The 69,025-nt window shown below is 54.9% G+C and overlaps 4 protein-coding genes across 4 annotated transcripts; 2 read left to right on the top strand and 2 right to left on the bottom strand.

The window, feature by feature from the left end:
• The first annotated feature begins 3,562 nt into the window (after window positions 1-3,562).
• On the top strand, window positions 3,563-4,732 carry LOC113996622 (olfactory receptor 14J1-like). The gene has a single exon (XM_027737798.2). The coding sequence runs from the start codon at window positions 3,572-3,574 to the stop codon at window positions 4,541-4,543; it is 972 nt and encodes a 323-aa protein (XP_027593599.2). The 5' UTR covers window positions 3,563-3,571; the 3' UTR covers window positions 4,544-4,732.
• Window positions 4,733-25,530: 20,798 nt separating this feature from the next.
• LOC120324746 (zinc finger protein 239-like) lies at window positions 25,531-26,443 on the bottom strand (the record flags this gene model as incomplete). Its single annotated transcript, XM_039388782.1, has 1 exon — window positions 25,531-26,443. A coding segment is annotated over one exon (822 nt), but the record flags the coding sequence as incomplete, so codon positions are not given.
• Window positions 26,444-39,739: 13,296 nt separating this feature from the next.
• LOC114000427 lies at window positions 39,740-47,098 on the bottom strand. Its single transcript, XM_027744730.2, has 19 exons — window positions 46,787-47,098; window positions 46,230-46,309; window positions 45,912-46,037; window positions 45,687-45,766; window positions 45,449-45,569; window positions 45,049-45,138; window positions 44,540-44,644; window positions 44,159-44,324; window positions 43,599-43,693; window positions 42,995-43,144; window positions 42,646-42,800; window positions 42,183-42,318; window positions 41,964-42,098; window positions 41,580-41,756; window positions 41,159-41,314; window positions 40,623-40,724; window positions 40,254-40,356; window positions 39,897-39,956; window positions 39,740-39,810 (listed from the first exon to the last, which is right to left on the bottom strand). The coding sequence occupies exons 1-19, from the start codon at window positions 46,914-46,916 to the stop codon at window positions 39,740-39,742; spliced, it is 2,238 nt and encodes a 745-aa protein (XP_027600531.2). The 5' UTR covers window positions 46,917-47,098.
• Window positions 47,099-59,668: 12,570 nt separating this feature from the next.
• LOC120324741 (zinc finger protein 79-like) lies at window positions 59,669-67,501 on the top strand. The gene is made up of 2 exons (XM_039388774.1): window positions 59,669-59,686; window positions 66,513-67,501. Exons 1-2 carry the CDS (start codon window positions 59,669-59,671, stop codon window positions 67,230-67,232), a joined length of 738 nt encoding a protein of 245 aa, XP_039244708.1. The 3' UTR covers window positions 67,233-67,501.
• The last annotated feature ends 1,524 nt before the right edge of the window (window positions 67,502-69,025 follow it).

Below are 69,025 nucleotides of genomic sequence, written 5' to 3' on the forward strand. Positions count from 1 at the left end.
TGGGCTGATGTGCTTTGGACTCGTGCCTGGCCCGGCCTTGGCTGGGCAGAGAAGGGACAGCCTTTGTGTCCCTGCAGGGCTGGGATTCACTCCCTGCCCCAAAGGCCCCCAATGTGTCTGAGAAGCCCTGGGTGGTGCCTGTCCCACAACTACTGGGAATGGGGACGGGGTCCCTGCACAGGCCCTGTGCTGTCCATGGCAGCTGCTGCACTTGTGCTGCAGAGCCCTGGCACCTCCCCTGGCACTACAGGCCCCTCTTTGGCTGTTCAATCCAGGCTCTGCTGCCCTCAATTAGGTTCAGCAGTGAAGGGATGTCCAGGAGACAACTGCCATTGTACTCTGAGGACATGTAGAAAATACCCTGATAAAGAACAGGAGAGAGACCTCTCTCCCTGTGCCACCTGACTCCATTTGGTCACCTGAGCACCTCCATGGGCTGCCCTGGACAGAAGGAACAGTGACAGGTTCCCCTGTCCTACATTTGGGCCCCTTCTGCCACTGAAGTTGGCCAAAGCAATGTCCCAGCAGCCTCCAAGAAGATCCCACGGCTGCTGCCCTGTCCCTAGGAACTGCTGCATTGGAGCCTGCAGTTCCCAGCAGGAATCTCGGTCACCTCTGGCCCCTCAGAAGGAACCAGGGCTTTGTGTCCCAGCAGGTCACTCCTGGCTTTGGTCTTCCTTCATTGCCATGGGAGCTGGGACAAGGAGTCACCTGCAGGGGCCTGTTTTGGGCCCACTGAATTGGGGCAGGAGGAATCCCAGCCCATGGGGGTTGTGGAGGGAGCTGAGTGTCCTTCTGGCCCCAGGTCTGCAGAGCCACAAGGAGACACCTCTGTTGACTCAGCTGAGTCCCTTCCCTCAGTGCAGGTGAAGGAGATCCCTCCTGGGCACTGTCTGGGTTTCCTGCCTAATGATGGGACAGGAAAAGGGGACTCTTGAACTCTGTGTGTGTTTGGAGAAATGACAGTGCTGAAAGAAGTGTCTGTGCCCAGGTGAGAGAAGGAACATCATTATTTCCTTCAGCTGTGTGCCAGCAGGTTCCCCTGGAGCCCCAGGGACAGCTGGAGGGAGCCCAGAGGGGCAGAGCAAGGGCTGCCTGGGGCTGTTGCTGTGCTGCTGAGCTGGGCTGGGCTCCTGGCACACAGGAAGCTCCTGGCAAGCAAGAAGAGCTTCAAAGAGACAGCTCTGCTGGTGAGCAGCTCCTCTGCACAGCCCAGCTGGGCTGAGGGCACTGCCTGCAGCACCCAGGGCACAGGAGAGAAGGCAGAGAGATGAGAGGCAGCCTGGGCTGGGAGGTGACTGAGCTCTCACTATGGGAGAAACCTTCCCAGGATTTGAATGAAGAATTCTCTGGCTGTAGGAAAGTTCAGCTTGCCTTCCTGGAGGCATCTCCTAAAGCTGGCACATCCCACAGCTTCCAGGATCTTTCAGCAGGACTCTCCCAGTTGCTGCAGTGCAGGGGAAGTGGCCATATGGCAGAGCAGGGCAGGAGCTGCAGGCAGCAAGGGCAGAGAGGAGAAGGGAGCAGGAGGTTCAAGGGATCCTGGGCTGGGAGGACAGGGCAGAGCTGCTCAGGGGAGGAACCTTGCCAGCCCTTTGCCACGGTCAGGCTGTGGCTGCAGAGCAGTGCAGGGGAGTTCCTGCAAGTGCCTGTGCCAGCTGCCAAATGGCAGCAGTGGCAGGAGCTGTCAGGATGGCTCTGCTGGATTTGCTGGGGTGCAGCAGGAGAAGCTGCTGCAGAGCAGGACTTGCTGCTGCCCCCTCAGAGGCCCAGGGCCAGAAGGTTCCCTGTGCCAGGGCTGGCTGTGGGGGGGGAAGGTGGGGGTGCAGCCAGGGGTGCCCAGGGCTGTGGGGCAGAGCAGGGTCCTGCCCCCAGGGCTCTGTGTGCTGGGGCAGGGACTCTGCTGCCTGCCAGGGTCAGCTCTCAGCCCGGCCAAGGAGCTGCCACGGCCCTGCAGGGAGAAGGGGGGGGTGGAAGGAGTGACCCCTCAGGGCAGGGCAGGGCAGGGCAGGGCAGGGCAGGGCCCTTCAGCTGCAGGCTCAGGGCTCCTCACAGCTTCAGCTCCACCTCCTCCATTTCCAGGGGCCCTTCTCAGGAAGCACATCCCCCCAGAACACCTCCCCCTTCCCAGCCACCGCAGGCTGTCTGGGATCTGCTCTGCAGCCCCTGCCCAGGCAGAGCTGCCCCTGGGCACTGGGCTGGGGATGGCTCTGGCAGCACTGGCAGGGAGCTGAGCTGGGCACAGGCAGGGGCTGCTGGCAGGAACAGCTCCTCACCCAGAGACAGGCAGGCAGGGAGAGGCAGCTGCTGCCACAAGGGCTGGGCAGGGGGATGTGGGCCCCTCCCTGTTGTCCCTGTGGCACAGACCCCTTCCCTGAGCAGCTCCTGCCTGGGCTCCTTTCCCAGCCTAAGCAGAGCCTGTGCCCTCAGGCCCACGGGGGCTGGGCTGTGCATTGCCCTGCAGCAGCCAGAGCCCAGGCAAGGACAAGGCCCTGATTTCCAGCTGTCTCTCTGTGTCCCTCCTCCCTTGGCAGCAGCACTGTGGCATTTCCCTGCCATCCCCTGCTGCCTGGGCTCTCCTTGTTCTCACCAGTGGCTTTTCTGAGCCAGTGTGGGGTTTGGGGGGGCAGATTCCTGTCCAGACACAAACCCTTTGGGTGCTGCTGTGGGGATGTGTCTGGGGGAGCCCTCCAGGCACCTTCAGGGTCTTCAGCTGTTTGCCTGGGTGTCCTGCAGGGCTGCAGGTGCCCTCCAGAAGGGCACAGCTCTGCCATAGGATCTCTGTGCTGCACAGGATCCCCATGGAGAAAACTTCTCAGTGCTAAATCCATGGAAATGCTCTGGGCAGCTGTACTTGGGAGCTGCAATGGTCCCTCTGTGAGGCAGTCTGGAAGGAGTAAGATGAGATCCTAATCAGGCATCCTGAGGAAAGGCAAGGATTCTGTCAATGTGCTCTTTGAACCAGGATTCCTCTGCTCCCAGAAGTGCCTTGTTTCTTTTTTAAGGGAATTCCTAAGGGCCATCCCTCTTCAGCTCCAAGCTGCCAGCCAGGGGCAGCTGTGAACAGCAAAGATGGCCAGCTCTTGTCTCTGCACCAAGAGACCATCCCTTTGCCTCTCAGGACTCACAAGATTTCCCTTGGAGCACATCAGAAATGTCAGAGATTTCAACCATCCAAACTCACTTCTGGCAAGAGGAACTGGAACAAAATCAAGTCCCCCAAATCCCCTCCCTCTGTTCTGCCCTTGGGCAAACTGTGACCAGCAGTTCTGGAAACACTTTGATGCATCACAAGTGCATTTAATTGGAGGTCACCCTGTGCTCCAAGTTGCCTCTCACTGCACAGCAAGAAGGATTCCTTGGAAGCCCATTCCAGGGTCCCTGCTCTCAGTGCCCCCTTCAGCCAGCAAAACCCAGAGCTCAGGGAGAGGGATGCAGAGAGATCTTCCTGAAAAGAGGCCCTGAATGTTGAATTGCTATGAGACATGCAAGATGTTTTACTGATTGAGTCTGGCCTAATTCAGTTCTGTCTTTATTCTCCTCAACAGAAAACAATAACCAGAGGCAGCAAATGTCCAACAGCAGCTCCCTCACCCAGTTCCTCCTCCTGGCATTCGCAGACAGGCGGGAGCTGCAGCTCCTGCACTTCTGGCTCTTCCTGGCCATCTCCCTGGCTGCCCTCCTGGCCAACGGCCTCATCCTCAGCGCTGTAGCCTGTGACCACCACCTGCACACCCCCATGGGCTTCTTCCTGCTCAACCTCTCCCTCACAGACCTGGGCTGCATCTGCACCACTGTCCCCAAAGCCATGCACAATTCCCTCTGGGGCACCACAACCATCTCCTACATGGGATGTGCTGCACAACTCTTTTTCTTTGCCTTCTTCATCTCAGCAGAGTTTTCCCTCCTCACCATCATGTGCTACGACCGCTACGTTGCCATCTGCAAACCCCTGCACTACGGGACCCTCCTGGGCAGCAGAGCTTGTGCCCACATGGCAGCAGCTGCCTGGGCCACTGGGTTTCTCAGTGCTCTGCTGCACACAGCCAACACATTTTCCCTGCCCTTGTGCCAGGGCAATGCCCTGGGCCAGTTCTTCTGTGAAATCCCACACATCCTCAAGCTCTCCTGCTCACACTCAGGCTACCTCAGGGAACTTGGGCTTATTGTGTTTAGTGCCTGTCTAATATTTGGTGGTTTTGTTTTCATTGTTTTCTCCTATGTGCAGATCTTCAGGGCTGTGCTGAGGATCCCCTCTCAGCAGGGACGGCACAAAGCCTTTTCCACGTGCCTCCCTCACCTGGCTGTGGTCTCCCTGTTTATCAGCACCTTATTCTTTGCCCACCTGAAGCCCCCTTCCATCTCCTCCCCATCCCTGGATCTTATTGTGTCACTCATGTACTCAGTGGTGTCTCCAACACTGAACCCCTGCATCTATAGCCTGAGGAACCAGGAGCTCAAGGATGCCCTGAGGAAAATGATAACTGAGTGTTTTTCAGAAGCAATAAACTCTCCTTCTTCTCCATGTTATGTACCTCATTAAAGGCCAATCCTTTTATGGACTTCATTAAAGGTCCACCATATCTTCTCTATGTTTTTACTCCTGGTAGGGGTGTTATTTTTGTGAGAATTTGTTCACACCATAAAATCTTTATATATATAAAGATATATGTAAAAAAGTATATCTATATAAACACCATTTTCAATTCAGTGTTTGCCTTTCTAGCCTGGCCCAGAGGCTGTACAAATTGGGAATTGTACTCACTGTGTGCTTCAACCAAATAAAGAACTCCGCAATGACTTGTTTGCCTGACATCTTTCCTCTCTGACTTCTCTGCAGCTGCAGGGTCGGTGCCTCTGTGCAGAGCTGGGCCAGAAAAGAGTCCCAGCAGAGCAGCACTGCCAGGGAGCAGCAGCCCTTCTCCTGCGTGGCCTCCTCTCCCTTCCCTTCCACACTGTCCTGCAGAGCCCTGTGTTGTTGGAGGCCTCAGTGCTCTGGCAGTCGGTCCCAGTCCTGCTGCAGGACTGTCCAGGGACTGCAGGCAGGGACAGCCACGGGCACTGCTGGCACAGAGCTGACCTCTGCAGCAGCACTGCCATCCTGCAGGGGCATCTCCTCAGGCCAGGGCCTCAAAGCTTCCATCTGCTTTCCACTTTGCTCTCCAGGATGTGCCCAACACAACGCCCTGCAGAGGAAACCAGCAGTGACCAGCACAAGGGGGGGAGTGCTCAGGGTGGGGGCACCCAGCAGTGCCCTGGCACAGCCAGCGCCGCTCCCAGCACTGGCCTCTCACCCCAGGCCATTGGGCTTGTTCTTCCCTCCAAGGAGGGACATAAGTGACCAGCTCAGGAGCCCATGTTTGCACTGCATGCACAAGACATGCCCATGTGTCACGGCTTGGGGCTGGGGGGTGGAAGGCTTAGACAAAGTTGATGGCAGAAGCCGTCTCGTTGAGCTACGAGGTGCAGAAAGGACCCCCTTGCTTTCTAGATTCCTTCTCAGAGAGGAGCCTGGCTGTGGCTGGATCCAATCTCAGGCTCAGATTTTGGTTTCAACTGAAGGAATTCTAGAGGTGTGATTCAATCACTTTGTCCTGCAGGTTTTAGTGATGGCAAATCAGAAATATTTCAATAAAATTAATTATTTATTATGACAAATGAACAGATAAATGATCAGACAAGTGAACAGATGAAGGACCTCAATCAGAATTATTTCCTGCACAGTATAAAAGCCAAAAACTTTTAGAGGTATAGTGTAAGATAGGACAGTGCAGTCTATCAAAGTTATTCTATTATAGCAATTGGATCAAAGCCAGCAAAAAGAAACAATCCTGAAGCAGAGATTAAGGTAACTCACCCCATAACAACACGGGGTAGTTCTCTCTCTTTTACTTAACCCCTGGGCAGTGACAATGAAGAGCTGTCCCTGCTTCATGGCAGAAGCTCCACACACTTCAAGGAAGTCTGTGGAAGAATCTGACACATCGAAGTTGGATGGGGCTTTTACAGTTATCAAGGGTTTGACTGCCAGACATATTTGCAGACCAGGGAGCAGCTTATCTGTCAAATCCTGCTTCAGAAAGCAGGGTGTATGTTTGAAGTTTCATGAAGCATTTTGGGTTTAGCAGAATTCAACATTAAAAACAGCACCTTGACACCAGCAGTAACTCACTACAGAGAGTTTGCACTGTTTGCTTTCTCTGACCATTTTTTAGGTATTGTCAGAGCAGAGCATCTTGCCAGAAATGGCCCCTTGATTTCCATGAGGTTGCAAAACTCTCAGGGTTCCATTTGTTCCATGAGGCCCTGCAGCATCACAAAACCTCCTTGATTCCACGATGTTCCAGAATATCCCAGGGTTCCCTTGGCTCCAAGAGGCTCCCCAGTGTCCCACCGGCCCCTGGATTCCAGCAGGCCCTGCAGTGTCCCAATGGCCACTCGGTTCCACGAGCCACAGCGGCTGCCGCCGGCGTCTGTGCCCGGAGCCGCCGCTCCCACGGGGCTGCCGCACTCACCGCCGGGGTTGCCGCTCGCGCAGCCGCCGCTCTGCCCCGGCTGCACCGGGACCCGGCACCGCCTCGGGCCTGCGCTGCCGCCTCAGCGGCCACAGGGACACAGGGATGGGGGACCTTTGCTCTGACACTGATGGGGCCTGCCTTTGTTCTGCTGGGCTCTGGGCATTAGGGAAATTGCTGTTCATTTTCATGCTCCACTGGAACACCTCCTGAATTCCAAAGGTTTCCTAACCCAGGGGCAGGGGTTTCTATGGCATCGGAGGTGCTGCCCCTCGGGACACATTGTCAATAAACCGTCCAGCTGACTGGGATGGGTGTAAGAGCAGTTGGGGAACACAGGATAATGAGTCATCCTCTGAAAACCCTGGAATATTCCCTGCCTGAATCATAACCAAAATGGAACTGTTCAGATGGAATTTCCAAATACTGTGGAAACTCCAGTCATTAGTGACACCAGGATGGAAATTCAGCAGATAACTAAAGCCAGTCACCTTGGGAGCCCACACCCAGCAGGGCTGAGAGAGGCCCTGGAAGCTCCCCAGCACCTCCCTCTCAGTGGGACACCTCTGGCAGCCTCTCCCAGCTCGGGAACCCTCCAGTTTGCAACACTCCAAAGACCCTCGCTGGTGCCCAGGACAATTCTGATCCCCCTCAACAAACACTCCTCCAGCTGTGACCCTTGTCTGGTGGGAAACACAAAGGGATTTGGGGGAGTGTTTCCCTGACAACAAGGACACTGTTGGAGAGGGAAGTTTCCACACCCAGCTATTGATGTGTCCACACATCTCTGCCTGGGTGTGGGTGTGAATTCACTGTGGTGGGAATGTTGCTGTTGTGAATATACCAATCAGTCACTGTTAAAATTGTAGCAAATGCTATTGAATCACTTGATAACTGTTAAACTGGTCAATAATTAAATGCTAGTAATCTCTTTTGCCCCTTTATATTTGTGTCCAAATCCTTTGCACCCTGACCCTCTTGTATCCAGAGGCTTTGTGTAAATCATTCTCTTTCATCAAAAAATATATTTTTCATGACTTCCACTTTAAAATCTCCCTCCTTAACTAAACTACAAAACAACTCCGATTTGTTGTTGACATCTTGAAGACAATTAAAGAAAGAAAAATAATTTGTTTTCAAATGTTTTAATGGGTCCCACAGCGTGTTTGGAGTTGCATCAGTTGTCAGTCCAAGATGGGCCATGTCAGAACTGGTGAGGTTGGGGGGTGAGGAGCAAGGTTGATCATCCAGGGTCAGTGTGGATCTCCTGAGGAGACACTCAGCATCAAGATCACTTGGAGAACACCTTTATCACCTCTTTTCAGAACTAAAAAATATCCATAATTGAAATAAAACAAAAAAAGTACAAATTTTGAAGACTTGTTTTGAAATTGCCTTGAAGACAATTAAAGGAAGACAAAGAGATCCTGAGGGATTTCTGGAATTTAATGAGCCCCAGGGTGTGTTTGCAGCCCAGCCCATGATCCTGAGGTACTGAGAGAAGATTGAAGCAGCTGCTGAAGAAGTCAGAAGCCAAAGTCCAAGTGCCTTGAAGCATTGCTGGGCCCCACTGAGGGCAGGCACTGCCAAAGCCTCCCCAGGGACTCCTTGGAGCAGCTCCTTGGAGGCCAGGAGTGCAGGCAGACAAAGGCTCTGGGCAGGCCCCTGCAATGCTGAGCAAAGCCTGCCTTGGTTTTGTGGAGCACAAAGGCCAAGGCCTGAGCCCCAGGCCCTGGCCCAGCAGATCCTGTCCCTCCCGGCTGGCTCAGGGCTGTTTGGGGGGCACTGGGATGGGAGGGGGAGGAACAACAAAGGCCAAAACTGGGCAACCCCTGCCAGGCTCCTGAGGGAGGGGCGAGGCAGAACCCAAGGGCAGAACCTGCCAGGAAAGTTGGTTGTGGTGGCCTGAGTGGCAGAGGCAGCTGCCAGAGGCAAGGGGACAAAGGCCTGGGTGCCTTTGGGCCTTGCAGCCCTGCCAGAGCCCTTGGCCATCTCTCCTGCAGGCTGTCCTGCCCTGGCCCTGCTGCTGCTCTGGCCTTGCAGGCTGCACACACCCCTCCTGCTTTCCCACCCCCTCCCAGCAGCATTTCCAGACCCTCCCTGATGGCTCTGCACCAGCTCTGGCTGTTGCCATGTGCACTTGGCCTTCTGAACTTGGATCCTGAGCCCCTGTGCCACAGGACATCCCTGCCAGAGCCCAGGCCCTTCTCCTGGGGGTCACTGCAGAGCTGAGCAGATCCAGGTCACCTCCCATTCCTCTGCCAACCCCCTGGGCCTGCTCGGGGCCCTCCAGGTCCTTGCCCTGCTCCCAAGGGCTGTGGGGGTGCTTAATGGTCAGGGCTTGGGGTTTAGAGCTCAGGGTGGGGATTAGGCAGAAGCTGAGGAGGGTTTGTTGTTCTGCTGGCAGTGTCTGGGTCATGATTAGGGGAAGAGGGTTTTGGGCTTGGTCAGGATTAAAGCTTGGTTTTTCATACTGGTAATACAGGTTTGGGATTGGGGTGGGCATTGGAGGACAAATAAGAGTCTGAAGTTCTGGGTTTGGGCTTTTTCTGTCTTGAAATTAGGGCAGTGGATTCCTTTCAATGGGAGGGGGAGCACTTTTGGGGATTGTTGGGGCTTGAGGTTACAAAGTGCATAAAGGTCAATCAGGAGTGTTTGCACAGTCAGTGTTTCAGCACCCTCAGCATTCCCTGAACCTGGTTTTAACTCATCAAAATCTTTCCTCTCTCTTGGTCAAGCCCCTCTTTCCTTCCTCAATTTTCTTATTCCTTTTGTCCCAGTTCCTCCAAACCTCCTCAGAACATTCATCAGGATGGGCTCAGCTTTGTGATGATGCTGTGCAACCTCCTGGAATCAAGGAGCCACTGTGGAACTGCAGAACCTCATGGAATTATGGGGCCATTGTGACCCTGGGGAAAGCCATGGAATCAAGAGGCCACTGGGACACTCCAGGGCCCCATGGAGCCAAAGGAACCCAGGGACAGTGGGAATCTCGTGAAATAAAGGGGCAACTGTGACACTGCAGAAACCCATGGAATCAGGAGGCTACTGTGGCACTGCAGGGCTTCTTGGAAACAAAGAAACCCTGGGCCATAGTGGAATTTCATGGAATCAAGAGGCCATTGTGACACTGGGGAACCTCATGGAAGAAAAGGAATCCAGGGACATTGTGGGACTTCATGGAATCAAGGGGCAGTTCTAACACTACAGGGCCTTATGGATCCAAAAGAACAGAGGGAAACTGTGGAATCTCCTGGAACCAAGGGACACGCGGGGCCTCATGGAAAAAAAGGAACCCTGAGACATTTTGGAAACTCATGGGAAAAAACGTCCATTGTGGCACTGCAGGGCCCCGTGGAAACAAAGCAACACAGGGACACTGAAATGTGGTAGAACCAAGGGGCCATTTTGACATGTGGGGCCTCATGGAAGAAAAGGAACCCTGAGACATTTTGGACCATCATGGAACCAAGGGGCCATTCTGACCCTGAGGAACCTCATGGACTCAAGGGGCCACTGTGGCACTGCAGGGCCTCCTGGAACCAAAGGAACCCTGAGACATCTCAGAGCCTTTGGCTGTGCTGGACAAGCTGGGAGGCAGAGCCAGCTGATGGTGCTCCCTGCCACTGACCACCTCCCACAGACGCTCCTGTGTGGCCATGGAGGGGGCTGAGAGGGGCCCTGCCTTGTTCCAGAGCTGGGACATGGCTTTGGGGGCTGCTCTTGATTGACCTGTGGAAGTTCACTGAGGGCAAGAGAAGGCACTTGCAAGAGTTTTCCCTGTACTTGCTGTGTCCCCTGGGCTTGCAGAGCTCTGTTTGCCACTTCACAGCAAGATTTAGTACTTGATCTCTGGTAACTCCACCCTGGGCAGGATTCTGCTCCAGGGCTCCATTCCCTGCTGACTGGATGGGACGGGCTGTCCCTGCAGATCCTCTGTGCTCTCCTGCACTTCCTGAGTTCCTACAGACAAGTCCTCACCTGCCATCAGGGCCCTCACAAGCTGCAGAGCCCCAGGCAGGTGACTTGGAGATCATTTGTCACCTCCATTGGCCATCGGCCACCAACACACAACATCTGACCCAGCCCTCAGTCCCTGCAGTCCCAGTGGGTCCCTGACCTCACTGCACTGTCTCCATGGAAAAACAAGCAAAGCAACAAGACTTTAGAGATTCAATTCCTTGGACTTCTTCTCGATACCAGTGTTAGGAAAAGATCTCAGCCTTCAGGAAGTGCCTGGAGGGGAACCCCTTTGCTGCTGGAACTGCTGTTGTGGAGCCCAGCCCTGTCCCAGCAGTGCCCAGGGCCTGTCCCTGCCTGTGCTCACAGGCCTGACCCACAGCAGGACAGTGACTGAGCTGCCAGAGCACTCAGGCCTTGGGCACGGACAGGAAAGGAGAGGGTGGGAGTGCAAAGAGAGCAGCTCTGAACAGACCCAGTGCTGGTGCTCCCTGGCAGTGCTGGGACTCTTTTCCCCTCCACATCTGCAAACATGGAAATGCCCTCCAGCTTCAGGGGAGGTCTTGGAGGAAGGATCTAGAAAAAAGCATTTGTGTCCTTTCTTACACTCAGAGATTGTGATTCCTCATATACAAACTAAAACAGGGAGGATGTTTGACAAATACCTTTTTGCACAAACTTTTATTTTGTTTAAATGCACACAAAGCATGATTCCTGATTTGTATATTTTGTGGGTGAAAAAAAAGAGGTAAAGAGTGAATGATATATGGGATGAAGAATAAAATTTCAGTGCTAATGACATGAACAGAGGGAAAAAAAAGAAAGCCCCCCCACCCCAAAAACTATCAATAGCTTTAGAAGGCAGGCTGGGCCCAACATGTGTTATACAATGAGTGTTCTGCAGGAGAAAAGATGCAGTTTATTGCTTCTTAAAAAAACATCCAGTCATCGTTTTCCTTATGGCTTCCCTGAGCTCCTGGTTCCTCAGGCTGTAGATGAGGGGGTTCACTGCTGGAGGCACCACCGAGTACAGAACTGCCACCATCAGGTCCAGGTATGGGGAGGAGATGGAGGGGGGCTTCAGGTGGGCAAACGTGGCAGTGCTGACAAACAGGGAGACCACGGCCAGGTGAGGGAGACACGTGGAAAAGGCTTTGTGCCGTCCCTGATGAGAGGGGATCCTCAGCACAGCCCTGAAGATCTGCACATAGGAGAAAACAATGAAAACAAACCAGCCAAGTTCTAAAGAGAGAGTAAAAGACATAAGTCCAATTTCCCTGAGGTAGCCTGAGTGTGAGCAGGAGAGCTTGAGGATGTGTGGGATTTCACAGAAGAATTGGCCCAGGGCATTGCCCTGGCACAGGGGCAGGGAAAATGTGTTGGCTGTGTGCAGCAGAGCAATGAGAAAGCCAGTGGCCCAGGCAGCTGCTGCCATGTGGGCACAAGTTCTGCTGCCCAGGAGGGTCCCGTAGTGCAGGGGTTTGCAGATGGCAACGTAGCGGTCGTAGCACATGATGGTGAGGAGGAAATACTCTGCTCCAAGAAAGAATATGAGGAGAAAAACCTGTGCAGCACATCCCATGTAGGAGATGGTTGTGGTGTCCCAGAGGGAATTGTGCATGGCTTTGGGGACAGTGGTGCAGATGCAGCCCAGGTCTGTGAGGGAGAGGTTGAGCAGAAAGAAGTACCTGGGGGTGTGCAGGTGGTGGTCACAGGCTACGGCGCTGAGGATGAGGCCGTTGGCCAGGAGGGCAGCCAGGGAGATGACCAGGAAGAGCCAGAAGTGCAGGAGCTGCAGCTCCCTCCTGTCTGCGAATGCCAGGAGGAGGAACTGGGTGAGGGAGCTGCTGTTGGGCATTTGCTGCCTCCGGTTATTGTTTTCTGTTGAGGAGAATAAAGACAGAACTGAATTAGGCCAGGCTCAATCAGCAAAACATCTTGCATGTCTCATAGCAATTCAACATTCAGGGCCTCTTTTCAGGAAGATCTCTCTGCATCCCTCTCCCTGAGCTCTGGGGTTTGCTGGCTGAAGGGGGCACTGAGAGCAGGGACCCTGGAATGGGCTCCCGAGGAATCCTTCTTGCTGTGCAGTGAGAGGCAACTTGGAGCACAGGGTGACCTCCAATTAAATGCACTTGTGATGTATCAGAGTGTTTCCAGAACTGCTGGTCACAGTTTGCCCAAGCACAGAACACAGAGAGGGGATTTGGGGGACTTTATTTTGTTTGAATTCCACTTGCCAGGAGGAGTTTGGATGGTTGAAATCTCTGACATTTCTAATGTGCTCCAAGGGAAATCTTGTGAGTCCTGAGAGGCAAAGGGATGGTCTCTTGGTGCAGAGACAAGAGCTGGCCATCTTTTCTGTTCACAGCTGCCCCTGGCTGGCAGCTTAGAGCTAAAGGGGGATCACCCTTAGGAATTCCCTTAAAAAAAGTAACAAGGCACTTCTAGGAGCAGAGGAATCCTGGTTCAAAGATCAGATTGACAGAATCCTTGCCTTTCCTCAGGATGCCTGATTAGGATCTCATCTCTGTAATCCCAGACTGCCACACACAGGGATCATTGCAGCTCCCAAGTACAGCTGCCCAGAGCATTTCCATGGATTTGGCACTGAGGAGTTTTCTCCATGGGGATCCTGCGCAGCACAGAGATCCTATGGCAGAGCTGTGCCCTTCTGGAGGGCACCTGCAGCCCTGCAGGACACCCAGGCAAACAGCTGAAGACCCTGAAGGTGCCTGGAGGGCACTTGGGCACTTGGCTCCTAAAGACACATCCCCACAGCAGCACCCAAAGGGTTTGTGTCTGGACAGGAATCTGCCCCCCCAAACCCCACACTGGCTCAGAAAAGCCACTGGTGAGAACAAGGAGAGCCCAGGCAGCAGGGGATGGCAGTGAAATGCCACAGTGCTGCTGCCAAGGGAGGAGGGACACAGAGAGACAGCTGGAAATCAGGGCCCTGTCCTTGCCTGGGCTCTGGCTGCTGCAGGGCAATGCACAGCCCAGCCCCCGTGGGCCTGAGGGCACAGGCTCTGCTTAGGCTGGGAAAGGAGCCCAGGCAGGAGCTGCTCAGGGAAGGGGTCTGTGCCACAGGGACAGCAGGGAGGGGCCCACATCCCCCTGCCCAGCCCTTGTGGCAGCAGCTGCCTCTCCCTGCCTGCCTGTCTCTGGGTGAGGAGCTGTTCCTGCCAGCAGCCCCTGCCTGTGCCCAGCTCAGCTCCCTGCCAGTGCTGCCAGAGCCATCCCCAGCCCAGTGCCCAGGGGCAGCTCTGCCTGGGCAGGGGCTGCAGAGCAGATCCCAGACAGCCTGCGGTGGCTGGGAAGGGGGAGGTGTTCTGGGGGGATGTGCTTCCTGAGAAGGGCCCCTGGAAATGGAGGAGGTGGAGCTGAAGCTGTGAGGAGCCCTGAGCCTGCAGCTGAAGGGCCCTGCCCAGCCCTGCCCTGCCCGGAGGGGTCACTCCTTCCACCCACCCCTTCTCCCTGCAGGGCCGTGGCAGCTCCTTGGCCGGGCTGAGAGCTGACCCTGGCAGGCAGCAGAGTCCCTGCCCCAGCACACAGAGCCCTGGGGGCAGGACCCTGCTCTGCACCACAGCCCTGGGCACCCCTGGCTGCACCCCCACCTTCCCACCCCACAGCCAGCCCTGGCACAGGGAACCTTCTGGCCCTGGGCCTCTGAGGGGGCAGCAGCAAGTCCTGCTCTGCAGCAGCTTCTCCTGCTGCACCCCAGCAAATCCAGCAGAGCCATCCTGACAGCTCCTGCCACTGCTGCCATTTGGCAGCTGGGAGAGGCACTTGCAGGAACTCACCTGCACTGCTCTGCAGCCAGAGCCTGACCGTGGCAAAGGGCTGGCAAGGTTCCTGCCCTGAGCAGCTCTGCCCTGTCCTCCCACCCCAGGATCCCTTGAACCTCCTGCTCCCTTCTCCTCTCTGCCCTTGCTGCCTGCAGCTCCTGCCCTGCTCTGCCATATGGCCACTTCCCCTGCACTGCAGCAACTGGGAGAGTCCTGCTGAAAGATCCTGGAAGCTGTGGGATGTGCCAGCTGTAGGAGATGCCTCCAGGAAGAGAAGCTGAACTTTCCTACAGCCAGAGAATTCTTCGTTGAAATCCTGAGAAGGTTTCTCCCATAAGTGAGAGCTCAGTCACCTCCCAGCCCAGGCTGCCTCTCATCTCTCTGCCTTCTCTCCTGTGCCCTGGATACTGCAGGCAGTGCCCTCAGCCCAGCTGGGCTGTGCAGAGGAGCTGCTCACCAGCAGAGCTGTCTCTTTGAAGCTCTTCTTGCTTGCCAGGAGCTCCCTGTGTGCCAGGAGCCAGGCCCAGCTCAGCAGCACAGCAACAGCCCCAGGCAGCCCTTTCTCTGCCCCCCTGGGCTCCCTCCAGCTGTCCCTGGGGCTCCAGGGGAACCTGCTGGCACACAACTAAAGGAAATAATGATGTGCCTTCTCTCAGCTGGGCACAGACACTTCTTTCAGCACTGTCATTTCTCCAAACACACACAGAGTTCAAGAGTCCCCTTTTCATGTCCCATCATTAGACAGGAAACCCAGACAGTGCCCAGGAGGGATCTCCTTCACCTGCACTGAGGGAAGGGACTCAGCTGAGTCAACAGAGGTGTCTCCTTGTGGCTCTGCAGACCTGGGGCCAGAAGGACACTCAGCTCCCTCCACAACCCCCATGGGCTGGGATTCCTCCTGCCCCACTTCAGTGGGCCCAAAACAGGCCCCTGCAGGTGACTCCTTGTCCCAGCTCCCATGGGAATGAATGAAGACCAAAGCCAGGAGTGACCTGCTGGGACACAAAGCCCTGGTTCCTTCTGAGGGGCCAGAGGTGACTGAGATTCCTGCTGGGAACTGCAGGCTCCAATGGAGCAGTTCCTAGGGACAGGGCAGCAGCTGTGGGATCTTCTTGGAGGCTACTGGGACATTGCTTTGGCCAACTTCAGTGGCAGAAGGTGCTTACAGGTAGGACAGGGGAACCTGTCACTGTTCCTTCTGTCCAGGGCAGCCCCTAGAGGTGTTCAGGTGACCAAATGGAGTCAGGTGGCACAGGGAGAGAGGTCTCTCTCCTGTTCTTTATCAGGGTATTTTCTACATGTCCTCAGAGTACAATGGCCATTGTCTCCTGGACATCCCTTCACTGCTGAACCTAATTGAGGGCAGCTGAGCCTGGATTGAACAGCCAAAGAGGGGCCTGTAGTGCCAGGGGAGGTGCCAGGGCTCTGCAGCACAAGTGCAGCAGCTGCCATGGACAGCACAGGGCCTGTGCAGGAACCCCATCCCCATTCCCAGCAGTTGTGTGACAGGCACCACCCAGGGCTTCTCAGACACATTGGGGGCCTTTGGGGCAGGGAGTGAATCCCAGCCCTGCAGGGACACAAAGGCTGTCCCTTCTCTGCCCAGCCAAGGCCGGGCCAGGCACGAGTCCAAATCCCATCAGCCCAGGCTGTCCACACTTGTTTCCTCCCTCTGCTGGCTCTTCTCTCCCCCAGCATTTCAGCAGCATGTGCTGATCTCCTCAGGGATCAGGCCTGGGATTTTCCCCCTGGGCCTGAGTCCCAGCACGTCCACCCCCAAGGCCATTGTCAGCAAAGCCTCTGCACAGCCCAGCTCTCGGGGCTTTCAGAGCAGCTTTCCCCACTGCAAGTCTGTTCTTACCCCGGTGCCCCCACTGAGGGGCTGCAGCCAGACAGGCCCCAATGCCCTGCGTGTGGGGCACAGGCAGGAGGAACTGCAGCCCCAAGTCTCTCTTCATTCCACTTGCAGGCAATAACAGCCCAGGCCTGCTGAGACAGTTCCCAGGTTGCAGGGCTGTGATGGGTTGGGAGAGAAGGCCAAGGAGACACAGGAGAGAAAGAGCAGGAGAGAGGTGTCCTCAGCGGGAAGGAGCTTCTTGGACCTGTGGAGCTGCTCTAGGGGATGAACAACTTGGGTTAAGTTTTGTGGGTGAGGGTCAGAGGAGAGACTGGTTTGGTTGACCTTGTGGAGTGAGACAAAGATCCCATTCAAGTTGGCTTTGATAACCCTGGAATTCACTGGAAAAGCACCACGACAGGATGTAAAGAGTGGCAGAGGTTTGTGCAGGGTCTTGGTCAAGACAGCCCTCGGGACACAGGCCTTTAGAGCACAGCTGCTCTAAAGGTTGGTGGACAAGAGGGAGGCTCATCTGCATCTGCTTCTCTCCAAGAGGAACCAAGAGGTTCCCATAGAAACTGACCGTAGTAATGGGAATGTATGGTGGTTGCCATGGTAACTGACTGTAGCAATGGAAATGTATGATGGTTGCCATGGTAACCGAATATAGCAATGGGAATGTATGAGGGTTGCCATGAAAACCGACCATAGCAATAGAAATATGTGATGGTTGCCATGGTAACTGACAGTGGCAATGAGAATGTATGGTGGTTGCTATGGTAACCGACAATAGCAATGGGAAGTATGATGGTTGCCATGGAAACCGACCATAGCAATGAGAATGTATGATGGCTGCCATGGTAACTGACAGTGGCAATGAGAATGTATGGTGGTTGCCATGGTAACTGACCATAGCAAAGAGAATGTATGATGGTTGCCATGGTAACTGACCGTACCAACGGAAATGTATGATGGTTGCCATGGTAACTGACCGTAGAGACGAGAATGTATGGTTATTGCCGTGGTAAACGACCATAGCAATGAGAATGTATGATGGTTGCCATGGTAACCGACCGTAGAAATGGGAATGTATGATGGTTGCAATGATAACCGACTGTAGTAATACAATGTATAATGTTTGCCATGGTAACTGACCACAGCAATGGAAATGTATGATGGTTGCCATGGTAACCGAATATAGCAATGGGAATGTATGATGGTTGCCATGGAAACCGACCATAGCAAAGAGAATGTATGATGGTTGCCATGGTAACTGACAGTGGCAATGAGAATGTATGATGGTTGCCATGGTAACTTACCATAGCTATGGGAATAAATGATGGTTGCCATGGTAACCTATCATAGCAACGGGAATGTATGATGGTTGCCATGGTAACCAACCATAGCTATGGGAAAAAATGATGGTTGCCATGGTAACTTACCGTAGCAATGGGAATGTATGATGGTTGCCATGGTAATTGACCATAGCAATGAGAATGTATGGTGGTTGCCATGGTAACTGACCATAGCAATGAGAATGTATGGTGGTTGCCATGGTAACTTACCATACCAATGAGAATGTATGATGGTTGCCATGGTAACCGACTGTACCATTGGAAGTATGATGGTTGCCATGGTAACTGACCGTAGCAGTGGGGTATATGATGACAATGAAAATGTATGGTGGTTGCCATGGTAACTGACCATAGAAATGGGACTGTATGATGGTTGCTATGGTAACCAACCATAACAGTGGGAATGTGCTGGTTGCCATGGTAACTGATGGTAGCAATGGGAATGTATGCTGGTTGCCATGGTAACCGACCGTAGTAATACAGTGTATGAGGTTTACCATGGTAACTGATCATAGCAGTGCGAGGTATGATGGTTGCCATGGTAACTGACAGTAGCAATGGGAATGTATGAGGGTTGCCATGGAAACCGACTGTAGCAATGAGAATCTATGAGGGTTGCCATAGAAACCGACCATAGCAATGAGAATGTATGATTGTTACCATGGTAACCGAAGCTGTAGCTATGAGAATGTATGGTGGTTGCCATGGTAACTGACCATAGCAAAGAGAATGTATGATGGTTGCCATGGTAACTGACTGTACCAGTGGAAATATTATGGTTGCCATGGTAACTGACCGAAGCAGTGGGTTGTATGATGGTTGCCACGGTAACTGACTGTAATGACGAGAATGTATGGTGGTTGCCATGGTAATGGACCATAGCAGTGGGAGGTATGATGGTTGCCATGGTAACTGACCGTAGCAACGGGAATGTATGATGGTTGTAATGGTAACTGACTGTAGAAATGGGAATGTATGATGGTTTCCATGGTTACTGATTGTAGCAATGGAAATGTGTAATGGTTGCCATAGTAACTGACCATAGTAATGGGAATGTGTGATGGTTGCCATGGTAACCCACTCTACCAGTGGGACATATGATGGTAGCCATCATAACTGATTGTAGCAATGGGAATGTGTGATGGTTGCCATGGTAACCGACCCTAGCAATCTGTCCTAGTTGCAGGGGCCAGGACCAGTTTATCACTGTGTGAGTGCAACCAAAACTGTGTATTCTACACCCTCTGTGTCATTTCTGATGGACTCTTAAGAATGGATCCTTTGCAGCAGCTGCCCAGGGCCCACCTGACGCCTCAGGCTACAAGCTGGGTGTGAAAGAACTGTGCAAGAGGTGTTCCTTTGTCTTCACACCCATCAGCACCTTCACCCCCAGCCTGCAGGGTCATCTCTGCTAATGGGCCACCTTGGACTGGCAGAACAGGCAGCTGCAACACCCAGACCATCAAACACTCCAAAAATACCCCGTGACTCACAGAGTTAAATCGCCCATTGTGAAACTCCCCACCCTGGGGGAGGTGCTGGACATCCCCACCTGAACCTGAGCACATATACTCTTGGGGTTTGGGGACTTCTGGTGCCACTCGTGGGATCGAGAGGAGGACCAGAACTCCAACAGGACTGCCACTGCCACTCCTGACAGGACTGCCATCACTACCTCAACAGAACTGCCACCATCATCTGGACCAACAGGTTTTCCTTTCCTTTTACTTTGCACCCTGGGGGGCCACGTGGTGCTCAGCACTGTTCTGTTCTTGTCCCAGGGTGCTGGCTTATACAGCTATTTTTGTGGGTTAAAACCATTTTTCTCTGTATCATTGTATTTATTGTAATCTTAGTAAATTGTAACTCTGACTTGCAATCCCTCGGGTGGGTTCATTTCTCCCTCCGGTTTACTTTTAACCCAGCACACAATGGGAATGTCTGATGGTTGCCATGGTAACTGACCCTGGCAAGGGGGCTCAGTGGTGTTGCCCACGGCTTCCACTTCTGCAAATTGGCTTCACTCACCTTCTCCTTCAGCAGCCTCAGCCACTCGTCGTGGGGGCCCCACACAGCAGCTTCCCACCTCCGTGAGGTTCTGCAGCAGCCCAGGGTTCCTTTGGCCCCAGAAGGTCCTGCAGTGTCCCAATGGCCCCTTGATTCCGTGAGGCTCCACTGTGTCCCAGGGTCTCCCTGCTTCCATGAGTTTCCCCAGTGTCCCTGGTTTCCTTTGGTTCCATGAGACCCAGATGTGAAGCCGTGGCCCCTCGATTCCACGAGGTTTTGCAGTGTCCCGATGGCTCCTTTCTGCCCTCAGGTTCTGCACAGTCTCAGGGTTCCTCTCCTTTCATGAGGTTCCACAGTGTCCCGATGGCCCCTCGATTCCAGGACGATCCCAAACGTCCCAGGCTTCCTTTGGTTCTAGGAAGCCCTGCATGTCAAAATGGCCCCTTGATGCCATGAGTTTTCACAGTGTCCCCATTTTCCCTTGGTTCCATGAGGACCTGCACTGTCACAACGGTCCCTTGATTCCGTGAAGTTCCAGTCTCCCAGGGCTTCTTCATCTCCTCGAGACTCCGCAGGGTCACAATGGTCCCTTGATTCTGTGAGATTCCACAGTGTCCCAGGATTCCTTTGCTTCCCTGGGCCCTGCAGACTCAGAATGGACTGTTGATTCCATGAGGTTCCACGGTGTCAAAATGGCCCCTTGATTCTGGGAGGTTCCACAGCATCCCAAGATTCCTTTGGATCCACAAGGCCCAGGAGTGTCACAATGGCCCTTTGTTTCTATGAGGTTCCACAGTGTCCAAGGATTCCTTCGGTTCCATGAAGCCCTGCAGTGTCACAATGGGTTGTTGATTCCGTGCCATTCTGCAGGGTCACAAAGGCCACTTGGTTCCACGAGTTTCCTCAGTGTCCCAGGCTTCCCTTGGTTCCATGAGGTCCTGCAGGGTCACAGGCACCCCTTGATCCCATGTGGTTTCACAGTGTCCCAGGTTTCATTTTATTCCATGAGGCCCTGCAGTGTCACAATGGCCACACAATTCCATGAGGTTCCCCAGTGTCACAATGGCCCAGCGATTCCATGAAGTTCCAAAATGTCCCAGGGTTTCTTTGCTTCCGGGAGGTCCCCCATGTCACACTGGCCACTTGATTCCATGAGATTCTGCAGTCTCTCAGGTTTCCTTCAGATCCAGGAGGCCCTCCAGTGTCAGAATGGCCCTTTGATTCCATGAAGTTCCACACTCTCCCAGAATTCCTCTGGTTCCATGAGCTTCGCAGTGTCTCAATAGGCCCTTGACTCCATGAGGTTCCTCACTGTCCCAGGGTTCCTTTGGTTCCATGAGACCCTGAAGTGTCACAACAGCTGACGTCACATCCATCATATATCACATCTCTCCTGTGACATCATATCATCCCTGTGACATCATGTCCTCCCCTGTGACATCACAACCTTCCTGTGACATCACAGCTCCCCTGTGACATCACATCCAGTGACATCCAGATCCATCCCAAGGTTGGATGTGTGTGTGAGACAGGCAGAACCACAAATGCCTGCACAGCCCAGAGCAGTCAGTGTGGGGCTGTGCTTGCTGCTGCAGAGACCCCCAGGGAACAAACCCAGGCAGGAGTTTGGGGGGCTGTGTGTGTGTCCCTAAGGAGGACACTTGCCTTATTATTGCTTATTATCTGTAATATCTTATAGACCTATCATACAACACCTAAGGATGGATTCTATAGAATATGTGCCATAGATATTTGGGTTGAGTCTGGCTGAGCTGCAGTTCAGTTCCCCACAGCAGCCCTCCCAGGGCTGGGCTTGGCATTGGCAGCTGGAAGGGGGTTGAGAACACCCCAGTGTTTTGGCCCCTGCTGAGCACAGCACCAACACTGGGACATTCCTTCCTTAGCTGAGGGCAAGAGCCTGGCAGGGGACCCAAGTAGGCCAGCTGAGCCCAACTGAGCCAAGGGACATTGCAGCCCATGGGAGGTCAGCTCAGCTCTAAAAGCTGAGGCAGGGAGCAGGAGGGGGGCATTCATTGTCTGATGGCTGCCTGCTGAGGAACCGTCCCGCGGACCCAAGCCCTGCTCCTCGGGAGTGGCCGACCATGGCTGCTCATGGGAAGCAGAGAACAAACCCTGCTGTCTTTGGCTTCTGTGTGCACAAGCATCGCTTTGCTTTAAATAAACTGCCTTAACTCACTATTTTTTTTTTTCCACCTTACTCTCTCCCCTGTCCCGCTGGGAAGGGGAGTGATAGAGTGGCTGGGAGGGCACATGGTGTCCAGCCAAGGTCAGCCCAACATCTGAACACTTCCTGCACCACCTCCCTGGGCTACTCGTTCCAATGCCTGAACACTCTCTCAGGGGAAAAAGGTTTCTTTAACATCTAATATGAACCTTGCCCATAGCAATTTAAGGTCATTCCCTCACAACCTTTCACTATAGACTTGGCAGAAGAGACCAACCCCCACCCCACTAAAACCTCCTTTGAGGTCATTGCAGAGAGCAATGAGGTCCCCCCTGAGCCTCCCCTTCTCCACACTCAACCAGCCCAGTTCCCTCAGCCGTCCCTCAGCAGACATGTTTTCCAGAGCCTTCCCCAGCTCCGTTCCCTTCTCTGGACACGCTCCAGCCCCTCAAGGGCCTTTTGGCACTGAGGGGCCACAACTGGACACAGCACTCCAGGTGGGGCCTCCCCAGTGCCCAGCACACAGGGGCAATCAGTTCTCTGCTCCTGCTGGCCACACTCTTCTCCACAAAGGCCACCATGCCCTTGGCCTTCTTGCCCCCCTTCTTGCCCCCCTGGGCACACTCTGCCTCATATCCAGCTGCTGTCAAGCAGCACCCCCAAGTCCCTTTCTGCTGAGCAGCTCTCCAGCCCCTCTGCCCCCAGCCTGGAGCGTTCCATGGGGTTGTTGGGACCCAAGGGCAGGCCCTGACACTTGGCCTTATTGATCCAGCCTGTCCAGATCCCTCTGCAGAGCCTTCCTGCCCTCCAGCACATCCACACTCACACCCAACATGGTGTTGTCCACGACTTTCCTGAGGGGGCACTCGATCCCCTGGCCCAGATCATCAAGAACGATGTGAAACAGGATCAGCCCCAACCCTGAGCCCTTGGGAACCCCACTAGTGACCGGCCCCACCTGGATTTCCTTCCATTCCCCACCACTCCCTGGGCCATCAGACACTTTGTCACCCAGCAAACAGTTCCCCGGGCAAGCCATGAGCAGCCAGTTTGTGCAGGAGATGATGAGGGAGATGGTGCCAAAGGCTTTCTGGAATTCCACAGAGACACATCCCAGCCTTTCCCTCAGCTGCTGAGCGGGTCCTTTGTCAGAGAAGGAGATGAGGTTGGTCAGGCAGGACCTGCCTTTCCCAACCCCACGCTGGCTGGGCCTGATCCCCTGGTTGTCCTGCCCCTGCCATGGGATGGCACTGAGGAGGATCTGCTGCATGGACTTCCCCGGTCCTCAGGCCAATGGGACAGGCCAGGAGTTGCCCAGATCCCCCTTTTGACCCTTCCTGGGGATGGGCATCCCATGTGCTTGTTGCCAGTCAGCTGGGACTTGTGCAGTTGTGCAGCACTGCTGGGGAATGAGTGAGAGTGGCTTGGCCAGCTCTTTCTCCAGCTCCCTCAGGACTCTTGGCTGCATCCCATGTGGACCCAGGCACTTGGGGGGGTCTCACTGGCAGAGCAGGTCACTGACCATTTCCTCCTGCATTGTGGGGGCTTCACTCAGCTCCCCATCACCAGCTTCCAGCCAAAGCCTGCCTGCCAGGTGTCCAAGGGGTCAGTTCTGCTGCCCCCTCCTTCCTTCCCCCACAATGGAAAACTCCCTCATTTTGGGTCCCTGTGCCCCAGACGGCTCCAACCACCACCTCACCCACCAGTCCCACAATCATGGAATGCTTTGGCTTGGGAGGGGCCTTCAAGAGCATCTCAGCACCCTCAGAGGAAAGAATTCCTTCATCCTATCTCCTCCAACCCTTCCCTCTATCCGTGTGAAGCCACTGCCCCTTGTCCTGTCACTCCAGGCCCTTGTCCAAAGTCTCTCTCCATCTTTCCTGTTGGCTCCCTTCAGGCACCAGAAGGCCACAATTAGGTCACCCCTGAGCCTTCTCTTCTCCAGCCTCAACAATCCCAATTCTCTCAGCCTTTCCTCACAGCAGAGCTGCTCCATCCCTCTGATCCTCTTGCTGCTCCCCTCTGCACTCGCTCCAACAGGTCCATGTCCTTCCTGTGCTGGAGCCCAGAGCTGGAGGCAGCTCTGCAGGTGGGGCAGCATTACAGCCACGCATGTTCCAGCAAGGACATGGTGGAACCTCATGGAACCAAGGACCATTGTGACACTGCAGGGCCTTCTGGAGCCAAAGGAGCCCAGGGACACTATGGAATCTCATGGAATCAAGGCAGCACTGTCACCCTGGGAAAACTCCTGGAATTCAGGGCCCATTGTGACACTGCAACTCCCCATGGAACAAAAGAAACCCTGGGACGCTGCAGAAACTCATGGAACCAATGGACCACTGTGACATTGAGGGGGCTGATGGAATCAGGAGGCCATTGGGACAATCCAGGGTCTCGTGAAATCAAAGGAATTCTGGGACACTGTCAAACCTCCTGGAACCAAGGGTTCCTGCTGACATGTGTGTCCTCCTGGAACCAAGGGAGCCCTGAGATATTTCTGAACCTCCCAGAATCCAGGGGCCATTGTGACCCTGCAGAACCTCCTGCATTCAAGTGCTCCTTGTGAAACTGCAGGCTCTCCTGGAACCCAAGGATTCCTGGAACACTGCAGAGCTCACGGAACCAAGGGGCCACTGTCCCACTGCAGCTCCTTCTGAAGCACAAGGGACCCTGGGACAGTGGGAAATCTCTGAGAATCCAAAGGGCATTTGGGGACTGCAGGGCCTCATGGAACTAAAGGAACCTTTGGAGACTGGGGAAGCTCATGGAACCAAGGGGCCATTGTGACATGTGGGGCCTCCTGGAAGCAAAGGAACCCTGAGAATTTCTGTGGGAACAAGTTAAGGCAGCAGCAGCTGCATTCAGTTAATCAGGATCCAAAAGGAGTGCTTTGGCCTTGACTGGTGTTTTCCATCCAGAGAGGGCTGTTTGCCAAAGTGGAAACCACTTGGAACGCTCTGCATGGCAGCCTGTGTTTTTCTCTGGTGGCTGAACACAGCCAGCACATGAGGGGAGGGGAATGTGTGGGATCAGGGCACTGCTTTGGGGCCATGCTGGGAATTCCAGTGGACTAAAAGACAAAGCCCAGGCGCTGTTTCCAAAGGAACCCCAATGAAAGGGGGATGCTGGAAAGATGGGTGGACAAGTCCTGAAATGGAACTCTGTGTGTGCAGCCTCATTTTCTCCTTCAGTGCCCACAGAGGGGGTAAAAAGTGGCGGTTGGGACCCCTAAACTGTTGCGGGGAGGGGAAATGGGGATTGAGGGAAAAATGGGAAAGTGGGAGTTACAGGGAGAAGTGTGGAAAAGGGGGATAGTCTGGTGGGTTCAACAGTCCCATTGAGGTCTTTGGACACAGGGGTGCATGGAAAGTGTGGTGCTGGGGGTGCTGTATCCAATCTCACTTGCATTATGCCAACAGTTGCAAATTAGAGGAATTACAGAGGTGTGACTGAAACACTTTTGTCGCCCAGATTTTAATAATGGTAAAACAGATCTATTGATAGAAATGAGTTAGTTATAGTTACAAATGATCAGACAAAAGATCTTCATCAGAATTATTTACTGCACAGTACAAACACTAAGACTACCAGGAGTACAGGATAAGACAGGACAGTGCTCTACACTAAAGCAATTGTTGAAGCAATTCTACTCAAGCTGCCACAAAAGCAATAATTCTTAATTAGAGATGGATGGAACTCCCCCAGACCAACGCTCAGGAGGAGATCTCTGCCCCCTCCTCCAGGACTGACCCTGGGGGGTCCCCAGCCAAGGCAGGAATCTCCACACAGCCCCCGAAAAGGGTTCTGTTGGAAGAATGTGTCCCTGGGAAAGGGGACTGGCCCTTTGCGGTCAAAAGGGATGGACTGACAGTCACTGGACTCCAGGGGTTGCCTCACCATCAGGGGCTTCATTCAGGGTGGAAGTAGCGGCTGAAGCTCTTCCCACAGTCGGGGCACTGGTAGGGCTTCCCTTACCGGTGGGTCTGTTGGTGTCTGGTAAAGTTAGAGCTGTGGGTGAAGCTCTTCCCACACTCCCCACACTTGTAGGGCCTCTCCCCATTGTGGATGCGCCGGTGGGCGACGAGGGTGGAGTTGTACTTGAAGCCCTTCCCGCAGTCGGTGCAGCGGAAGGGCCTCTCATCCGTGTGTGTCCGCTCGTGCAGGAGGAGAGTTGAGCTGGTCTGAAACCCCTTCCCACATTCCAAGCACTTGTAAGGTCGTTCCCCAGTGTGGATGAGCTGGTGTTTGCGGAGTCTGGAGCTGTAACTGAAGCCCTTCCCACATTCCCCACATGTGTAAGGCCATTTTCCAGTGTGGATGTGCTGGTGTTGGATCAGGTCAGAACTGATCCTGAAACTCTTCCCACATTCCTGACATGGGTATGGCCGTTCCCCAGTGTGGATGTGCTGGTGTTGCATCAGGGTGGAGCTGTCCCTGAAACTCTTCCCGCATTCCTGACATGGGCATGGCTGTTCCCCAGTGTGGATGCGCTGGTGTCGGGTGAGAGTGGAGCTGTCCCTGAAACTCTTCCCACATTCCCCACATGTGTAGGGACGTTCCCCAGTGTGGATTTGCCGGTGTCGCCTAAGGTTGGAGCTGTCACTGAAACTCTTCCCACATTCCCCACAAGTGTATGGACGTTCCCCAGTGTGGATATGCTGATGGCACAGGAGGTTGGTGCTCTTCCTGAAGCTCTTCCCACATTCCAAGCACCTGAAGGGCTTCTCCCTGCTGGGAGGCTGCTCAGGGACCACCAGCTCAGAGCTCCGCCTCAAGCTCCGGCCGCCTTCCCGGCACAGGCTGGCTCTTTCCTCCTCAGAGCACCCTGGGATGGCTTTGGAGCCCCTCCTGCGGGGGGATCTCCGGCCCTTTTCCTCCCCGCTGCCTTCCTGCGCCGGGGAGCCCTTCAAAACGGCCTCTCCCACCAGGGTCTCACGGGGGGATTTGTCCTCCGGGCTCTCCGTCCTCACCTCAGGGCCTGGGGCAGGAAGCAAGAAGGACAGGCAGGGGATTTGCCTCCGGCCCACAGGGAAGGCCAAGGACATCCCCCCAACTGCGGCCCCGGCAGGACGGCGGCGCCAGCGGGGTTGTCCTGCAGCCGGGGCCATGCTCGGCTGACAGAGCCAGCACAACACCCGCCCAAAGGGACACTGACTACCTCCTCACCTGCCTGGGGGGACCAAGGCATCTTCCTCTTCCTCGCAGCCTCCTCCTCCATCCGCCCAAGCTTTGGGAAGGACAAATCCTGATGGGGGGAAAACAAGGGCTGAGCGCGTTGGCTTGGGGGTTCCTCCTGCCCAAGTCCATCTCTAGAACTCACTGGGCATCCTGTGTCCATAAAAACCTCCAAAACACCAAGATCCAGCTCAGAAAAACCCAAACCACTGACATTCAGGCAAAAAATTTTCAGAAATAGCAAGAAGACCCTTAGTCCCTCAAACTGCAAAAAGTTGAAATTCAGCTAAAAATACTCCAAAATATGAAGATTAGCCCAAAAAAATTCTCCCAGAAGTTCCCCCTCTCTGGTCTGTCCCCTCTGGGGTTCAGAGGGTCTCTCCTGTCTGAGATGCTGGGGGTCCCACTTAGGGATGCTGGGAGTGTTGGGGGTCCCAAGGGTTCCTTCTCCTCTGACTCTCGCCTTACTGGTGCCATGTTCCCAGACATTTCCCCTCTCCAGGTTCTCCACTGTGTTGTCCCAGGGAAACCAGAGGTCCCTCCTGTCCAGGTTTCCCCTTCTCCGCTCCCCCGTTTCAGGCTCCTGGGTCGCTTCTCTCGCCCCTTTCCCATCGTGGCCGCTCCACTCACCCGACAGCGGCAGGAAGGGCAGGGACAGGGGCGGAGCAGGAACACGAACAGCAGGAAAACAAGCACCTCCCCCCCATCCCGCGGGTACCTGGGAAGGGGAACTTATCCCAAATATCTTGGGGAGAGTGTGGGGGGTCGTGACATACTTGGGTTGCCAGCACAGATTTCCCTGCAAAGTCTGCAGGGAGTCAAGCTCTGGAGAGGAGATTGTGCCCCATGGATGGGATTGCAGAGGGGCCCTCAGGTCCCCAGCAGGAATCAGCAACCAGGAATAGACACAAAAGGCCCCCCCGAAGATTTCGGGGGAGTGTCCTGTAGGGAGGGGACAGTGTCACCCCACCAGGGTGGGGCTGGCAAGTGGGAGGCTGCTCCAGGGGTCTGCAAGAGGCCTCGTGTTCTGCTCAGCAACAGCACTGGCTGGTCACAACACCTCCGGCTGCCCCCGGCCCTGGGCAGCTCTGCTGCCACAGGCTGTGCCCTCACCATGGCCCTGCAATGGCCCTGCCTGTCCCTCACCCATGGCCCTGCCCGTGGCCCTGTCCCTTGGCTCTCTCTCTGCCAGCTCAGTGTGGGGCACACGGGCTGGGGGTCCCTCCCAAGCCCCCCGGGCAGCCGGCGTTGGCTGGGGGGATGTGAGGGATGGGCCTGCTCAGCACAGCCCCGGCCTCGTGCCCAGCGCCTCTTTCCTGACCCACACAAGAGCTTCCCGGCCCCCCCAGGGCTCCCCTGCTGCTGCCTCTGCTCCTGGCCCTGCCTTTGCTGCTCCCTTGGCTGGGGCAGCGGCTGCAGGGGGGGATGGCAGCAGCTTCAGCTCCACGGCACTTCCTGGGGGGAGCTCAGCCCAGGGGGACGGGCAGGGACCTGATGGGGATGGACAGGGGCCCAGCAGGGACAGCCAGGGCCTGCAGGGGAAGGCACAGGGACAACCTGGCCCCACACACTGCCAGGGCTGTCTCTGCTCCTCCTTGCAGGCTCCGTGGCCAGGCACAGTTTGTGTTCCTGGGTGCCCACCATCTCAGCACTTGGAGACGCTCAAATCAGCGCCCGCAGCTCTGCAGCAAAGCCCCAGCTCACCTGGCACACAGGGGATGGACACAGCACCTGCTCGGGGATGGGCATTCACAGCTTTGTCTTCTTCCCCACCACAGGGCTCTCCTTCCTCAGCAGCACCTCTGCCTTGCACTTATTCTCAGCCTCCCCTCAGGGACAGCTCTGGGCTCACCTCCGCGCCACTTCTCAGCCTCACCTCAGGGCCTGGGCTCAAGGACAGGAACCTGCAGGGAGGGGACATCAGGTGCAAGCTGAGGGCTGCCTGCTTGCACTGCCCTCTGGGCTTCCTTCTCCTTCTACAACCATCCAGAACTCAGCCTGCTTTTCTAACACCACACATTTACAGACTAACCTTGGAGATAGATATGGACAGACATCTCTATCACCCTGGGGATAGAGCCTCAAGCATGTGCTGCCATAGGAATGGCAATCAGAGAATCACAGAATCAGCCACGTTGGAAAAGACCTCCAGGATCATCAAGTCCAACCCTGGATCCAACCCCGCTGTGCTTCCCAGACCATGGCACTGAGGCCACATCCACTCTCACCTTCAACACCTCCAGGGACGCTGACTCCACCCCCTCCCTGACCAGCCCATTCCAAGGCCTGACTACTCTCACCCCAAAAAACTGCTTCCTAATATCCAACCTAAACCTCCCCTGGCACAGCTCAAGACCCAGCCCTCTTGTCCTACTGCTGCTTCCTGGCACAACAGCCCCACCCCCACCTGGCTCCAACCTCCTGGCAGGGACTTGCAGAGAGTGATGATTCCTGCTGGGGACCTGAGGGAGCCTCTGCAATCCCATCCATGGGGCACAATCTCCTCTCCAGAGCTTGACTCACTGCAGACTTTGCAGGGAAATCTCTGCTCCCAGCTGCATCCTGAGCCCAAGGTCAGTTTGTATCCACAAGTGCTGATCCAATGGGTGCCCTGGGATTGGAGCCTGGGCTCTAATTAACCTCTCCTGTGCTACCAAACAGCAGGAGCTGTATGGCCAAGGGACAAACTCTGTGATCCCTGTCAGTGTCCATGGCCCCTGTCAGTGTCCTTCAGGGAAATTGGGAGGAGGAAATGAAGAAACCAGTTTGGAACTAAACTGGTGTAAAAGTGGGAAAAACCTCCTTCCATGGAAATAAAACTTAGTTTTTCCTAGGCTGAACAAGCTCATTCAGGGACGAAGGACTGGGACTTCTGTGGACACTTGTGCTGGTTTCTTTGGACACTCGTGTTCCTTCAGAGAGCCCCTGGAAACACTCTGCTGTTCACTCCCAGTGCCACCAGTGCCTGGGTCCTGTCTGCAGCAGCAGATTGCAGTGGGATGGGAGAAATGCTTTTCTGAGCCTCTGGGCTGGACACAGGCACAGCCTGACCCTGAACCCAAGGGAAACAAAGACAAATTCCATGGTTTTAGCTGGACCAAGGGGAAGGGGGGGTTTCCTGAGGGCAGCACTAACAAGACTGTTTTGTGTGTGTGAGACAGGCAGAACCACAAATGCCTGCACAGCCCAGAGCAGTCAGTGTGGGGCTGTGCTTGCTGCTGCAGAGACCCCCAGGGAACAAACCCAGGCAGGAGTTTGGGGGGCGGTGGGTGTGTGTCCCTAAGGAGGACACTTGCCTTACTATTGCTTATTATTTGTAATATCTTACAGATCTATCATATAACACCTAAGGATGGATTCTATAGCATATGTGCCATATATAGGATACAGAATATATCTGATTATTGCTTTATCTGTCTGTCCAGACAGATACTGTGTATGCAGAGAGATTGTATTTGAGGGATATGTTCCTCTCAATACCCTGTGAGCTCCACTCCCAAGGCCAGCAAATTCCTGAAGCTCCCCCTTCTGTGCCCTGCAGGTTTTGGCAGATTTGCAAGAGCAGGGGAATCATTCCCTGCAGCCCCTTTGCACTGTAGGAAATGGGAGCCCTGTGCACATCCTGCTGCCTCCAGATTCCATTCTGGGTGTGGGAACGACCCTGTGGGGAGCAAAGAAATGCCTGGTTCTGCAGGAGCTGGAGATGCTCAAGGGGCAGCAGGACCAAGTCAGGGGTCTGGGGGACTTTGGGGAGCGGGAGGGTCCTGGGGGAGCTGGGGAGGGGCTTTGGGGATTGGGGGTACAAACCAGGACAGACCAGGACAGACCAGGAAAGACCAGTACCTCCTCACTGCTGCCCAGATCTCTCCTGGAGCTTGGCCACGTTGTCCTGGGACACCTGAGCCCCCCCCAGTGCCCTCCCAGTACAGCCCAGTGCCCCCAGTACAGCCCACTGTGTTCCTGTCCCAGGGTGCAGGGTGATCCCTCTTTGGGGGGGTTGGAATGGATTTGAGGGGGGGCTGGGGGAGATTTGAAGGGATCTGGAGGGGTTGGATGAGGATTTGAGGGGGGTTGGGGGTGTATATGGGGGAGTTAAAAAGGGTTTTTGTGGCATTGGGACATCAAAGGGATCTGTGGGGGGAGGAGATTAAAGGGAAAATTGAGGTTAAGGGACATTTGGGGGGGGTTAAAGAAGCCTGGGGGGGGAGGGGCTTCACCAAGAGCAGGTGATTCCTGAGACCCTCCCTGGTGTCCCCGAGACCCTCTTGGTGTCCCCAGATCCCCCCTGGACACCCCGGGACCCCCCGGTGTCTCCAATGTCCCCAGGACCTCCCCATGGCCCCAACTCCCCCCTTGACACCCCCAATTCAACTGTCCCCAAACGCCTCCCCACTGTCCCCAAACCCCATCCCTGATGTCCCCAACCCTCCATCTCGCCCCAGGAGCCCCCCTGGACCCTCTGACCACAAAAACGCCCCCACCACACTCACAGAAAGGCCAAGGGCATCTGGGGACGCACTGGGGACAGCTGGGGGGCTTCAGGGGGCACTGGGTGATTACTGCAGGGTACTGGGACACACTGGGGGGAAACAGGGGGCACTGGGAGGGACTGGGGAGTTACTGGGAAATTACCAGGACACACGGGGGGACACTGGCAGGTTACTGGGCCATCCTGGGGGTTACGGGGTGCTCACTGCAGGATCACTGGGCCATCCTGGGGGGCAGTGGGAGGTCACTGGGACACACTGGGTGGTCACTGAGGGGTTACTGGGCCATACCGAGGATCACTGGGAGGTCATTGGGATATACTGGGGCACTGGGATCCCCTTACCCGGATGTGGTACATCTCCCCCCCCGGATTTTGGGGGGCATCCCTAGGACCCCTCCCCTTGCAGCTGGGGGACCCCCTGAACCCCACTGCTGGGCTTTAGAGGACACTCCAAAATCCTCTCAAAACCTCTGAAATCCCCCCCTCGACACATCGAAACCTCCTCAAGATCCTCTCAAATCCCCTCAGAGACCTCATCCCTCCCCCGGACCCCCCAAACCTTCTCAGTGACCGACAAAACCCACCTGGGACCCCCCCAAGCCCATTCAAGGACCCCCCACTCCCCCTCAGGGACTCTCAAAAACGTCTGGGACCCCGTAAACCCCCTAGAGACCCCAAAACTGCCTAAAAGGTCCCCAAAAATCCCCCAAGACCCCAAGCCCCCTCAGAGACCCCCAAAGCCCATCTCCGACACCTCAAATCTCCTCAGAAACCAAAACCCCTTCGGAGACTTTCAAACCCCTTCAGGGACCTTCAAACTTCCCCCTGAGTCCCCTCAGGACACCGAACCCCCTCAGGGACCCCTCACAAAGACCCTGGGAACCCCCGAACCCCCGCGCTAAACCCTCCCGAGCCCTCCAGCCTTTCCACCCACACCCGCGCTCCCCGCAGCCCCCGAGGGGATCCCCAGACCCCGCTCTCGCCGCCCCCCCCAGCACTCACAGCTCAGCGCAGCGGACGCCGCCTCTTCCCCACTCGTTTCCACGCGGACAAAATGGCGCTCGCTCTGCGCGCGCATCGTCCTTAGAAACCCGCCCCGCAGCCAATCAGCGCGCGGCCTCGGCCCCTGCCCGCCCTCTTTGGGCTTCCGCCCCGCGCGGTGCATTGTGGGAGTTGTAGTCCTTGCGGCGAGAAAGGATAGGACTTTTGGGGGTTAGTTTTTCTGTCTTCTTTTATTATCTCCTTTTTCTTTCTTTCGTTTCTTTCTTTTTTTTCTCCTTTTTTTTTTTCCTTTTTTCTTTTTTTCTTTCTCTTCTTTCTCTTTTTTTCTTTTTTTTTTGTCTTTTTTCTTTGTTCTTTCTTTTTGTTTATTTTTTTCTCATTTTTTCCTGTTTTTTCTTTCTTTTTTTTCTCTAAAGTCCAGACAACTTTAGAAATAAATTTAAAAGCCAACATAGTGCTATAAATGTAGGATGTGAATGTAAGGAAGTCGTAATGAAATCTCTGGCAAGACTTCACTCATACTGTGCTCACTAATACTTACCACATCATCAAAATCTACTTTCTTAAAAATGTGAGAAGACAGTTGATCCTAGGAATAAAAGTTATGAGCTGGGAAGACAAGAACAGAAAATCCCTTCTTCTGAAACAGTCACAGAAAAGGAAAATAACAGACGCACAAATATGAAGTGATGAAAGGGAGGTCACACAAAGAAATATTTCAGATATATGCAGAAGAATTACAACCATTGCCCCATTCTTACTAATTCTTCCTTACTTTATTTGCTGTGATAAATAGCACAACTCTCTGCCTAAAACTGGGAGAATTTTACTCATTAATACACTACAGACTACGGAGAGTTTGTGTGCCAGTTCTGCTTCTCACTTGCTCAGTAAAGCTGAGCAGAACTTCTGATTAGACAGAAATCCCAAGTGGCTGCAGACTGGGCTGGAAGGGAGCAAATCACCAAGAAAAACAAAGTCCCAGCGCTCCCTGGGAGTGCAGAAGAGCAGGGACGGTGTCAGCAAAGACACCTCCTGAGAGGAACACAAACTGAACTCAAGTCTAGTTTTGTTTTTCCTTCTATCAAAGTTATTTGGGAGACAGCTGTGACAGTTTTTCTCTAAAATGCAGGTAGAAGGCCAAATCTTGATTTCCTTGGCTTTGGCATGACGGACATATGTGGGCACTTTTTCTTTCCCTCACTTCAATTATATGGCAAGACAGCAGAGAACTCTGGAAAAAGGTTTCTTTAACACAAGTTGAAAATTAAGAAGTTATTTTTAGTTTGAAAAAAAATTGTGATCTTGGCTTATTTTGCATAAAGGTCATATTCACTCACCTGATGACAGTAAAAAAGCCAAAAAGCAACATCAGATATCTCAGACATTAAGGTATGTTTGGCAAGTATCATTACTATGGAAAAGAATAAACTGCTGTATCTTCCCTTTCTCTCTCCTTTTCTCTCTTCACTCTCAGTGGTCTTTGTGTCTCATTGTCTCAGAATTTTGCAGGGATTTACATTTTCCACACCTTACAGCACAAGGATATCCCCTTTGACATGGTAGCCAAGCTAATGTTTGCTTGGAAACAAGTTATATGAAGGAAAAATATTTTAATTATGCAAAGAGTTTCAAGAATTCAGATATAAAATTTCAGATTTTTAAAATTCATTTTTGAAACTACAGAGAAAAATCCCACAGAGAAATTTTTAACTGTGAATAAATATATACAGTGTAAATAAAGAAATGCATGTTGGAAAAAAAATGTCTCATAATTGTAAAACAGTGATCAGCAGTAACTTCACAATGGAACACTCCTTTGTCCTCTGTCACTCTCCCTTTTGTACAATCTTCCATCCAGTTCCATCAAGTACTCCCCACAATGGAAATTCCTGAAACAGCATTGTTTGTCTTATCCTCGAAAAGAGAATACTGCATATTCACACTCATTAAAAGGTTTTGTATCTAATGAGATCTCTCTCACTCTTTGATCAAACAAAACTTCTGTCTCAGTGAAATCTTGGCTGCTGAAGTAAAAAAAAAAAAATTTCTTCTTATTTAATGGCACCCAGATTTCATTGAATGATTTACAAAGTGTGAAGGCACTGAACACAGCCCAGTGTAAAATCACCATTACACTCATCATTTACCATGCACTGGAATTGTAGAGCATTTAAAGAGTCATTGTAATAAACAGCACAGTAAAGCAAACAGACATTGTCCTAGTATGGAAGATTTCTTTAATAACTCTCACTGCTAATTTAATTCTACTTAAACACACATATCCCTAGGGAATGCCACGTGCTTTTCAGCAGGATTTTATGTGCAAATTAGGATAACACGTTTTCAGAGCATTAACTAAAAGAAAGCACGAACTAAAACCTATTTAACCAATGAGGTATTGCTTTTAAACTACCACAAGGTGATAAAAAAGATAATTTCAAAGCTATAAGTTTTCTAATTGTGATAAACATGGATGTCATAAATCTGTGCACAGCCTTGCTTATCTTTAAAGATCCTTTACTTTGTCATTTGGTAACATTTTCACTACCAAATTTTGCTGTGCAAAAATTAAAATGTGGCACTGCAATTAGAAATAACATTGTCTTACTGCTCAGTCTTAAATGAGCAGTGAAACTCAGATGCAGTTTTACTATTATATAACAAAGTATATTTGTTAATATTAGGTGCAACTGGACAATAAAATTGGAAAAGTCTAAAATGTGCTGGAAATTGACCTTTTCCTTATTTCTCAGTCATCTGTCACACAAACTCTGTATTGGATTTATTCACTTTCCTGAAGTCTTTCTGCTGGTTTAGACCCAAACCTAATCCATCTGTTTGCAAGCAAACTGTTTCAGTTTAACTGTATCTTTGAGCTCTAAGGTTTGTGGGATTTCTCTTTTCTTTGTTTTTGTTTTCCTTTTCCTTAAAATGGCATGTAAGTCACTCTACACTATTCTTACTCAACAGCTACACCTACACATCTCTCAAGATCAAGAGTTGTTGGGCTCTCACATTAGAATTCAAAACTGCCTTAAATTAATTGTTTCCATTGGCATTTATTCAACCAAAGCTGATTCTCCAGGATGGGCATGAAAAGGGAATGCAAAAGGGACACACCTACACCAGCTAGAAATGGAAAAGCTTTCTTGACATAAAAAAAAACCAACCAACAACCAACCAAAACAAAACCACAGAACAAAACACTCACAGTGTTCAGGGTGTATTTGCTCAATTCTCTCATTTCCAGTTGTTATGAAGAGAACAGCCAGAGGGGTTTAGAGCCTCAGTCACTGTAAATCAGCACATTGGAACTGACTTTCTTACAACTAAAGAACTTGGTGGATTCTGGCTCAATATATTGCCAGTGGTTTATATTACTATTATTAAACAAATTCTCTAAGTCTATCCAGTGAGTGCTCCTTGTCAGCACTTCCAACTTCTATTCTAAAACAGGTTACAAAATGCAGGTGAGTGTCTCTATATTCTTGGACAAGATTACCTGTCCCTGATAGAATACACCACCATTCACAGAAAAATAATTAAGTATATAATACACCTCTCACCTTCACAATATGATACCTACACAACTGTTTTCATTCTCTAGTTCCTAAAGTTAACCATGTGACAAATTAGAAGCCAAAAAGAACAATTTTGTTAGGAAGAACTACTAATCCAAACATATTCTTCTGAACTTCCAGTCCTCAGCTGAGATAATAAATAATATTTTGTTCAACAGAGTGTTTGTGGAATTGTTACATGCACAGAAAAAGCACTTTTTCATACTCACCTCCTGGAGGCCTGACAATTGTTACAGCATCACTTATCAAGCTGCCCTGGCTGTTGGATCCATTCACTTGCACTGTGGAGTTAGAAAATGGAATCAGGCCTTTAATGGTACCCATACATTGAATTTCCTGCTGCTGCAGAACATCTGAGTATCATTTACCACAGAATAATGAGTGTTATCTGTTAGGAAAAAACAAGAAAGGGGGGAGAAGAACAAATGTTAGACCTTGTGTCTGCTACAATTCACTGCCTTTAGGAACTAAGTCTTATTCCTACTCAAAAGAAGACTTGCTATTTATACCAATAACACTCACTCACACAAAATTCTGGCTATTGGGGAGAAAAAATATTATTCATCATTTCTCCTGCTTTTGGCAACAGTTTATGGTACTTATAAACCTTGGAAAATAAACCAACCAACACATGGAGCAACCCTGCAGTGGCAGAGCTGACTGCTCTGTACTGCAAACAGGAGCCAGCTCTCAGAAATTACTGATCTTCTAGAAAAGTTGTGGGATAACTGCAAATTCCAAATGTTACTGTTAATTCTTGTGCCTGTGATACACTGGTAAAAATTTCTGAATTCACCAGAAAAATGCTCCCCTTAGGAGTTTATAAGCTAACTCCATTGCACACAGCAGAAAAAGTCCCCTGCAGTAACACCTGCTTTCCAGCATGGCCTGCAGTCCCCTCACAGGTAAAAGGATTGGAAGCATTCAGTTGATCAGCTGAAATCATCAGAGGACACCACAGCAACCTCCATGTCCTTTGCAAACCTTTTAAGATCTCAAACTTAAGATAAGACAATATTCTGCCCTACAAAAATAAAGAAACCCTTTCCAAAATACCCGGTAAGACTAGAAAATAAAACAAAATTGTATGTCAGGTAACAATTTTTTTCAAATCAATGAAGAGTTAACTCACATATCTGAGAGCAAAGCTGAGCTCATTTAAAGATTATTCTGTATTTTGAACATAGAAAGCACTCTATAAATGATTAATATTATTACTACTGTTCATCATTCCACGGAGAGCTCTCACAGTGAATCAAAGGAAATTCTCTGTTACAAACAGCAGCAGAATCACACAAGTCTAAGATCACAGGTATGAGAATGAGATTAAACAGTGTATAACTCTTAAAAATATTGTAAGTGAAGTCAGGCATTGTCACAGGCAGCAGATTGAATATTCACATCTGAGTCCTCTACAAAACCTAGATAAGACAGAATTACAAAAAAACCCCAGAAAATCAATGTTTTAATTAATTTTTTAAGGGAAACTCCTCGGATTTACAAATTTTTATTCGGGTTTTAAATGAACTGTTAAAACTGAAATGTCATTAAATGTGAAAACGGTTTTCCAATCTCCCCTATTTCCATGATGTGCTCTAACACGTGTGTGTGCAGCACATTTCAGTCCTGCTCACAGGACATTTTACCACAGATGAGGGATCTGGATTTTCTTCTAATTTGGGGATTCCTACAAACAATCTCTGATTTACTTACAGTGCAAGTCCATGCCATTCCATTATTTTGGTGTTCACAGAGTGGCACAAAGGGTGTTTTCAGTGATTCTTCTGGTAACAGATGACAAACTTATTTTCTGAGGTTTTTTGAGGGGGAGCAGTTTTGTAAAACTCTTTAGAAACCTGCCTTGTAGCCCAGTCCCTTATTGCTCAAATTCTCCCTGGATGACACCGTGCCACAGCACCAGAGCACCCGGACAGACTCCAGCAGGGTGAAGGTGGGATGGTTTCATGGAGCCTGATGGATTCACTTTGGATTTCACTGAAGTTTACACAAGCCCCAGACCCCGTTTTAGATACAGCAATGAAGGCAAAACTTCTTATCCTGCCAGAAGAACAACCACGTTTCACACATTCCACACACAGAATCCTGCAGGAGCAAAGTTATTTTGTCTGACATTACTCTGATGGACCCAGGCTGCTCAACCAGCACCACAAAAATACATCCACATTCCTTGAACTCAGCTCTTCAATTGTACATCAAACCCTCCTTCTGCACCTTTGTGAAACTGTCCCTGGGTGTGATTTGGGAGCAGATACAACCCAGCATACCTAGGTAGCCTCATCTCCTCGGATGGTAAGATTGATGGGGAGATAGACAACAGGTTAGCAAAGGCATATAGTGCTTTTGGAAAGCTTCATAAAAGAGTTTGGCGAAACAAATACCTGAAGAAAAGTACAGAGATCAGTGTTTACAGAGCCATAGTGCTGTCTACTCTATTATACGGATCTGAATCATGGGTCATCTACTGCCACCACCTGCGTCTCCTAGAACACTTCCATCAACGCTTCCTCTGCACAATCCTAAACATCCACTGGTCAGATTATGTGACCAATACATCTGTTCTAGAGCAAGCAGCAGTCACAAGTATTGAGGCCATGTTGCTGAGAACACAGCTGTGCTGGGCAGGGCACATCTCCAGGATGAAGGACCAACCACCACCTCCCTAAGATCTTGCTTTATGGTGAACTTGCCACTGGCTGCCACAAGAGAGGAGCCCCAAAGAGAAGATACAAGGACTCCCTGAAAAAACATCTCAGCCTTGGCCATATTGATCACCATAACTGGTCTACTCTGACCTCCAGTCGGGAGGTCTGGAGACACCCCATCTATAACTCAGCTGTCTCCTTTGAGAACGCAGCAGGATCACTCTTGAGGAGAAAAGACAACGCAGAAAGAATCGTGCCTTGCAGAATATACCACCTAAGGAGTCTTTCTGCTGTGCCTTTTGCAACAGAACATGTCTATCTCATACTGGCCTTTTCAGCCACCAACGCTCTTACAACAAACTTGGGTAGTGCCCTCCCCAAATCTTCGTTTGCGAAGCCCAGCCATGATGAGTATTCTTACTGGATATAACTGTGCTATATGTACATCTATATTTTTGCTCTAGCTCTGCTATTTGGTTTTTTTTTCTCTCTGGGAAGTAAGCTTTTTCCCTGGGTCTCGGGGACTTGGCAGGAAGCCAGGTCCAAACCAACACATGGCTGCAGCACAGGGCTTGCTGCCGTGCCACCTCCTGGGGTGTTGGGCCTGGGAGGACACAGGGGTCACAGAGTGGGGCACCGTGTGGGGACACAGGGATAACTGTGGCTGCCCAGGCTGGAGAAGAGAAGGTTTTGGGGTGACCTTGCAGCCCCTTCCAGTGCCTAAAAGAGGCTCCAAGGGAGCTGAAGAGGGATTTTGGACGAGGGCCTGGAGTGACAGGACAAGGGGGAATAGCTTCACACCGGCAGAGGGCAGGGTGACATTGGCAGTGGCCCTGAAATGGGGTGAGAAGGCTCGGGCAGCAGCTTGTCCTTTAGCCAAGGCGGCTTCTCCCGGGGAAAGCCCCAACCAGGGCTCAGCTTGTCCCACAAGCCTGGGGCCAGGGGTGCTGAGGGGGGAGCGTCCCGCTGCCTGCGGGACAGCCCAGGAAGGACACGGTCGGCTCGGCACACTCAGCACCATGGACTGAAGGACACCAGGGCTTTGGGCACGTTGTTGCAGCTTTATTCAGCCCCAGTCCTTTAGCCAAGGCAAGCTGCACCTCTGCCGGGCTCACGGCCAGCAGCAGCGCAGTGCTCGCAGGAGGCCTCTTGGTCTTTGCTGCACGCAAGGACTCCTCAGAAGGAGGTTGTCCGAGCTGCCAGGGAGCTGACAGAGATGTCCCAGTCATTCTCCAAGGGCTGAAGTGCTGTGAGGGAAAGAAACAGAGCCCAGATAAAAACCCCCGTCTGCAGAGAGCCTCTGGATTCCCGACAGACCACGCTCCCCACTCACCGCTCAGGATGTCAGCCTGACTGTCTGTGGTCTGCTCCCTCAGGCGCCGTGTGATGAGTCCTGGGCACAGAGCTCCATTAGCCCCTGCTCCCCAGCCTGCTCCCAGCAGCAGGGCCCCCAGACCTCCCCTTCTCCCCCTCAGCAGGGCTGAGCCCAGGAGCCCCCAGAAGCTCAGGGCAGTGGGACTGAGCAAGGCAGCCACCAAGCCGTGCTGTGTGGGCAGGGCTGGCAGAGGGAGGCAAGGCCCTGCCCTGGGTGGCCGGGGCTGGGGCAGCCCCAGGACTGCCCCTCGTTGCTGGGGCAGCAGTGGCACAGGGGCCAGGCTGCCCCAGAGGCACTGCAGGGGCTGGCACTCACCGATGAACCTGACGGCCGCCAGGCGCACGTTGGCCTGAGGGTCCTGCAGGTAGGGCAGGCTCTGGTGGATGAAGTCTTCAGCCCTGCTCCTGCTCTTCTGCAGCTGCAGAGAGAACAAGGCATATCTCTCCAGGGTTGGGGCAGTTGGCTGGAGCAGTGCCTCCTGCCAGCACCCCCTGGGACGGAGAGGCCTCCCCTCCTGCTGGCTACAGGGAAGGGACAGGGGCCAGCAGAAGAGCCCCTGGGGCTCTGTTCTTGAGGGCAGCAACAGGGATGCAGCTCCAGGCTCTGCCCAGCTGCAGAGCCCCCAGCCCAGACATGGGATGGGAGCAGCCCTCCCCCAGCCCGGGCCCCTCAGCTTGTCCTTACCAAGCACGCTCCAAGCTCCCACAGCCGCTCTCTCTGCAGCAGGTGCTTGAGCGTCTTCCACCTCAGCAGCTCTGCGGCAGCAAGAAGGGCTTCCCTGGAGGCCTGCAGGACAGCATGAGCTGAGAGATGGCCCGGGGGCCTGGGCAAGGAGACATTCCTGTTCCTGGGGATCCTGCCTTTAGGAAGCTGGGACATGCCCTAGCCCAAATGTCTGGGAGCCTTTTGGGGACAGCCCTGGGGGACAGGCATGGAGGCTCAAAGGCCTGGCCTCTGACACAGCCTGTGGGGATGCCCCTGCTCAGGCCGTGGTGGTCACGGGCTGCTGCCGAGCCCTGCAGGAGCAGGCAGGGCAGGTGTTGCACAGGGCCGTGCCAGCTTCTCCGGCCCTGCTGGCGCTGGCTCCGCACGGACCTTCCCACGGGCTGTGCTGGGGGAGCGCTGCCCGCTGCCAGCAGCCCCTTGCCCCGATGCCCAGGAGCCCTGGGGGGTGTCAGCCCAGCCCTCTGTGTGTCAGGGCTCAGCCTTCAGCGCTGTACCTTGGCCACGCTGGGGACCTGGTCGCTCATGCGGAAGAGGAGAGGCACCAGTGCCCGCCACACCTCCTTCCTCATCCTCTTCTCATCCCTGCCGACCACCAACTGCAGCAGCTCTGCGAGCATGCGGATGGACAGCTCTCGCAGCTCGCTGCACTCCTGGCAGGAAGCAGGAAAAGGGAGCTTTGCAAACAGCAGCTCCCTGCCCACAGTGCAGAGGGCCGTGATCATGGCTGCGGGGAGGGCAGCGGCTGCGGCCTCACATCCCAGAAGAAGCAGCACTGGGCTGAATGGCCCAGAAGCCATCCCAGGAGAGCCCAGGGGAGTGGAGCTGGCTCCAAGTGCTGCTCGCAGGGCTGGGCTGCAGGGCAGCTGTCATTGCCCAGCGCCCATCTGAGGGGCTCAGGCTCCACATCAGCCTTACCGAGTCAAAGAGGGGCAGGAGCCTCCCCACAAGCTGCACAGCGATGAAGCTGGCCTTGCTCTTCTTCAGCTGACGCAGAACGTTTTGCAAGGCCAGCAGGATCTTCATCTTGGCGTCTTCGCTGCCAACTTGCAGGATCTTCATCATGCCCGGCAGGAAGAGTTCAATGTTTCTGGCCTGTAGAGAGAAGAGAATGTCCATTGGGTGAAGAGGGTCGTGCCTGAAAAGCTCCTCAGGCAGCCACCCCAGGCCCCACCGTGGCAGGGAGGGCATTTGGAGCAGTCACCCCACGTTCTGAGTCCCAGGCCAGGCCAAGCCACTGCTTTCCACACAGCCCCAGCCCCCGTTTGCTGACAGGGCTGCCCCTGACACCGCCCTGCTCACCATCTCGGCTCTCTGCGACAGCCCAACGAGCCCTTCCAGCAGCAGCCTGGCCGTCCTCACGTTTGGACAGCCCTGGTGGCTCTCGACGTCGGGCTCGTCAGCCAACTCCTCCCACTCAGCCTTCCTGGAGGACGACTGCAGGAGCAAACAGAGCCGTGAGGGGCCGGCAGAGCCTGCAGGGCTGGCGGGAGGGGACCAGGGCCTTTAGTGGTCACTCACAGCCATGGGCTGGGTGCGGGGGCCTTCTGTGGAGCAGCGGAAGCACTGTCTGTGCAGCAGGTTGGCAAAGTCCTCCAAGATCTTGGCCAGCGTCTCTGGCATGGAGGACATCAGCTCCCACAGCTCCGGCGCAGTGCTGGAAGGCAGAGAAGGCAGAGCACTGTCAGCAGGGCTGCCTCAGCCACAGTGCTGTGGCCTGGAGCAGCCCCCCAGAACCTGCCCCTTGGAGCCCTGGCTGCGCGTCCCCGGGGGCCCTGCCCGCAGGCAGGGCCGTGTTCTGGGGCTGCTGGGCTGGCTGGGCCAGCTTTGGCTGCTGTGAAGCAGGGCTGGAAAGCGTGGGGGGGTGGAGGGCCTGACTCTGCAGGCTGTCCCGCAGCATTCCTTGGCTCTGGCAGCCAGAGAGTCTTGGGGTCCCTCTCCCCACAGGGAACAAGCCCACCCTCAAGGCCGTCAGGGCCAGTACCTGTCTCCTTGAAGAGCCGCCTTGCACAGGAGGATGACCACTGTGGTGGGGTACAGGTTGGTCATCAGGCGAAGCAGTGACTCCGCTCTCTCCCACGCTGCCTGTGTGCTGCAGTATGGCAGGCTCTCAAGGATGCTGCTGACTATCTTGGGCGCCTGCAGGGGATACAGGTGAGGATGGCACTGCCCCCGGAGTGCAGCCATGTGCTCAGTTGCCCTTCCCATTCCTCTCTGCTGCCTTGAGGTGGCTTGGGGGGCCCGAGTCACGTGTGCTTGGGAGGGAGGGATGCAGGGAGGAACAAGGCCCCAGAGGGCTGAAGGGCACGACAATGCAGCCACAGGCCACTTACGTCCGTCAGCCAGACGTCCGGGTCCTCCAAGGCCACATCCAGCAGGCTGCTGGGCACCTGCTGGTCGAGGATGTTGGCATCTCCCAACGCCTCGATGGCCACGAGGATGACATCCGTCCTCTCGTGGGACTGCAGGTGTTTTCCAAAGGCCTATGGCAGCAAGGAAGGAAGAGATGTCACGCTGAGTGCCCTGATGGAGCTGCTTGGCTGAGCAGATCGAGGGGCCCTGGCCGGACGTGCCCACCACTGCTGACAGCAGTGCCCACAGCAAAGCTGGCAGCAGTGCCTGCAGTCCCTGCATGGCAAAAGATGAGCAGAGAGGGTCCTCCTGCTGGGGGAGGAGGGCTCATGGGCACAGGCTGCTGGCCCCACCGAGAACCAGGGACTTGCTGGTGGCCAGGAGTACTGGAGCTCCTGCTGGGGCTGAAGCTGCTGCTGGGCCACTGGAGTGCAGCCCTCGTGCTGTCCCTGTTCAAGGACGGCGGGAACCCTCTCCCCAGGGAGCTGAGGGCACGCCAGCCCCACTGCTGCGGGGTCCTTTGGCTCACACCAGTGCCCTGCTGGTGCCACGGACAGGAGTCCCAGCAAGGGCGCAGCTCCTTACCTTGGCACAGTCCCTGGCGCTCAGAGAACACAGCGCGGAGGTGGTCACGGCTTCCCAGTGGACTTGGTCTGCTCTGTCCTTTAGCCTGGATTCGACTAAACACCGGGGCAAACACACAAGAGTCAGGAAGGCAGAGCAGCTTTGCCAGCAAGCTCACCAAACCTCCCTGGCATCTGCTGGCAAGGGGGCAGGACAGGAGCAGTCCAGGATTTCGGGAGGGCATCAGGAACAGCTTCTTGCTACAGGCACTGGAGGGACCAGCCAGGGTGGGGGATCTGCTCTTCCCCACCAGGGAAGACGTGGCTTTGGGACAGGGAAGTCAAGAGGGGCTTTGCCTGTGGGGCCCACAAACCAGTGGGCTGCAAGCTCCTGAAAGGAAGGGGAGGAAGGAGAGCAGCAGCAAACAGATCCTGGCCTTGAGCAGAGCACTCAGCATCTGCAGCAAAGGGGCAGCTGGGAAGCTCTGGGAAGCAGCTGGGAGGGGCAAAGGAGATCAGGAAGCAGATCTATCAGGAGATAGAGCAGATGAAGCCCAGCACTGCTCTGCCTTTTTTACTTACAGATGAACTCAGCCAGGGCAAAAAGAGCATGGAAAGCTGCACAGCTTGTCTGTTCCTCGGAGAACCGGAAAAGGATGAGACGCCCCAGCAGCTTTCCTAGGAGTGGGAGCTGGATCTCCCCAGAGCAGACAGGTCCAGCAGTGCCTCTTCTGACGTTGGCATTGGCCTGGATGAGGGAGGCATGAGCAGAAGGGCTGAGGGCACAAAGGTGGTGCCAAAGCCCCCCATCTGAGAGTCTGCCCAGGGCTGGATTCCTGGAGAGACCAGGCTGTGCAGAGCCCTGCGTCCCCGTCTCTCAGAGCAGCCATGTGGGCAGCAGCCCTGGCATGGAGAGCAGCAGGGATGGGGGCATGGCCTGGCTGGAGGGGGCCTGGTCCTTACCTGCAGAGTGGAATAGTCAGACAGCACACGGGTCAGCACATCGATCCTTGCCATGGCCCTCTCCCTCACAGCCTCTCTCTCACAGCTGGTAAAGTCCAGCAGCAGCTGGGACAAGAGAAGCAGCGGGTGAGCCCTGGGAGCAGACTCCAACACCAGCAGCACAGCTCCACTGCTGGGCCGTGCTCACCCCATCCCTCAAGGGTTCCTCTCCCATCCAGCAAAGTCTGCAGTGGGGTGTTTGCCCCTGGATTCCTGCCCAGGTCGGGCACACAGGCCCAGAGCCAACCTCATGGCCATACAGGAGGGCAGGTGCCACCCTCTGCAGCCCCTGTGCTCCACAAGAGCCTGGGGCCTGCCCCCGCTTCCCCACAGGAGGTGGGCACCCTCCCCGCAGGGCACTCTGCCTGTTCAGCACTGCTCTGGGCACCACTCAGCCAGCAGTGGGCAAACCCTCCCCTCCAGGCTGAGGAACAGCTCTGGGACTCCCCCCCTTTTTGCTTGTGCCAGACCTCCAAGATGCCCTGCAGCTCCTCGCTGACTCGAGAGGCAGGAAAGCTGAGCACCACTGTCCTCAGCATGCTGTCCATGGAGTTCAGGGTCTGCAAGGAACAGAGAGCAGTGGCAGTCATTCTGCTGTTCTTCCCAGCCCCAGGAGAGCCATCTGAACCCCCTGTGCCACAGGAGGAGGAGGAGGATGCCCACACTTCCCTGGAGAGACATGGACATAGACAGTCTTAGAGGGCATAGCAGCCTATGGCACAGGATGCGGCCAGGCCCATGGGAAAAGGACAGAGGCATGAGGGTGGGAAAGACCCTGCCCTGCCTGGGATCCCGCTCCTGTGGCAGCATGGGATAGCCAGGGAGAAGGTCAGAGGGGCTGGAGGCCTCTGGAGCTTAGCCAGCATTTACCTTCATATAGAGGGCAAGGTCTGCTTTTGGCATTTCCTTCTCTGCAGGCAGCCAGAAGACACTTGAGAAACACGCGTGGAGGAGGCTTTTGGCTTTGCCCTCCAGCGCTGTGTCCACCAAGCTGCAGGGAGAGGGCAGGACACTGGTTGCACACGGGTGCTGGGAGCAGCCCCTCGACGACTCGTGCGGGTGGCATCGGACCTCTGGGCCAGGGGGTCCATGACGGATGGGCAGGTACCTCAATTTCTCCAGAGCCAGCATGGAAAGATGCCGAAGGTCTGTGCACAGCTGGTCCCTTGGCTCTTCTTCCAGCAGCGCCTGCAGAGCACAACCAGGATGGCACCTGCTGGCAGCTGCCAGCACCCAGGGCCTCCAGTCCCTGACCCGCCCAAGTGCTGTCCGCACAGGCTGCCTGTGCCAGGGGGCTTTGCTCCCTTTGCCACATTGCCTAGAGTGCCCTCACCTTGATGTTCTCTGCCAGCTGGTACATGTCACAGAACAGATCCAGGCCCTGGGTCAGGCCGTGCTTCAAGGCGCTTCGGCACAGCATGGAGATGCTCTGAAGAAATGTGGCCTTGTCTCTCTCCTCCTGCCAGCCGGGGGACAGAGACACAAACATGGATTGTGAGTGGGCGGACACAGCCAGTGGGACCGCAGCACTGGGGGTGCAGTGCCCTGCAGGAGAAGCAGCCCTGCCCTGCCAGCACCCCTCCAGCAGCTGGGCAGCACAGCCCCTGCCAGAAGACAGCAGCACAGCCGCCCTCCAGCTGGCCCCAGTTACCTTGTTGGGGCTGGTGACAAAGGCCAGGATGGAATCAACAGCTTCCTGCTCCTCCTTGTAGATGGGCAACCAGCTGGCATCTAAGGGGGGAAAGAGCAGGGAGAGCTGCAGAGGGTCCAGCGAGAGGAGGGGGCAGAGGATATCTGGCCTCAACCCAGCTCTCTGCCCACTGCCTTGGCACGGCCTTCCCTTGCAGCTCCTGGCTGGAGGGTGCCCGGCAGAGGAGCTGCCATGCCTGGGAAAGCCCCAGTGCCCCGGGCTGAGGAAGGCAATGGCAGACAGGCAGGAAAGGCCCAGGCTCCCACAGCACGGCTGCCTCCTGCCAGCCCAGCTGGCCCTCGCTGCCCACAGCCCAGAGCCCCTCTGCCCTGTCCTTCTTTGGGAGAGGCTGTGCTGGGGCCACGCTCCAGCCCTGAGCAGTCCCAGCTTTCAGGCAACATCATGGCTGACCCCCGGGGCCCCCATTGTCAGCTGGCCAGGAAAGTGGGATCCTGGTGTGCTACAGGGTGTGTTGGTGGGCCCCAGCCCTGCCCAGCCCCACAGGGCCCCTCACTCACCGAGCTTGAGGGGCTGCATGGTGGTCACCTCGTAGGAGGATGGAAGCTGCAGACCTGGAGAGCGGCTCTCCTGGGAAGAGCTGTCTTCCATCCAGGCCTGCCTGGGGCAGGCGGGGGGTCTCCTCTCCATCCTGTGAATCAAAGAACACAGGGGAGCCTGCCTACGGAGGGCGTCCAAATGGTGGAGTCGAACACCCTCGGGAAAAATGCCACGGCCAAATTGCCTCAGGCAAAGTGCCTCAGGCAAAAGGCCTCAGCAAAAGGCCTCAACCAAAAGGCCAAGGCAAAGTGCCTCAGCCAAAAGGCCAAGGCAAAGTGCCTCGGCCAAAAGGCCAAGGCAAAGTGCCTCAGCCAAAAGGCAAAGGCAAAGTGCCTCGGCCAAAAGGCCAAGGCAAAGTGCCTCAGGCAAAGCGCCTCAGCCAAAAGGCCTTGGCCCAAATGCCTCAGGCAAAAAGGCTTTGGCAAAACGCCTCAGCAAAACGCCAAGTTCCCACGGGGCCACCAAGGGTCGTGGACAAGATGTGGACTGCAGTCGGGGGCTTCTCGCCAGCACCGCACTCCTCTCCTGTCCGGTCGCCGTCCTGACGGACACTGGCCCACCGTGGGCCACGGTCGTGCTGAGCACACCTGCTGCAGTGGGTGTCACAAAGGGCCCCTCTGTGACACGCTGCCGGCCGCTAGCAACAGGTCCCAGTGCTTGTTGACATGGCACCTGCCCCCAGCAACGGGTCCCAGGGAGCCACCACGGAGGCTGGAACAGGTAGGGTGCCCCTGGGGACACAGGCCTGTCTCAGCCCTTGGCACTCAGCTGCCCTCAGAGTGTCTCCAGGCCCCACTTTGCTCTCATGTCTCCTCGGGACATCCCAAGGAGCCCCATGTTCAGACAGCCCTGCGTGCCCCCCGGACATCCCTTTCCTGTCCCCACACTGCAGAGTCTGGCCTCAGAGCTCTTCAGTCACATTAAATGCATAACGTTTGCTCAAGCTTAACTGAAACTATGGTTTTTGTTACCTTTTCTCTTTCTCCCACTGACCAGCAAGAGCTTTGCCCCACTCAACAGCTCTTCCAGCACCGGGCTGCTCAGGAGCCCTCACAAGGCCTTTGCCGCACCCCAGGCCCCTGCGCGGCACCCTGAGCTGTCCCAGGGGTGGCTGAGTGGCCCTGCCAGTCTGGCGGAGTCCTGGGGGGCTTAGGGTGGAGGATGGCACCCAGGGGGATCCAGCTGGAAGGGTCGGGATCCTCAGTGTGCCGGGAGCTGTCGTCTTCTGGCACAGCCCAGCTGAGCGGCCGCATTGGTCCATCTGAGGAGCCAGGAGCTGTAGTCCTGCTGCTCTTGCCTCAGTTCTGTGTCTCTTCTACAGAATCAGACCAAAGAAGCCCCCAGAAGCCCAAAGGGCCCGGGAACAGCCCCTCTCTGACAGCCCCAGAGGTGCCCCGGAGCTGCCTGCCAGCCCAGCTGGCCCTCGCTGCCCACAGCCCAGAGCCCCTCTGCCCTGTCCTTCTTTGGGAGAGGCTGTGCTGGGGCCACGCTCCAGCCCTGAGCAGTCCCAGCTTTCAGGCAACATCATGGCTGACCCCCGGGACCCCCGTGGGTCGGGAAAAATACACAGCTCAGGGGGGGCAACCCCTACAATAAATAACACAAGTGGCTGTTGTTTTTCTGCTTTGCTCTATCCCGGAAGTCGCTGCTGCAGCGGGTTCGTGTCTAAAGTTGCTCTTTCCAAGTCTCACAGTCCTGGTGTTCGCCTACAAAAAATTGATGAATTTAAAAAAAAGAAAAGATGTGGCAATGCTGTTCATGAAGCCTTCAGCAGTCACCAAGAGTTCTATTCTGCAGAGATTTCAACTATCTCCTAAATTCCACACTCGTGGCTTCAGGCCATGACTTGCCAGAGCAGTCCCAGAGCTGGCCACTGCCCAGAGATGCCCTGGGGCAGCTCCAGTGCCCAAGTGGGACAAGTGGCCCAGGGTGTGTGGGAGCCCTTTGGAGCAGGAGCTGGTGGGCAGGAAGGGCCCATCTGGGGAGGGTCAGGGAATCCCCCCCTGCAGCCCTGCTGCCCAGGCTGAGGAGGGTCCTCTCCAGCCCAGCAGCACATCGTGTGCCCTTGGGGGCTGCACTGCCAGGGCTGTTCCCAGGAACTGACTGGCCAAGGTGAGGAGTGTCAGAGACTGAAATGGTTCATGACTGTCCTGGGTTAAAAAGGGTTTTCCCCTGGAGCTGGAAAGTGGTTAACCCCAGCAGGTGGTGTTCTTGGTGTTGACCCAATCAGCACCCCTGCAAAATTAAACATATCACAACAGGCCGGAAAAGAAGAGATTACGTAGCTGAAAGAAGAGCAGCAGCCACGGTCTGAGACCACGAGGAGAGAGGGGGCCAGGGAGCCCCGCTGGGGGCCAAGACCCCCCAGCCCCCTGGCTGGGGCTGTAGAAACTCGGAACAGTGTTAAACTGGGCCCAGTACTGTGGCCAAGAGCCGAGGGAGTTTTTCTCCACTGTGAGTGGGCAGCAGGAGCGGCGGCAGAGACAGCACCGAACAGAGAGCTGTGGCTGAGAGCCAAGAAGACAGTCAGCAGGAGCGAGGTGGCACAGAGCCAAGCTGAGAGACACAGAGATGCCCGACGGAGAGACAGAGCACCAGGCTCAGCAGAGACTGTTTGGGGTGAGCCTGGCTTTATTTCTCCAAACCCTTTGAGATCCCTCTTGGAAGGAGGGGGTGGACTTCCACTTGAAGGGAGTCCTGAAATGCAGCAGCAACTAGAGAGAGAGAGAGAGAAGCTGAGAAGCTCAGAGATGTCCTGGAGCTGGACCAGGACAGCCAGGAGGAATGTGGAGGGGGGAAGAGGCCTTCCTGCCCCCCTTCGCCATGCTGACAGTTTGAGACGGAGCAAAGGAGCTCTGCTAGAACACTTGGGGCAAAAACTGAACTGAAAGCCCTAAACTCAGGAGGAACTTGAATCCCCTGCGGAAGGGACTGTCATGGGTGCCCAGTACCCCGTGATATGACTGTGGAGAGGTGAGCCTTGTCCCTGCTTTCACAGTCCACGGGAGAGAGACCTTCAGTTGGAGCTGAAGGGCCGAGGGGTGAAAGAAGACCCCTGTGTTGTAATGGAGAGAGAGATTTTCCAGCTACGACAAATCCAGCTATGACTGCTGCCTTGCAGAGGAGAGACACTGCTGCCTTGAAAGTGGAAAGGATCTTTTCATCTTCCCTTCAGAACTTTTATTGGAGGGAAAGGAGGGATTTGATCTAATGTAAATATATTGCTTTTCCATAGGAGAGATAGTTAGAATTGTGTATATAATGTATTATAGTATTTATTTGTGTAAGTAATAAACTGTAATATAATTCCTTTCCCCCCATACTGAGCTGTGTTTTGTCTGAAAACCCTCTCACACTGAAACAAATTGGGGGGGGGCTAGGACTTGGAAATTGGATTTTTGAGGGTCTCAAACTGCCACAGTGATTTATGCATTCTGGGATTGCCAGGGCACTTTTGCAGGCTGGGAAGAGGCAGCTGGACCCATCCCCCCTGCCAGTGCTGCTGAAGGTGTCAAGCCCTGAAAAGGCGAGAAGAGACGTGTTTACCAGGCCCCTCACGGGAACTCTGCGCAGGCCCAGCAGACCTTGGAGGCTCAAGGCATGGCCCAGGACACCATCCATGGATATAATAACTCATAACTTCTTGGAGTGTGGGGGCTTCCCTCCCCCACCCCCAATGGATCAAGGCCACCACTTCAACTGACAGACATGGAAGCTGCAACTCCCAAGTTCCATCGCTGGACCCCGTGGGCGGTGACTATAGACATCTTTCCACTCTCAGCTTTGCTTTCCTTTACTCTCCCTTACCCTTATCCTGTCTTTCCTTTCTCTACTTATGCATTTTCCCCTAAAGGTTCTCTTTATGCCATATTGCTGTAGATGAGAGATAGAGATGATAACACCCAAAATGGAAACATACCTGTTTACCTTTGAAATGAAATTGTTCTAAAATAAACCCTACATACATATGTTTTCAAACACTGATTATTCAGTGTCGTTTCACTTTAATCCACCCCCAGGGATTTATTAATAAGAACCTGGGTTACTCCCAACCCCTTTCTGGGGTGGGTAGTAACAGACCCCTTGTAGCAGGATGTTCTACCTGGAAAAGAATCTGATGGGAGAATGCAAGCACTGCAAGCTCTCTGTGGGGAGTTACTGCTGGTGCCAAGGGGTTGGTTTAGTGTTGAATTGTGCCAAACCCAGCCTGGTTCCCCAACCTTCCAACACACATCCTGCTTTTGGAAGCAGAGTTTGACAGATCAGCTGCTCACTGGTCTGGGAAGATGTGACTGGAAATCCATCATTGGAAAAGCATAAAAGCCCAGGGCCAACTTTGATAGAGCAGATTCTTCCACAGAGTTTGTTGAAGTGTGTGGAGCTTCTGCTGTGAAGCAGGGACGCCTCTTGATGGTCACTGCCCAGGGGGTAAAAGAAAGAGAGAGCTCTGCCTTTATTTATTTCTATCAGACACGGCCGGGCCCTCCCCGCTTCCTGCCGGGATCGGACACCGCCGGCGGCCCCGGCCCTGCCGGGCTCCATCAGCCTCAGCAATTGCTGCCAAGGAGGGGCCGGGGGCTTCCTCTTGGCCTTCGTCTCCCTGGCGCTGGGGCTCGGCTTCTACCTGCGCCAGAAGGTGAGGGGGGTCCCAGGGGGTCGTGTGTCCCCCCAGAGCGTCTGTGCCCCCCCGGGGACCCCCCACCCCGGTGTCACCCCCTTTTCTCTCCCCACAGAGCTCCTGAGCCGCCGGCGGCCGCAGCCCCTCCCCGGGGCCTCGGGCCCAGCCTGGACTCCCCCCCCCCGTCCCCGTGAGGATTTTGGGGGGGTCGTGTGTCCCCCCCTCCCCTGCTGCCACTCCTGATCCCAGGAAAGCTTCCCAGTTCTCCCCAGTCCCGGTTATTGGGGGGCAGTGGGGAAGGGGCTTGGGGGAATCCCAAGGGGTGGAGCCGAGTTTGGGGGGAGCAGAACTGGTCCCAGGATGGATCTGGAATGGGGAATCCCCCTGTGTTCCCCCTGTGTCAACCTGCTCTGGAGGGGCTTTGGGAGGGAACCTGCCCCTCAATAAAGCACCCAGCTCACCCCAAAAGTTGCTGGGAACTCCCCAAAACCTCCACATCGCCCCCCAAGGACCCTCAAACCCACTCAAAGACCACCCAGATCCAACCCAACCCCTTTTTTGAGAGGATTTCTCTGGGCACTGGTGGTCCTGGGAGCCCCCCTGGCTGTGGGCGAGGAGCTCTCAGGTGAACAGGGGGTGAGAAGGAGGAGGTCGGTGGGAAAAGTGGGGGTCAGAGGGGATAAAGGGGTGGTGAGACCCAAAACTGAGCACGAGAGGGCGGGGGACTGGAGAGATGATATGGAATTGGTGAGAGAGGGGGGAAAAGAGTAGGGGTTAGGACCCCTAAACTGATCGGGGGGGGTGCTGAGGATGAGGGGACCATGAAAAGGTGGAAGGAACAGGGAGAAGGGTGGAAAAGGGGGGGTGGTCTGGTGGGTCTGACAGTCCCATGGGGGTCTTTGGGCAGAGGGGGGCTGGCAAAGGGGGTCTGTCTCCCTGACCTCCCAACTTACTGTGGGGTGCTGGGGGCTGCTGGATCCAATCTCAGCCTTGCTTTATGTCAGCAGTTTCAGTTGAGAGGAATTACAAAGGTGCGACTGAACCACTTTTGTCCCCCAGGTTTTAATGATGGCAAATCAGATCTATTGATAGAAATGAATTATTTAGGGTTACAAATGATCAGACAAAAGATCTTCATCAGCTGAAACTACCAGGAGTACAGGATAAGATAGGACAGGGCTCTACACTAAAGCAATTGTTGAAGCAATTCTACTCAAGCTGCCACAAAAGCAATAATTTTAATTAGAGATGGATGGAACTCCCCCAGACCAACACTCAGGGGGAGATCTCTGCTCTCAACCTCCAGCAGTGACCTTGGGGGGTCGCCAGCCAAGGCAGGAATCTCCACACACCCCCCAAGAAGGGTTCTCTTGGAAGAAGCTGGCCCTGTGAAAGGGGACTGGCCCTTTGTGGTTGAAACCCCCATCAGGGGGGTCATTTGGGGTGGAAGCAGCGGCCGAAGCTCTTCCCGCAGTCAAGGCACTGGTAGGGCTTCCCTTACTGATGGGTCCGTTGGTGTTGGGTCAAGGTAGAGCTCTGGGTGAAGCTCTTCCCACACTCCCCACACTTGTAGGGCCTGTCCCCGGTGTGGATGCGCCGGTGGGTGACGAGGTGGCAGTTCTGCTTGAAGCCCTTCCCGCAGTCGGTGCAGCGGAAGGGCCTCTCATCTGTGTGCGTCCGCTGGTGCACGAGAAGACTGAAGCTGGTCTGAAACCCCTTCCCACATTCCAAGCACTTGTAGGGTCGTTCCCCGGTGTGGATGAGCTGGTGGATGTGGAGGTTGGAGCTGTGCCAGAAGCCCTTCCCACATTCCCCACACGCATAGGGCTGTTTCCCAGTGTGGATGCGTTTGTGGGTACAGAGGGTGGAGCTCTGGCTGAAGCTCTTCCCACATTCCCCACATGTGTAGGGCCGTTCTCCAGTGTGGATGTGCTGGTGCTGGATCAGGTTGAAGCTGTCCCTGAAGCTTTTCCCACATTCCCCACACGTGTAGGGCCATTCTCCAGTGTGGATGTGCTGGTGGCGGATGAGGCTAGAGCTGTGGGTGAAGCTCTTCCCACATTCCAAGCACTTGAAGGATTTCTCCCTGCTGGGAGGCTGCTCAGGGACCACCAGCTCAGAGCTCCCCCTCAAGTTCCGTCCACCTTCCCGGCACAGGCTGGCTCTTTCCTCCTCAGAGCACCCTGGGATGGCTTTGGAGCCCCTCTTGCGGGGGGATCTCCGGCCCTTTTCCTCCCCGCTGCCTTCCTGCGCCGGGGAGCCCTTCAAAACGGCCTCTCCCACCAGGGTCTCACGGGGGGATTTGTCCTCCGGGCTCTCCGTCCTCACCTCGGGGCCTGGGGCAGGAAGCAAGAAGGACAGGCAGGGGATTTGCCTCCGGCCCACAGGGAAGGCCAAGGACATCCCCCCAACTCCGGCCCCGGCAGGACGGCGGCGCCAGCGGGGTTGTCCTGCAGCCGGGGCCATGCTCGGCTGACAGAGCCAGCACAACACCCGCCCAAAGGGACACTGACTTCCTCCTCACCTGCCTGGGGGGACCAAGGCATCTTCCTCTTCCTCGCAGCCTCCTCCTCCATCCGCCCAAGCTTTGGGAAGGACAAATCCTGATGGGGGGGAAAACAAGGGCTGAACACGTTGGCTTGGGGGTTCCTCCTGCCCAAGTCCATTTCTAGAACTCACCGGGCATCCTGTGACCATAAAAACCTCCAAAACACCAAGATCCAGCTCAGAAAAACCCAAACCACTGACATTCAGGCAAAAAACTTTCAGAAATAGCAAGAAGACCCTTAGTCCCTCAAACTGCAAAAAGTTGAAATTCAGCTAAAAATACTCCAAAATATGAAGATTCAGCCCAAAAAAATTCTCCCAGGAGTTCCCCCTCTCTGGTCTGTCCCCTCTGGGGTTCAGAGGGTCTCTCCTGTCTGGGATGCTGGGGGTCCCACTTAGAGATGCTGGGAGTGTTGGGGGACAGTAATCCAAGGCCTGATTACTCTGTCAGAAAAAAATTGCTTCCTCGCCTTCAGGGTGCCACGTTCCCAGACATTCCCCCTCTCCAGGTTCTCCACTCTGTTGTCCCGGGGATCCCAGAGGTTCCCTCTGTCCAGGCTTCCCCTTCTCCACTCCCCCGTTTCAGGCTCCTGGGTCGCTTCTCTCACCCCTTTCCCATCGTGGTCGCTCCGCTCACCCGACAGCAGCAGGAAGGGCAGGGACAGGGGTGGAGCAACAACAGTAGGAAAACAAGCGCCTCCCCCCTCATCCTGCAGGTGCCTGGGAAGGGGGAACTCGTCCCAAATATCCTGGGGGGAGTGTAGGGGGTTGTGACATACTGGGGCTGCCAGCACAGATTTCCCTGCAAAGTCTGCAGTGAGTCAAGCTCTGCAGAGGAGATTGTGCCCCATGCATGGGATTGCAGAGGCTCCCTCAGGTCCCCAGCAGGAATCAGCAACCAGGAATAGACACAAAAGGCTCCCCCAGAGAGTTTTGGGGGAGTGTCCTGTAGGGAGGGGACAGTGTCACCCCACCAGGGCAGGGCTGGCAAGTGGGAGGCTGCTCCAGGGCTCTGCAAGAGGCCTCGTGCTCTGCTCGGCCCCAGCACTGGCTGGTACCAACACCCCCGGCTGCCCCCGGCCCTGGGCAGCTCTGCTGCCACAGGCTGTGCCCTCACCGTGGCCCTGCAATGGCCCTGCCTGTCCCTCACCCGGGGCCCTGCCCGTGGCCCTGTCCCTTGGCTCTCTCTCTGCCAGCTCAGTGTGGGGCACACGGGCTGGGGGTCCCTCCCAAGCCCCCCGGGCAGCCGGCGTTGGCTGGGGGGATGTGAGGGCTGGGCCTGCTCAGCACAGCCCCGGCCTCGTGCCCAGCGCCTCTTTCCTGACCCACACAAGAGCTTCCCGGCCCCCCCAGGGCTCCCCTGCTGCTGCCTCTGCTCCTGGCCCTGCCTTTGCTGCTCCCTTGGCTGGGGCAGCGGCTGCAGGGGGGGATGGCAGCAGCTTCAGCTCCACGGCACTTCCTGGGGGGAGCTCAGCCCGGGGGGACGGGCAGGGACCTGATGGGGATGGACAGGGGCCCAGCAGGGACAGACAGGGCCTGCAGGGGAAGGCACAGGGACAACCTGGCCCCCCACACTGACACCGCTGTCTCTGCTCCTCCTTGCAGGCTCCGTGGCCAGGCACAGTTTGTGTTCCTGGGTGCCCACCATCTCAGCACTTGGAGACGCTCAAATCAGCGCCCGCAGCTCTGCAGCAAAGCCCCAGCTCACCTGGCACACAGGGGATGGACACAGCACCTGCTCAGGGATGGGCATTCACAGCTTCAGGTCTTTCCCACCACAGGGTTCTCCTTCCTCAGCAGCACCTCTGCCTTGCACTTATTCTCAGCCTCACCTCAGGGACAGCTCTGGGCTCACCTCCGCGCCACTTCTCAGCCTCACCTCAGGGCCTGGGCTCAAGGACAGGAACCTGCAGGGAGGGGACATCAGGTGCAAGCTCAGGGCTGCCTGCTTGCACTGGCCTCTGGGCTTCTTTCTCCTTCTACAACCAGCCCAGAACTCAGCCTGCTTTTCTAACACCACACATTTACAGACTAACCTTGCAGATAGATATGGACAGACATCTCTATCACCCTGGGGATGGAGCCTCAAGCATGTGCTGCCATAGGAATGGCAATCACAGAATCACAGAATCAGCCACGTTGGAAAAGACCTCCGAGATCATCAAGTCCAACCCTGGATCCAACCCCGCTGTGCTTCCCAGACCATGGCACTGAGGCCACATCCACTCTCACCTTCAACACCTCCAGGGACGCTGACTCCACCCCCTCCCTGCCCAGCCCATTCCAAGGCCTGATTACTCTCTTGGGAAAAAATTGCTTCCTAATATCCAACCTAAACCTCGCCTGGCACAGCTCAAGACCCAGCCCTCTTGTCCTACTGCTGCTTCCTGGCAGAACAGCCCCACCCCCACCTGGCTCCAACCTCCTGGCAGGGACTTGCAGAGAGTGATGATTCCTGCTGGGGACCTGAGGGAGCCTCTGCAATCCCATCCATGGGGCACAATCTCCTCTCCAGAGCTTGACTCACTGCAGACTTTGCAGGGAAATCTCTGCTTCCAGCTGCATCCTGAGCCCAAGGTCAGTTTGTATCCCCAAGTGCTGATCCAATGGGTGCCCTGGGATTGGAGCCTGGGCTCTAATTAACCTCTCCTGTGCTGCCAAACAACAGGAGCTGTATGGCCAAGGGACAAGCTCTGTGATCCCTGTCAGTGTCCATGGTCCCTGTCAGTGTCCTTCAGGTAAACTGGGAGGAGGAAATGAAGAATTTGGTTTGGAACCAAACTGGTGTTAAAGTGGGAAAAAGCTCCTTCCATGGAAATAAAACTTAGACAGTTTTTCCTGGGCTGAACGAGCTCATTCAGAGATGAAGGACTGGGACTTCTGTGGACACTTGTGCTGGTTTCTTTGGACACTCGTGTTCCTTCAGAGAGCCCCTGGAAACACTCTGCTGTTCACTCCCAGTGCCACCAGTGCCTGGGTCCTGTCTGCAGCAGCAGATTGCAGTGGGACAGGAGAAATGCTTTTCTGAGCCTCTGGGCTGGACACAGGCACAGCCTGACCCTGAACCCAAGGGAAACAAAGACAAATTCCACGGCTTTAGCTGGAGCAAGGCTGGGGGGGTTTCCTGAGGGCAGCACTAACCAGACTGTTTTGTGTGTGTGTGAGACAGGCAGAAGCACAAATGCCTGCAGAGCCCAGAGCAGTCAGTGTGGGGCTGTGCTTGCTGCTCCAGAGACCCCCAGGGAACAAACCCAGGCAATACTTTGGGTTTATTCCTTGCTCTGTGTCAGTGGAATAGAATGTTCCACAGGAGCTCTGTCCCCCTCTGTGGCACCGGGTGGTTTGAAGCTGAAGAGAGAGGGGGGTCAAGTGCAAGTTCCCTTCTGAAGTGTGTGTCCCTAAGGAGGACACTTGTTCTATTACTGCTTATTATTTGTAACATCTTACAGATACATCATACAATACCTAAGGATGGATTCTATAGAATATGTGCCATATATATGATACAGAATATATCTGGTTATTGCTTTATCTGTCTGTCCAGACAGATATTGTGTATGCAGAGAGATTGTATTTGAGGGATATGTTCCTCTCAATACTCTGTGACCTCTACTCCCAGTGCCAGCAAATTCCTGAAGCTCCCACTTCTGTGCCCTGCAGGTTTTGGCAGATTTGCAAGAGCAGGGGAATCATTCCCTGCAGCCCCTTTGCACTGCAGGAAATGGGAGCCCTGTGCACATCCTGCTGCCTCCAGATTCCATTCTGGGTGTGGGAAGGACCCTGTGGGGAGCCAAGAAATGCCTGGTTCTGCAGCAGCTGCAGATGCTCAAGGGGCAGCAGGACCAAGTCAGGGGCCTGGGGGGGCCTGGGGGGCTTTGGGGTGCGGGAGGGTCCTGGGGGAGCTGGGGAGGGGCTTTGGGGATTGGGGGTACAAACCAGGACAGACCAGGACAGACCAGGACAGACCAGTACCTCCTCACTGCTCCCCAGATCTCTCCTGGAGCTGGGCCACGTTGTCCTGGGACACCTGAGCCCCCCCCAGTGCCCTCCCAGTACAGCCCAGTGCCCCCAGTACAGCCCACTGTGTTCCTGTCCCAGGGTGCCGGGTGATCCCTCTTTGGGAGGAGTTGGAAGGGATTTGAGGGGGGGCTGTGGGAGATTTGGGGGGATCTGAGGAGTTTGGATGGGGATTTGGGGGTTTTGAGTGCCTTTAGGGAAGTTAAAAGAGGTCTTGGGGACATTGGGGGGTCAGAGGTACCTATGGGGGGGGGATTAAAGGGAAAATGGAGGTTAGGAGACATTTGAGAGGGGTTAATGAGGCCTGGGCGGGCAGAGGAGGGGCTGCACCAAGATCAGGTGAGTCCTGAGACCCCCCCTGGTGTCCCCAAGACCCTCTTGGTGTCCCCAGTTCCTCCCTTGACACCCCGAGGCCCCCCTGGTGTCTCCAGTGTTCCCAGGACCTCCCCATGGCCCCAATTCCCCCCTTGACACTCCCAATTCCACTGTCCACAAACCCCTCCCCACTGTCCCCAAAGCCCATCCCTGATGTCCCCAACCCTCCATCTCACCCCAGGAGCCCCCCTGGACCCTCTGACCACAAAAACACCCCCACACACACTCACAGAAAGGCCAAGGGCATCTGGGGACATGTTGGGGACAACTGGGGGTTTTGTGGGGCACTGGGGGATTACTGGGGGATACTGGGACACATTGGGGGGAACCAGGGGGCACTGGGAGGGACTGGGGAGTTACTGGGGGATTACCAGGACACACGGGGAGACACTGGGCAGTTACTGGGCCATACTGGGGGTTACTGGGTGCTCACTGCAGGATCACTGGGCCATCCTGGGGGGCAGTGGGAGGTCACTGGGACACACTGGCTGGTCACTGAAGGGGTCACTGGAAAGTCACTGGGATATACTGGGGTCTAGGGATCCCCTTACCCGGATGTGGTACATTTCCCCCCCCGGATTTTGGGGGCCACCCCTAGGACCCCTCCACTTGGGGCTGGGAGACCCCCTGGACCCACTGCTGGGCTTTAGGAGACCCCCCCAAAATGTCCTCAAAACTCCTGAAATCCCCCCCTCGACACATCAAAACCTTCTCAAGGTCCCCTCAAATGCCCTCAGAGACCTCATCCCTCCCCAGCACCCTCTAAACCCTCTCAGTGACCCGCAAAACCCACCTGGGACCCCCCAGTCCCCTTTAGGGACCCCCCAAACCCCCTCAGAGACCCTCAAAACCGTCTAAGACCCCGTAAACCCCCTAGAGACCCCAAAACTGCCTAAAAGGTCCCGCCAGGACCCCCAAACCTCCTCAGAGACCCCCAAAGCCCACCTGGCACCCCCCAAATCTCCTCAGAAACCAAAACCCCCTCAGAGACCCCCAAACCCCTTCAGGAACCTTCAACCACCCCCTGAGTCCCCTCAGGACACCGAACTCCCTCAGGGACCCCTCAAAACCTCCTCGGGAATCCCCGAACCCCCCCGCTAAACCCTCCCGATCCCCCCCGGGGGGACTCACAGCACTCAGAGCGAACCGCAGGCCCCGCCGCCAGCACCGATTCCCGGCTGCGCGCGCACCGCGTTCCGAGAACGCCGCCGCAGCCAATCAGCGCGCGGCCACGCCCCCGCAGCCCCGCCCCCGCCCCTGCCGCGTTGGCTGCCGGGAATCGGTGATGGCGGCGGGTCGGTCGGTGAGCTCTGAGTGCAGGCGGGGGGTGCGGGAGAGCGGGGTCTGGGGATCCCCTCGGGGGCTGCGGGGAGCGCGGCTGTGGGGGGAAAGGCTGGAGGGCTCGGGAGGGTTTAGCGCGGGGGGTTCGGAGGTTCGGAGGACCCTCTCGGGGGCCGCGGGGCCCGGAGGCCTCCCAAGAACCCGGAAGGGTGATTCGATTCCTGAGAAAGGCCTTCGGAAAAAACATTCAAAACCACCCAACCAAGAAAAGAACCCTAAAAAAAAGGAAAAGAGAGAAAAAGGTGAAGGAAAAACTGCAGGGGCCAGGATGATTTTATTGTTTGCTTCAGTTTTTCCTTGGTTTCCTCAGATTCTTTGCTCCCTTCCTTTACAGAAAGCTCTTTTACTGTTCTGTGGTTTTGTGGTCCCTTAGAGGCTTTTAGGGGTGGCTGAGGAGGTTTTTGGGGGTCTGTGAGAGGGTTTGGTGTCGTGAGGGGACTTAGGGGGAGGTTGAAGGTTCCTGAAGGGGTTTGGGAATCGCTGAGGGAGTTTGAGAGTCCCCGAGAGAAACTGAGAGGTCCTGAGGGGCTTGGGGGGGTGTCTTTGAAGGAGTTTTAGAGGTTTCTAGGGGGATTTCAGAAGTCCCAGAGGGTTTTGAGGGTCCCTGAGGGGGTTTTTGAGGTCTCTGAAAGGGTCTGGGGGGTCCCAGATGGGTTTTGCAGGTTACTGAGAGGGTTTAGGGGGTCTTGGTAGGGGGAATTAGGTCTCTGAGGGGATTTGTGGGGCCCTTGAGGAGGTTTGGAAGGGTCCAGAGGTGGATTTCTGAGGGGATTTCTGGGGTTTTGAGGGGACTTTATAGGGTCTCTATGTCGGTGGACTGACCCCAAGGAAAGGGGATCCCAATTCCCCCCCTGAGCCCCAGAGACCCCCAAAGCTCAGCACACAGAGACCCCACAGGGAGGGGGGCCCGGGGGTCCCCTAAAGCCCAACAGTGGGGCTCAGGGGGTCCCCCAGCCCTCAGGAGAGGGATCCTGTGGGTGCCCCCAAAAATCTAGGGAGGGAGATGTACCACATCTGTCTAAGGGGATCCCAGTGCCCCAGTATATCCCAGTGACCCTCAATATAGCCCAGTAACCCCCTCAGTGACCATCCAGTGTGTCCCAGTGACCTCCCACTGCCCCCCAGTATGGCCCAGTGATCCTGCAGTGAGCACCCAGTAACCCCCAGTATGGCCCAGAAACCTGCCAGTGTCTCCCCGTGTGTTCTGGTAATCCCCCAGTAACTCCCCAGTCCCTCCCAGTGCCCCCTGGTTCCCCCCAGTGTTTCCCAGTATCTCCCAGTAATCACCCAGTGCCCCCCAAAGCCCCCCAACTGTCCCCAACGTGTCCCCAGATGCCCTTGGCCTTTCTGTGAACATAGGGGGGGTGTTTTTGTGGTCAGAGGGTCCAGGGGGGCTCCTGGGGTGAGATGGAGGGTTGGGGACATCAGGGATGGGGTTTGAGGACAGTGGAACTGGGGAAACCCGGGGGGAACTGAGGACACCGAAAGGGTCTTGTGGACACGAGGTGGGTGTCAGGACTCACCTGCTCTTGGTGCAGGCCCTCCTCTCCCCCTTCTAGGCCACTTTAACCCCACCAGATTTCCCCCAACTCCTCTTTTTTAACTTTAATCCCCTTCCCCCAGATACTTTTAACCCCCCAATGCCCCCAAGACCATTTTAACTCCCCCAAATTCACCCAAAGCCCCTCAAAACCCCCCAAATCCCCATCCAACTGCCCCCCCAGATCCCCCCAAATCTCCACCAGTACCCCCCTCAAATCTCTTCCAACTCCCCCCCAAAGAGGGATCACCCAGCACCCTGGGACAGGAACACAGTGGGCTGTACTGGGGGCACTGGGCTGTACTGGGGGCACTGGGGGGGGCTCAGGTGTCCCAGGACAATGTGGCCCAGCTCCAGGAGAGATCTGGGGAGCAGTGAGGAGGTACTGGTCTGCCCTGGTCTGTGCTGGTTTGTACTGGTCTGTCTTGGTTTGTACCCCCAATCCCCAAAGCCCCTCCCCAGCTCCCCCAGGACCCTCCTGGACCTCAAAGCCCCCCAGACTCCCCTCAGGAGTGTGGCCAGGTGGCCAAGAGGGCCAATGGCTGGTGTCCTGTGTGAGGAAGAGTGTGTCAGCAGGAGCAGGGAAGTGCTTGTTGGGCTGGAGTGAGCGCTGGTGAGGCCACCCCTGGAGTGCTGTGTCCAGCTCTGGGCCCCTGAGTTGAGGAAGGCCCTGGAGGGGCTGGAGCAGGTGCAGAGAAGAGCAGCGAGGCTGGGGAAGGGAGTGGAGCCCAAGTGGTGTGAGGAGAGGCTGAGGGAGCTGGGGGTGTTGAGGCTGGAGAAGAGGAGGCTCAGGGGAGACCTCCTGACTGTCTGCAAGTCCCTGCCAGGAGGTTGGAGCCAGGTGGGGGTGGGGCTGTTGTGCCAGGAAGCAGCAGTAGGACAAGAGGGCTGGGTCTGGAGCTGTGCCAGGGGAGGCTTAGGTTGGATATTAGGAAGCAATTTTTTGCTGGGAGAGTAATCAGGCCTTGGAATGGGCTGGGCAGGGAGGGGGTGGAGTCAGCGTCCCTGGAGGTGTTGAAGGTGAGAGTGGATGTGGCCTCAGTGCCATGGTCTGGGAAGCACGGCGGGGTTGGATCAAGGGTTGGACTTGATGATCTCGGAGGTCTTTTCCAACATGGCTGATTCTGTGATTCTGTGATTTCCATTCCTATGGCAGCACATGCTTGAGGCTCTATCCCCAGGGTGATAGAGATGTCTGTCCATATCTATCTCCAAGGTTAGTCTGTAAATGTGTGGTGTTAGAAAAGCAGGCTGAGTTCTGGGATGGTTCTAGAAGAAGAAAGAAGCCCAGAGGCCAGTGCAAGCAGGCAGCCCTCAGCTTGCACCTGATGTCCCCTCCCTGCAGGTTCCTGTCCTTGAGCCCAGGCCCTGAGGTGAGGCTGAGAAGTGGCGCGGAGGTGAGCCCAGAGCTGTCCCTGAGGTGAGGCTGAGAATAAGTGCAAGGCAGAGGTGCTGCTGAGGAAGGAGAGCCCCGTGGTGGGGAAGAGACAGAAGCTGTGAGTGCCCATCCCCGAGAAGGTGCTGTGTCCATCCCCTGTGTGCCAGGTGAGCTGGGGCTTTGCTGCAGAGCTGCGGGCGCTGATTTGAGCGTCTCCAAGTGCTGAGATGGTGGGCACCCAGGAACACAAACTGTGCCTGGCCACGGAGCCTGCAAGGAGGAGCAGAGACAGCCCTGGCAGTGTGGGGGGCCAGGTTGTCCCTGTGCCTTCCCCTGCAGGCCCTGTCTGTCCCTGCTGGGCCCCTGTCCATCCCCATCAGGTCCCTGCCCGTCCCCCCGGGCTGAGCTCCCCCCAGGAAGTGCCGTGGAGCTGAAGCTGCTGCCATCCCCCCCTGCAGCCGCTGCCCCAGCCAAGGGAGCAGCAAAGGCAGGGCCAGGAGCAGAGGCAGCAGCAGGGGAGCCCTGGGGGGGCCGGGAAGCTCTTGTGTGGGTCAGGAAAGAGGCGCTGGGCACGAGGCCGGGGCTGTGCTGAGCAGGCCCAGCCCTCACATCCCCCCAGCCAACGCCGGCTGCCCGGGGGGCTTGGGAGGGACCCCCATCCCGTGTGCCCCACACTGAGCTGGCAGAGAGAGAGCCAAGGGACAGGGCCACGGGCAGGGCCCCGGGTGAGGGACAGGCAGGGCCATTGCAGGGCCACGGTGAGGGCACAGCCTGTGGCAGCAGAGCTGCCCAGGGCCGGGGGCAGCCGGGGGTGTTGGGACCAGCCAGTGCTGGGGCCGAGCAGAGCACGAGGCCTCTTGCAGAGCCCTGGAGCAGCCTCCCACTTGCCAGCCCCGCCCTGGTGGGGTGACACTGTCCCCTCCCTACAGGACACTCCCCCAGAACTCTTCAGGGTGGGCTTTTGTGTCTATTCCTGGTTGCTGATTCCTTCTGGGGACCTGAGGGAGCCTCTGCAATCCCATGCATGGGGCACAATCTCCTCTCCAGAGCTTGACTCACTGCAGACTTTGCAGGGAAATCTGTGCTGGCAGCTGCATCCTGAGCCTGAGGGCAGTTTGTATCCCCGAGTGCTGATCCATTCTGGGTACCCAAGGGATCCTCTGCCACTCCATCCATGCAGCAGGAGTCACCCTCCTGCCCTTGACTCCCTGCAGAGGAACAAGTGCCCTCTCTCTGTCTGGGAGAAGCCAGATGCTGCCCCTGGGCCATCAGAAGTGGTGCTGAAGCCTCTTTCAGCCCAGCCCCGGGTGCAGTTTTCTCATCCCCTCAGCGAGTGCCCGCTCCCCCAGCCGGCACTGACCAACCAGGGCGTTTGGCACACGTGGTTTGGTGGTTTGGAGAAACAGCCCTGGACTGGCAGGGGGCCAGAGAACCTCGAGGAACAGCCCTGGAGAGATTTAAGTGATACTACATTAATACAGCTTTTGATTAACATATAGCAACTCAATCAAGTGCTCATGAAGTGACCTCACTCCCCTCATCTTTCCAATTAAACACCTTTTTTTGGACTGAATCTTCATATTTTGGCATATTTTTTGGCTGAATTTTAACTTTTTGCATTTTGTGAGGGGGTTCATCATGCTATTTCTGAGGGGTTTTTTGCCTGAATGTCGGTGGTTTGGTTTTTTCTGTGCTAAATTTTGGTGTTTTGGAGGTTTTTATGGTCACAGGATGCCCAATGAGCTCTAGAGATGGACTTGGGCAGGAGGAATCCCCAAGCCAACACGCTCAGCCCTTGTTTTCTCCCCCATCAGGATTTTTCCTTCCCAAAGCTTGGGCGGATGGAGGAGGAGGCTGCGAGGAAGAGGAAGATGCCTTGGTCCCCCCAGGCAGGTGAGGAGGAAGTCAGTGTCCCTTTGGGCGGGTGTTGTGCTGGCTCTGGCAGCCTGTGGTGGTTTGAAAAACAGGAATTTCAAAAAGCTAATTTTAGAACTTTTCCTATAAATTTTTCTAATGTGAGAGAGAAGAATTTTTTAGACACACACACAACTTAGTATAGGGGGAGAGGAATATATATTACAGTTTTTTATTAACATATATACATATATATATGTACACGTAGCAATTTAACTATCTCTTCTATGGTGAAACAATATATATACATAGATCGTCTCTCCTTTCCTTCAAAAAAGAGTCCAGAAGGAAAGGAGAAGAAATCCTCTTGCACTTTCATGCCACAGCTCTTCCAAATTAATTTTCTGTGGCACTGGTAAACGTCTCTTATTTTTAAGGCAGCAAATTTGATTTGTCACAGCCGGGATTCTTCTTTCTTCTGCAGCACGAAATACTAGGAGTTAAAGTCTTTATCCCCTGCTCTTGTTAAGTGGAGGTTCTGGCCCCTGGAGGTTCTGGCCCCCAGGGAATGAGTTCTCGGAGATTTCCACCTCTCCTTCCCAGGGAATAAGAGTTCTAAGGTTTTTAGTTTAGTTCAAGTTCTTACCCTAGAACTGAGTCCAACTGACTCTCTTTCTCTCCATCTGCTCTGTTCTTGGATTCACTGGTTTGGCTGTTGCTGCAGGGTCCAGCCAGCTTCTCACCACTTCTCCCCCTCCACGGTGGGAAAAGGTGGTGAGGTCAGCTGGAGAACTCCTGGGGAGTTTAACTCCTGCAGTCCTGGCTGGGCCAGGACAGCGGGGCCCAGGGACTCCCCCAAACCCATGGGAGGAGACTCCCCTCGGCACTTCATGACTGTGTGCTGCAGCCGCCTTTCCAAAGGCCAGGGCTCTTCAGCTTGGCCCTCTCCAGCCCCCCCTCGACTCGCGCTGGCTCCGCTCCAGCGCCGCGTCTGCGCCGATTGCAGCCCTCGGGCACCATCGGGCACCTCTGCCGCGTTCCTCCCCCGCCACTGCGAGGGGGGGAAGAAAATGCAACCCAGGGGGTCCTCCCGATCTTTCGGGGTCCCCCTCGGTCACTGGCTTCAGGGGGGCTCCACTCAGTGGCCGTGCTGCTCCTGGTCCCCCCGGCCAGGAGCCGAGGGCAAAGGCCCCCCGGCAGCGCCACACGAGTCCCGTTCAAAGCATGGCTGCCTCTCCTTCCAGCTACGCAGTTAAAATTAACCCTTCTCTTCCCTTTCTGTGAGCAGGTAATTTCTGCAAGGACGCACAAAGTTTTTGATTGGTCCAGTATCAAAAACACCACCCCTGGGCAGACTATTACAAGCCCCAGGGGCAAAGATTTTTTTTCAAACCACCACAATTTCCACCCCTAGCCCTTGCAAAATTACATACTTACAATGATTTCAAATTCTACAACTAACATACAATCTTCAATAAACAAAATATAATGAAAATTTTTCTGCTACAATTCAGTACAACATTATTACTAACTTAACTCTATCTTTAAGTATTTATATCACAACTATAGTTTTGTTCTCTATAATGGTTTAGTCTGTTGTGTCTGAAAACTTTCTTAGTTGTTTTAAAAAAGAGTTTCATAATTTCTGCTTGTATGATCTAGGCACGCATGACCTAGCATGATCCCTGGCTGCAGAACAACCCCTCTGCCGGGGCCGGAGTTGGGGGGATGTCCTTGGCCTTCCCTGTGGGCCGGAGGCAAATCCCCTGCCTGTCCTTCTTGCTTCCTGCCCCAGGCCCCGAGGTGAGGACGGAGAGCCCGGAGGACAAATCCCCCCGTGAGACCCTGGTGGGAGAGGCCGTTTTGAAGGGCTCCCCGGCGCAGGAAGGCAGCGGGGAGGAAAAGGGCCGGAGATCCCCCCGCAGGAGGGGCTCCAAAGCCATCCCAGGGTGCTCTGAGGAGGAAAGAGCCAGCCTGTGCTGGGAAGGCGGCCGGAGCTTGAGGCGGAGCTCTGAGCTGGTGGTGCCTGAGCAGCCTCCCAGCAGGGAGAAACCCTTCAAATGCTTGGAATGTGGGAAGAGCTTCAGTCACAGCTCCGACCTGACCCGACACCAGCACATCCACACTGGGGAACGGCCCTACATGTGTAGGGAATGTGGGAAGAGCTTCAGTCAGAGTTCCGACCTGCTCCGACACCTGCACATCCACACTGGGGCACGGTCCTACTCATGTGGGGAATGTGAGAAGAGCTTCAGGGACAGCTCCAGCTTGATCCGACACCAAATGATCCACACTGGAGAACGGCCCTACACATGTGGCAAATGTGGGAAGAGCTTCAGGGACAGCTCCAACCTGATCCGACATCAGCGCATCCACACTGGGGAACGGCCCTACAAGTGTAGGGAATGTGGGAAGAGCTTCAGGTACAGCTCCCACCTGATCCGACACCAGCTCATCCACACTGGGGAATGTCCCTACACCAGGGATCGGCCCTACACGTGTGGGGAATGTGGGAAGAGGTTTCAGACCAGCTCCAATCTCTTCCAGCACCAGCGGACACACACGGATGAGAGGCCCTTCCGCTGCACCGACTGTGGGAAGGGCTTCAACCGGAACTCCAACCTCATCACCCACCAGCGCATCCACACCGGAGAGAGACCCTACAAGTGTGGGGAGTGTGGGAAGAGTTTCAACAAGAGCTCTGGCTTGACCAGACACCAACGGACCCACCAGTAAGGGAAGCCCTGCCAGTGCCCCGACTGCAGGAAGAGCTTTGGCTGCTCCTTCCACCTCAAATGAACCCCCTGATGTTGAGGCAACCCCTGGAGTCCAGTGACTGTCACTCCATCCCTTTCAACCACAAAGGACCAGTCCCCTTTCCCAGGGGCAGCTTCTTCCAACAGAACCCTTCCTGGTGGGGTGTGTTCAGGTTTCTGCCTTGGGTGGGGACGCCCCCAAGGTCACTGCTGGAGGTTGAGAGCAGAGATCTCCCCCCTGAGCGTTGGTCTGGGGGAGTTCCATACAACTCTAATTAAGAATTCTTGCTTTTGTGCCAGCTTGAGTAGAATTGCTTCAACAATTGCTTTAGTGTAGAGCCCTGTCCTATCTTATCCTGTACTCCTGGTAGTTTTAGTGTCTCTATTGTGCAGTAAATAATTCTGCTGAAGATCTTCTGTCTGATCATTTGTATCTCTTAATAATTCATTTTTATCAATAGATCTGTTTTGCCATCATTAAAATCACAGAGGACCAAAGTGATTCAGTCACACTTCTGTAATTCCTCTAAAGTGGTGGCATAATCCAAGGCTGAGATTCGATCCAGCAGCCCCCAGTATCCCACAGTAAGTTGGGAGCTCATGGGACCAACCCCCTGGTGCTCAAAGACTCCCATGGGACCATCAGACTTGCCAGACCACCCTCCCTTTTCCACCCTTCTCCCTGTTCCTCCCACTTTAGGACTGTCCCCTCAATCCCCAGTTTCTGCCGTGAACAGTTTTCGGGTCCCAACCCCCACTTTTTGCCCCCCTCCTGTGGGTGCTGAAGGAGAAAATGAGGCTGCACACACAGAGTTCCATTGCGGGCCTTGTCCGCCCATCTTTCCGGCGTCCCCCTTTCATTGGGGTTCCTTTGGAAACAGTGCCTGGGGTTATGGCCGGCAGGAGTTCCGGAGCACACGCAGACAATCAATATGATCAGGCGATGTTCAATTTATTATTTAAATGAGTTAACTTTTATACAGTTTAGTTTTTCCCGGGTACGTGCTTACAACAAGGTGGTTGGATAGCTCAGTCTGTGCACGCGGACCACGCCGTCGGTTCCTTGATTCTGGTGCTCTGTCCACGCGGCCTGACATCACAGGGCCACCCAAAGTCCCTCCTGTTGATCCGCCCTTAGGGACCTTCCAAGATCTTGCAGATGTTCCTTTATCTCCAGTTTTCCCAAAACTTTCAACTATAAACACAGGATTTTCTCATACCTAGGACTATAAACGTATAGCTAACAAGTATAAACATTGCATAGTTTCACAGAGTTTGTAAGTATCAACACAGAGCTTTCACACAGTTTGCAACCTCCAAAGTCGTGTCAAGCAGGGCCTAGTGCTCCTTAAAAACCATCATACATTCCCATTGCAATGGTCAGTTACCATGGAAACCATCATACAGTCATGTTGCTACGGTCAGTTACCATGGCAACCATCATACATTCCCATTGCTATGTTCAGTTACCGTGGCAACCATCATACATTCCCATTGCAATGGTCAGTTACCATGGCAACCATTCTACATCCCACTGCTATGGTCAGTTACCATGGCAACCATCACACATTCCCATTCCTATGGTCAGTTACCATGGCAACCATCATACAGTTGCGTTGCTACAGTCAGTTACCATGGCAACCAGCATACATTCTGATTTCTACAGTCAGTAACCATGGCAACCTTCATACTTCCCACTGCTATAATCAGTTACCATGGCAACCATCATACATTCCCATTGCTATGTTCAGTTACCATGACAACCGTCATACA

This window comes from Pipra filicauda, unplaced genomic scaffold (assembly GCF_003945595.2).
Source record: "Pipra filicauda isolate LSUMZ 115617 unplaced genomic scaffold, ASM394559v2 scaffold687_size377397_pilon, whole genome shotgun sequence".
Lineage (NCBI taxonomy): Eukaryota > Metazoa > Chordata > Aves > Passeriformes > Pipridae > Pipra > Pipra filicauda.

Coding starts and splice junctions, on each gene's coding strand:
- LOC113996622 (XM_027737798.2), top strand. CDS start 3,572: ATGTCCAACAGCAGCTCCCTCACCCAGTTCCTCCTCCTGGCATTCGCA.
- LOC114000427 (XM_027744730.2), bottom strand. CDS start 46,916: ATGGAGAGGAGACCCCCCGCCTGCCCCAGGCAGGCCTGGATGGAAGAC. Junction 45,570..45,686: donor CTGGCTCTGGAGAAATTGAG/GTACCTGCCCAT, acceptor CTCTCCCTGCAG/CTTGGTGGACACAGCGCTGG. Junction 43,694..44,158: donor TGCCCTGGCTGAGTTCATCT/GTAAGTAAAAAA, acceptor CCCGGTGTTTAG/TCGAATCCAGGCTAAAGGAC.